The 72,089-nt window shown below is 35.9% G+C and overlaps 2 pseudogenes across 1 annotated transcript; both read left to right on the top strand.

Annotated features, from left to right (window-relative positions):
* Window positions 1-32,429: 32,429 nt before the first annotated feature.
* Window positions 32,430-33,746, top strand: LOC149565274 (putative CCR4-associated factor 1 homolog 7 pseudogene; annotated as a pseudogene). The gene has a single exon (XR_016362027.1). The product of XR_016362027.1 is annotated as a putative CCR4-associated factor 1 homolog 7 pseudogene (transcript).
* A 2,820-nt stretch (window positions 33,747-36,566) lies between these two features.
* On the top strand, window positions 36,567-38,444 carry LOC149565273 (putative CCR4-associated factor 1 homolog 7 pseudogene; annotated as a pseudogene).
* Window positions 38,445-72,089: the final 33,645 nt, after the last annotated feature.

Genomic DNA, 72,089 nt, shown 5'->3' with positions numbered 1-72,089 from the left:
AATTGTGTAAGTGCTCTTATGGTATTCATGTTTACATTTCTACAAAGATATTTTGACCTATGACAATAATCTACCAAGTTAAAGTATTGTATGATCTAATGGATGCATGCATGTTAAGGTTTTATGGATATGGATCTGATTAGCATTGGAAAGTTTTATTTGTACATCTGGACCTTGGATAACTGATTCACTCCCCCCTCTCAATTATTCTAAAGAATTGTAAAAATTGGTATTAGATAATCAATGCTTGAGAGGAAATAGTTTGAAGGTACTAAAAGCTAAAGATCAAGATGTATAAAAGAAGGTGCCCAAATTGAACAAGGAAAATTTTCCTACATGGAAAAGTTTGATGAAGCTACATCTAGGAGGTTTTGGAGAGTTTGCACAATCTACCATCACCACTGAGCAGATTGATCCTATTGGAGCCCTAACTGCTAATGATTTGAAAAAGATAAAAGAACACAATTAGGCAATGTTGGAGATTGCCTCTACCCTAAGTTACTTAGAGTCTGATGACATCAAATATTGTGACATTGTAAAGAAGATGTGGGATGTTATACAAACAATTTATGGAGGAGATATAAATGTTTTGATAGCCAAATTTGAAAGTCTAAGAGGGAATTTCAATGACACAAGAATGCAAGAAGGTGAGACATTATCCAGTATTACACAAGATTTAAAGATGTTGTGAATGCTACCAGAGGAGCTAATGGTATTATTGATGATGAGATTGTAATTAACAAAGTACTAAGAACACTACTACCTATCTATGCTATCAGAGTTTCTTCCATACAAGAACTAAGGTGTGTACCTGGTAGTAATCTAACCCTTGAAGGATTGATGGGTAGACTCATTGCCTTTGAATTCTCTAATTTTGATAATTTCAAAATTGAAAATGTTGAATCTAGCTTCAAAGCTAAACTATTATTAAAGGAACCTAAAGAGAAAAATAAAAAGGTCAAATATATTTATTGTGACAGTGATACAGATGATGAGGATGTAGAACAACTTGAAGCATTGTTGGTGAGGATATTTCACAGAGGTAAAGGGAAATACAAAGGTAACTACCTATCATGTGTTTTAATTGTAATGAGGTTGGTCATATTGCTACTAGATGTCTAGAAAAGAAGAACAATAGAAGTGGAGACAAATATAGAAGTAAAAGAGATGAGCACAAAAAATATTATAAAGATAAAGGAAAGAAGTTTTCGTACATTACTGAGTAGGAAACCAAAAATGAATCTGATGACCATGATGATGAAGTGGTGTATGTTGCAATGAAGGATGATTCTAATTAGGATGAGGAAACTGCACTAGTATCTTATGTGAACAAGAGTGATAGATGGGTCATTGATAGTGGGTGTTCACATCACATGATTGGAGTTAAAAGTAAGTTCATTACCCTTGATTATTAAAATGGTAATAGTGTAAGATTTGGTGATCATGCACCCTGTTTGATAAAAGGTAAGGGATTAATCAAACTAACAGAAAAGATCATGTGTGGCAATGCTTATTATGTAGAAGGACTTAATTATAACTTGTTGAGTATGTCATAACTAAATAGTTCAGGTTGCAAAGTTGAGTTTAAGAATGTAAGACTTTGGCTTAGGCTAGAATTCACCCAAGAACTAAAGAACTCAACACAAGCGCACAGTAGACCAAAATAGGTAGAGTATGATCAGAATGATGATATTCATTCAATAACTAGATATAAGAGTACACTAGGAGTGCGTGAATATAAAGGCCTCAAGAGAGCTTCTAGAATGAATAGAAGTTAGCATCATGATATGTCATACAACCAGGCACATGTCCACTAGATATGGATTATCCTCCATTAAGCACGGGATTAAGTGTGATGATGTGAGGATAAGCCTACAATGGTTTAGCACGTAAATCAATGGAGTAGACAACATGTGCTAAATAAGGAGTGCGGAAAACTATGCTGTCATCATGACAACTCAATGAATTATGAATACTCGTATGTTGTAGACACCATGTGCCTAATTAGAGTTGTGTAACTCAATGAGAGTTCACAAACTCCTAAGTGTCTCATTTAAAATAATAATAAAATAATGCAAAATAATTAAATAATGCATTAACCTAAGTAAAACATAAGTAAGTGTAATAAGTAAATACTTATTTATACCAACACCCCCCCTTAAGTGCAAGTTAGGGGAATGCCCTTAAGCTTACACAATCTAGGATGAAATGCAATATGGGTCCCACTACTAGGCCATGTTAGGTACCCATGTACATAATGATGTGCTATCTCCCATAAAGTAGGGAAAGAGGGAAAACCTCATGGGAAACCCCCCCCCAAAAAAAAAAAGAGAGATAAAGAATGATGCATGGATGGATGGAGTAATCAAGACACCCCCATGATGACATACAACCAATATATAAATAAGAGAATAATGAGAAGAGGTAGAGAGATAGGATGAACTCCCCCCCCTAAGGAAGAATGTTGAATAGTGATTGCTTTGATGAAGAAGCTGATCCAAGACTGCAGAATGGTGTTCCTCTCCTTAGGAAGAAACAATGCCAAAGGTACAAATGAGATGCTTCCACTATGTGTGGAAAGAATCCCATGAATAAGTGATGTCTCTGAAACTTACTCAACTGGCTGAAGAACCTGTCCCAAAGAACTATCTGTCTCTGCAACTGATGAAGAACCCTACTGCAACTGTTGATCATAAGTATCCATAATCATTTCAACCTGTGATGATTGATCAAGTAGAGAATAAACAAGAGAGTCTGAAACCCTCGTGACAACTAAAGAAGGTAATTCTGCATCAAGAAGAAGAGGCAGATCATCAATACTATCTCCCAAATCTATCACTGAACCTGTATCTGGAAGACTAGATGTACCCTGTTGTTCTAGACCTATCACTGTGGTGATGTATGCATGCGAACTGAACTGATGAAGTGACCTCTCATTGTATCTGTCGAAAGAACTCCATGTATCTAAATCCATTGAAGCACTATCATTGGTGTCACTATCAGTATCCACACTATATAATGTGCAAAGAGGAGTAGAGGACAAGCTGGGAGAACTTTCCTCAAAATGTACATCCTTCTCCACAAAAATCTGATGTGTTCAGGATCTAGAAGTCTATATGCCTTCACACCATCTTCATAACCAATGAAGGTACAAGGTCAAGATGTTTGTGCCTTGCATCCCCTGGAAGATCTATTTGCCCATGCAGGACAACCGAAGACTCTAAAGTGTGTCACAATAGGTTTTCTGCCGCACCATGCCTCAAAAGGAGTTTTGCCATCTAAGGCTGGATGAGGAGAACGATTAAGAATGTGATTGGCACTTGAGATTTCTTCGACTTCTAATGATGGATGGAGAGACATGGCATGAATCATGCAACTTTCCATAGACTTAAGAGTTCTAATCCTCAAAGCTACAACATCTATCTTATGTGGACTGAATGCTGAAGGAGTCTGAAGATCAATGCCCTCATGTCTGCAAAAATCTTTAAGTCTTCTGTTCACATCCATGTTTCCATTATCCATGCAGAGTAATTTGATGGCCTTTCTAGATTTTTGTTCTACATGAGCCTTGAAGTCTAGAAGTGCGTCCAACACTTCATTCTTGTTATGCAAAAAGTAGACCCAAGTGAACCTTGAAAAGTCATCAACAAATGTAAGTATGTAGCGACCCAGGCTAAATGCAAAAGGACCTGCTAATACCATGTGAATCATTTGAAGAACACTTGTTGCTCTTGAAGACTTCCCTCTTTGTAACTTCCCCTCTATATGCATATCCACTGAATTTGTTGAACATTTACCCTTAGACAAGTTGATTTGAGGTAGACCTTTCACCTTGTGGTATGTGCAAAGTTGTTGAAGATAGCGATAGTCAAGATGACCATACCGCTCATGCCATAATTGCATGTTTGAATGAGATTGTGATAACAAGGCCTTTGAAGGAGACTTGGGTACAAAATGTGAGAAAGAGTACAACCTCTTGTGATCATTCACTTTCCCCACTGCAACCAAGGAATTGTCTTGAAGACTGTGCACTTTTACTGAGTCTAGAAGGAACTCAACTCTATGTCCATCTCCAAGGTGAGTGATTTGGTAGATTGATAGGAGATTCGAACTTAAGTTTGGAACATAGAGAACCTCTTGAAACTATCCATTTTCCATCTCCACGTTTCCTTTTCCTTCAACTTCCATTTTGCTATCATTCCCCATGAAGATGTGCGGTACCTTTGAGTGATTCATTGAAGAAAAATCCTCCTTTGAAGAAACCATGTGATAAGAGGCACCTGAGTCAAATATCCATTCCTTTGAAGAGTTTACATTAGCCATGAATTCTTGCCCTTTGCCCTTTGAATCTGAAGAATATCCCTTCTCCTTATAAGCATTAGGCAATGGAACATTATGTTTCTTCATGATGTTGGTTAATTCATCAATCTTTTTGATATAACACTCATGCTCTTCATGACTCGATTTCTTGCAATAAGAACACTTCTTCTTCTCCTTATTGTTGTCCCCTTTCTTGTTGGAGTTCAAGGACTTGCCTTGTTGATTAGATTGTGGTGTTGTCTTTTCTGCATCCTCAGATTTACTCTTCCATTTCTTATTACCCTTTCTTTTATTTGAAGATTGTCCAGCTGAATGTTGAGAACCCTCATTGGCCACCAATGCTTTGGACTGAGGTGATTTGAGAATCCCCATTGATTTCAACTTCTTTTCTTCATCATCCAATAGTTTAGCATATTCATCAAAAGTGACTTGCTTGTAGGCAGACCCTAAGGTAGTCTTTGAGGTGTTAAAAGAAGATACAAATGTGGAATATTCTGATGGCAGCTTGTTATGGATGAGATAGATCAGTCTGTCATCTTTGATAGAACTCCCACAATCAGTAAGCTTTGTTCTTAATTCATTCACCTTAATGATGAAGTCCTGTATTGAGTCATACGACTTAGGATCTAAGGAAACAAGCACATCTTCAATTTTGAACACATCCTCTTCAGACACTTTACCATAAAGGCTTTCGAGGGTATCCCAAGCTTCCTTGGATGTAGTACATTTTTTAATTTGATACATGATTTTATCATCTACCCCCAAACATATAACACCTAGGGCTTTCCTATTCATTGCTACCCAATTAGAAATTTCACTTATTGATACATTATCACTTGTTGGTTTAGGAAGAGTACCATCTACATATTGTGAAACTCCATTATGCATTAAGTGATACAACATTTTGGTTGACCACGAAGCATAGTTATGAGGAGTTAATTTAGCAAACTTAAAGTTGCCCATAATGCAAAAAATGAAAGAAAAGTGCAGAAAAGAGAGAACACAACACCAAGAACAGCCCCCCTTTTCATTAAATCAAGAACCCCCCCCAAAATAGATGCTTTGGGAACTTTATCAGTAGTGTGATTACAATGGGCCACTTGCCAATTTTGGAGTATGTGGACTTCTAATTTTGCTTGTTACAACCTCTTAATACAGTACAAATCTGAAACTCTATAATGTGCTACAATTCTGAAGCATTACAAAGAAAAGAAAGGCCCTATGCTGAAAGTGACAATTTTGTCCACACAACCCTACAATTTGATGCCAGATCTAGAAAGTAGACGAAAAAATATACACTTTCAAAAAAAATGGAACCTGTCCTCAACTCCAAATGTGCCCGAACGGAGCATTTGAAGTTGCAAAATGTAAGATTATCCAGGTACAGTCACCAAAAAATGCAATTTTTGAACAATCAGTGCACCAAAACTAGAAAATAGCTACACCACTAAAATATTTAGAACATTTTACCCAATTTCAAAAAAATTGCACCTGATTTGGAGTCCGGATGTGTGAGATATGACCTCTTGAAGTCGGACTACAAACACTAAAGTCAATCTGGTGAGGGGTTGCATCAGCGAATGACGGAGTTAAATTTGACTGTCATATGACTATCATAGTTGTTGAAAAATGGCATGTCATGATGTCCATATGGGCATCAATTTTAGGGTCATGAAATGATGATGTCAACAAAATTTTGTGCCCTCTGATGATGTGGCAGCTGATGTTGCATCCATACTGTACGGATATGTACAGAACGTATGGAAAAATCTAATGTGCCTACTGCCTCAGGGATGACGTGGCTAACTGGGCTGTTGATAGCAATTAGTATGTGGCACGTGGCATGCAGTGATTGGTTCTACGGAGTACACAGGGGCATATAATAGAACATAGCATGGCAATCTCAGGGTGCGCCGTGTGGTCGCAGGTGCTAGGCTGTAGCTGTGTGCCAAAGTTTAATATTTCTGCATTGAATTTCATGTTACCGATGCCGATATGTTGGAATTATCCCACATTCATGGGTTGAGCGTAGAATGCGCTCTATATAATGAAAGGCCCATAGACATTAGCTGGAGCAAGAGATGGAGAAAATGATTCTTGCTTGTGGTCAGATAGTTACCGATATTCCTTGCTGGCGATTGATTGCTACCAAATTTCGTTGCCGAGATGTGTAGTGGGATGCCGGAGGTGTCCACCCGCCCAGTGAGTAGATCTATGTCAAATTTGTAGAGGTACAGCTTGATATGCTGTACGAAAATTGCAGAGGCCGTAGGGTATAATATATCAAGCCCGCAAATAAATAATTAATGTCCTACAAATTAATAAAATAATCCGCCACAAAATATAGGAGCTGAGCTGGGGTTTCACTGCCGGGTTTGGCAAAAAAAAAAATTCTCTGACTATGCAAGTAATTTGAAAATAAAATCTAAAAATACAAATAAATTGCAAAGATTTGGATATGAAAAATAACTAATCAGATCAATTAATTGACCATACCCAAATTGCAAATCGGTGCCTCGGGGTGCCGATTTGCAAAAAAAATTTGCCTCACGATCAACTTTAGCCGAAGATAGGCAAATTTATAGTCAATCTTCACCAAATTGACGCTCCAGATGCAACAGAGAGGTCAGATCTGGCTCTAGATGCTCCCAATTTCTGTGGATCCTCCGAATTCGTGTCGAGGTGCTGAAGCATGAACGATCTCAAATGGCTACGTGATGAGAATCCTCCTTGGCTCTGATACCATGTAAGAATTTGGCTTAGGCTAAAATTCACCCAAGAACTAAAGAACTCAACATAAGCACACAGTAGACCAAAATAGGTAGAGTATGATCAGAATGATGATATTCATTCAATAACTGGATACAAGAGTACACTAGGAGTGCCTGAATATAAAGGCCTCAGGAGAGCTTCTAGAATGCATAGAAGTTAGCATCATGATATGTCATACAACCAGGCACATGTCCACTAGATATGGATTATCCTCCATTAAGCATGGGATTAAGTGAAATGATGTGAGGATAAGCCTACAATGGTGTAGCATGCAAATTGGTGGAGTAGACAATATGTGCTAAATAAGGAGTGCGAAAAATTGTGTTGTCATCATGAAAACTCAGTGAATGATGCATACTCCTATGTTGTAGACACCATGTGCCTAATTAGAGTTGCGTAACTCAATGAGAGTTCACAAACTCCTAAGTGTCTCATCTAAAATAATAATAAAATAATGCATTAACCTAAGTAAAACTTAAGTAAGTGTAATAAGTAAATACTTATTTGCACTAATAGAGAAGAAGAAAGAAAAGATCTATGACACTGATGGGAAACTGATCGAAAAAGGTGATCAGACTAGAGGTAATCTATTTTATCTTGACATGAATGATGCTACTTGTCTTGTTGTAGAATTCGATAATGTGTGGATGTGGCACAAGAGCTTATGTCATGTTAAATTTGATAATTTATCCAGTATCATTAACATGAAAAGAGTCATAGGTTTGCCTAAATTGAAGAAACCTGAAAATGTGGTTTGCAAGCAATGTTAGTTAGGCAAGATGACAAAATCTAGTTTTAAAAGTAAGAATCACTCTAAAGATATTATAGAATTAGTTCATACTAATTTGTGTGGACCAATGAGTTGTAAGTTTTTATCAGATCAAGCCTTACTGTTACTTTTTAATCATTATACTAGTCTAGGGTAAATCCTTCAGATTAAGGTTGATCTAATAGTCATTTGTAAATCCTTTAATCATCTGACATTCCAATTGAATGATCTAAATTTCTCTAACAAGGCTCACTCCTATCAAGGTGATTGAAATCCTCTAACCAGGTCATATTTACCAATGTGTATTGTAACCTTTAACAAGGTTGGCCTTTCATAGGGTATCACTTTAGAAGAGAAAGAATGAGTAGCACGTTATTGGTGATTTTTCCCAAATTGGGTGTCCATGTAAAATCATTGTGTCAAATGTGTTATTGAATCTATTATGTTTCATGCTTACATTTTTGCAAAGTTGATTTGATAGTAAGCTACAAGTTAAGTGAATGTATGATCTAATGAATGCGTGCATGATAAATATGTTTTATGGATATGGGTTCACTAAGCTATAAATTTTTTTATTTGTACATCTGGACCTTGGATAACTCATTCACCCCCCTCTTAGTTATTCTAAAGAATTTTAACATTAGTTTACTCTATTTGGAATCACTAATGCGACTCTATAACGCTAACATTTTATAGCTTACTATATAGGTTGTGCCTCATACCACAACGCTTATTCATCAGTGGTTGTGCCTCTCATGAGCATTGATTCATCAGTATTTGTGTCTCCCATTATCACTCTACCTCATCATTTTTTTAGGAGTCCCATCCATCAAAGAAGAAGCCCATTATCATTATCATTCAGTCCAACTATCAGACAAAGGGATGAGGTAATGAACAACTCAACTATCCACAATTTAGAACCCAATTTCTAGTTATTTTCATGCTACTTATAGATAAGATACTTGATATAATATTTTAATTTTTCTTCTACGGACACTTGGTGAGTCACAGATTGCATCAAAAGGGCTCAATTTTGATGATCCTGCATAGTCATAAATATTGATAGTGATATACATATGTAGTTATGGTCATCACATGACATTGATATATGTTCAACTTTTGTATTGTATATATTTGAGATTTGTAGCTCGATGGTGCTTAAAGACCCTTAGGGATGCTTCTGTTTAGTGTGATTGATACCATTAGAGGGACATTGTGGCTGAAACTAGGTTGGTCCTAGCCTAAACCTAACCAACCAAAGATAACGAAGTAGATGATTCGATCCTAGGACCAATGGTTTGAAATATACACAACCTTACTCATTTGAATTGAGCAACATTGCAACTTTTGGCATTAGGTGAGATAGGGTTGCCAAATCCAAACAAAGCCAAATCTCTAAAAAATGAGATAGGTTGTTGTAGGCCTAGACAAAATGATCCTATAGCACCTAATAGTTCATCAATAACTCTTATGATCTTTGAGAAATGTTTGATCAAAGAGTACAGCCTGATGGTACTTAAAGACCCTTAGGGATGCTTCTGTTTAGTGAGGTTGATATTGTTAGAGGGACATTGTGGCTAAAAACAGGTTGGTCCTAGCCTAAACTCAACCAACCCAAGCTAACAGAGTAGTCATGGTTTGCTAGGAATGCATTAGAAGCTTCAAAGCCCTAGTTGTTAGGAAAGCACAAAATGAAGAATGCAATATATTGTTCTAATATACTATACTAATTCAAATCAATTCCTTGAACATGTGAAAGCAATCCAAGGATTGGATTCAATCAACCCATCACACAAAACCAAAATTTTTCTTGGAAAAGTATGGATCAACACTCTAGAAGGCACAAAAAATTGCTCCAATACTTGTCTTCTTGATTCTAACCCAAAAATATGGTGATCTCCAACACATATATGCTTCTCTAGGTCATTTGATCATTTCTCAACCAAATTTTTCACTTGGTTATGCATTCTTGACAAGTTTTGCAAGAAATTACAAAAAATGCACTTTTGCAAAAATTGCACTTTGCAACTTTTTGCACTATTGTGCAATTTGAATCCAACTATGTATGAAATGACCCCGAATCATTTATAAAGACTAAATATGACAAAAAATTATCAAACTCAACCTTCATTCAACCTTTGACCAAACATTGACTATGTATGACCAACCTAGAATGACCTAGACAAACAATCACTAGGTGATCTTTGGTCTACAAATGAGTTCACTTACCTATCAAACATTACAAAAAGGTACTAGTGAGAAGTTGTTAGTACAACTGTCTATACCCTGAACTGAGTACAAGTCAAGAAAGCTACTTATTTAATGCCTTTTGAACTATGGTATAGATACTCACCCAATGTAAAATATTTTAAGGTATTTGGAAGCAAGTGCTACATTCTTAGAGATAACTTGAATGGTAAATTTGATGCTAAAAGTGAACAAGGTATATTCCTAGGCTATTCCACAAGAAGTAAAGCTCATAAGTGTTTAAATACTAACACTAAAAAAGTTGTGGAAAGTGCAAATGTGAAGTTTGTTGAATATAAAGAGGTACATAAAGTTGAACTTATGAAGGAACCTGAAGAGTACAAATCTTTTCCATACTTTTATGAAGGAATGCATGCTGATGAAGGTGTTGTAAACCAAGTTTTCAATCAACAACAACAAGTAGATCAGTGACTTCCAAGTCACATACTATGGATGCCAAGTTGCATTCAAGAAAGGAGTTACATTCAGGAGTTGAGTTGTAGACAAAAGATGAGGTACATTCTGATTTTGAGAAAAGTGTACATGAAAGGAATATCGATCTACCTGATAGAGAAGTATAGAGTGATTCTAAAGTTGACAGACCTATTGAAGAAAGAAGAGTAGAACCAAGATTGTCAAAGCATGTTAGAAGACATCACCCTGTTGAATAAATTATTTGAGATAAAGAAGCTAGACCAATGCCAAGGAATATGTTGAGAAGTGATACATGTTTGTTGAGCATGCATGAGCCTAATTCAGTAAAAGATGCCTTTGAAAATGAAGACTGGAGTAAAGCCATGAAAGAAGAGCTTGATCAAATTGAGACAAACAAGACATGGACTCTAGTACCCAAACTAGAGAACAAGAATGTGATTGGAACCAAGTGGGTGTATAGAAACAAGTTCGATGAGAATGGTAAAGTCACAAGGAATAAGAAAAGATTAGTTTGCAAGGGGTATGCACAAGAAGAAGGAATTGACTATGGAGAAACATTTTCCCCAGTTGCAAGAACTTTTCTTGCTTAATTTGCATAAAAAGGTTTCAAAATTTATCAAATGGATGTGAAGTTAGCATTTCTAAATGGTATGCTAGAAGAGGAGGTTTACATAGAACAACCTAAAGGATATGTTGATCCAAACAACAAGAACATGGTATGTAGACTACACAAAGCTTTATATGGTTTAAAGTAAGCCCCAAGAGCATGGTATGAAAGGCTTCACAATTATCTTGTGAAGATTGGTTTTGAGAAGATTGACAATAACAACAATCTGTACTTGAAGATAGAAGGAGGTAAAGGTATTTTAATAGCTGAAATTTTTGTTGATGATATCATATTTGGAGGTCAAAATGCATTATGTAAGGTATTTGCAAATGAAATGAAGAAATAATTTGAGATGTCTATGTTAGGAGAGATCAAGTTCTTTGTTGGTTTATAAGTATATCAAATGAAATATGGTATATACATCACTCAGTATAAGTAGGTGAAGGAAATATTGAAAACTTTTAGTTTGGGGGATTCAAAACCACTTAGTACTCCTATGGTGAGAGGACATAAACTTTCAAAGAATAATGATTCTACAGAAGTAAATCAAATGTTGTATAGATCTATGATTAGCAAGTTGCAATATGTAGTACATAGCAAACCTGACATTGCATTAGCTATTGGGATTGTTGCAAGATTTTCTGAAACTCCTAAGGAGAATCATTTGATGGCTGTTAAGAGAATTATGAGATATTTGAAAGGAATGAAAGATTATAGTCTATACTATAAGAAAAATGAGAAATTTGGGTTAAGAGCCTATATAGATGTTGACTGGGTTGGAAACATTGATGATAGAAAGAGTACAAGTACTGGAATAATTTTCTTAGGAAAGAGATTGATCACCTGGACCAGTAAGAAACAAAATTGTATATCTCAATCTACTACTAAAGTTGAATATGTGGTTACTGTAGTAAGTTGTACAAATGTGGTATGGATCAAACAACTACTCAAATGCATGAAAGAGGAAATCATTGAATGTGTGGTACTTTATTGTGATAATAAAAGTGCTATAAACATAAAAGAACCTTGTGATGCACAAAAAGAAAAAGCACATTGTAATCAAGTATCATTATTTGAGAGAGTTGGTTCAAGACAAAGAAGCGAGGATGGAATATGCGAATACAAAAGAACAAATAGCTAATATATCCACAAAAGCTTTACCTAAGGATGTACATGAATATCTTAGAGGTAAACTAGAAGTGATACCCCTATCCCAAACTACATAAGAAGCATGAGTAGTGCCCTACATCAATTGAGCTGAATGTCATATCTCACAACTTGATGTAGTGGATCTTACTTTAGGAGCTGCCTAAAGTAATGAAGGAGTCAAATTAGAAGATTTATAGTCACGTGCAAGGTGAAAAAGGGAGAACCTGAATTGATTATATCTGCACGAAAAGATGACAAGTCTTTGGCATTATTTTCAAAGAGGGAGATATAAGAAGGAGAGAGATATAAGAGAGATATATTGAAGGATATTGATAAAGATCAAATCACCCTATATAGAGGAAGGACATGTACTGATAGAGGGAGAAAATTTCAAATATATAATTTTATTTTTGGTATTGGTTTTCCATTAATGCCAAAGAGGGAGATTGTTGAAAATAGATTGTTTTGAATTGAAGAACCTGTAATGGAACAATCATTATTTTGTCAATGACATCAAACCTGTTCCCTATTGGTGAGACATTTACTTTTTGGTATGAATGCTATCATGTGGTTGATTGATGAAGATGATTTGAAAAGAGGAGATAACAAGAGAGCCTAGAGAAAGGTTAAGTTATTTCGTGTATAAAAGGAGCACTAAGACCAAGTAAGACATTGAATATTATAGTGTATTATTTATCTACTTAAAGTTTGAAATGAAAGATTACTCAAGAAAAGACTAGAAGAAGATCAAGTAAAAAAAGTGTCTACTAAGCCTTATCAAGCAATTAGTGCAAGCCAAGAAAAAATCAATAGAAATCGAATGAAAATCAATAGGTGTCGAGCAAAGAAGATAAAAAATGCAAGCTAAGTGAATGTTAGTAAATGCTGAGTAAAGTTTAGTTGGTGTTGAGCATCAATAAACTATAGTGTTTGTCGAGTGAACTAGTGTTGGGCGAGTGATAGAACAATATAGATGCCAAGTGAACTAGTGTTGGCTAAGTGATAGGAGAATATAGATGTCGAGTGACAAAAAATAATGTTAAATCAAAGATTTGATGAATCTAAGCAGACTAATTTGATTTCTTGAATTATGTTAAACATGTGGAAAATGACTATGATGAGCTAGTGGTAGAGAATTAAAGGTAAACCATTTTGAGGCAAATTCAATGAAGATTGTAGAGGAAGTTTCTAGAGGAACCAAAATGGAAAAGTGGGTAGATGCATTGAATCCTACCTAACCCTAATGTAGGAGCATCTTGGGTGTAAGAGCAATCTTGCATCACCCAAAAAAATATTTTATTTTTAGTTTTTTCTATTTTAATAAGGAATAGTAGATAGGGTGGTTACTATTTATGGGAACTTATTATTTTTAGTAAGTTTTTCATACAAGCTCAAAATATTCTCATTTTCTACATGAAGCTTTACTTTAGAGTTATAAGCCTACCATAAAAAGCTCATTGCTCTAGCTTAAGTATCAGAGAAGTTATTGAATATTTTCAATGGAAAAATTTGCATAAAAATCTTCAGGCTCACCATTGGAGGCCTTAGAGTGCCTGGATGAGGTTTGAAAACTTGACAAAAGAGCACTTGCACCTTTCCTATCCTATAGATTAGGAGCTGGCATTTTCGAAAAGTGGTTATAATAGCCAATTGGAGCAACGGTTTGTGAGTTATGGCCTTTCAATGTTTGGCTACCCAAAATATCTAAAATAATTGTCAAAGATATATTTGGTCAACTCTATATGTATTGTTAGGGTCCGTCAGCCCTAGGTATTAAGTTTCAATGTCTAGAACCTTTTCGGGTGACATAAAATTCCTTATTTAAGAAAGGCCTAAACATTGTCTAGAACAACTCTAGGTAGTAGTTCACAGATTAGTCTTGTAGATTACCGTAATGAAGGCACCCATGTGGGTTAGCATATTGTACTTGTGAATTTTGTAATTCCACATTTGTAGCACAAATAAGAAGTCAATATTCTATTCTCACATTTTTTGTTGTTACTTTGTTTTTGTTATGAGTTTATAGTTTTAAGGGGAGCACCCTTCATCAAAAAAATTCTCAAGGGAAATAAGGTGTTGAGGAATCTTATTACCTTTAATTTGTTTGGCTCTGAGCTCCAACTCTTTCTTGGTGTCAGGGGAGAAATCTTTGCAGGTGTTTTCACTCCCTTCAAAGTATTGATCACTGAAAGCTTTAGATCCTTCTAGCAAAGATTGGATTTTCTTATCATCATTGAATGCTTGCTAGGTTTTAACATTGTCTTAGGAACATTCAGCCTAAACAAGACTTTGACCTTGTACTGATTACCTGTGAAATCTAGATGAGGGAGTAACAATAAGGATAATGTTGCTAACAAGTTTTCCCTTGAGTTTTGCTCAGGCTTGGAACAAATTGAGTTGAAAAAGTGTCCAGGTGCTCAATCTCATCCCAGCCTTTGTTTGTGTAATCCCTGAACCTTGCATTCTTTATAGTGTACTAAGCTCTAACTTGTTTTACTATAAGTTATGTGTCTCCTTGAGCTCTTAATATCTTCACTCATCTCTTCTTTGTAGCAATGGTATCCAACAGCAAGGCTTCATACTCCATCGTGTTGTTGGTGTTTTTGAATTACAACTTGTAGGCATGTTGAACTATATCTCTACTCAGGGACACAAGTACCACACTAGCTCCAGACCTAATAGTTCCTAGATAACTAGGAGGATCTACTTGTTGCTCTGAATAATTAGAATCACGGAACATCATGTAATTTTTGAACTCCATTTCCTGATATAGAATCTACACCTTAGGATCACTAGACTTTAAAATTGTGAATTTGGCTTTCTCCTTAGGTTCCAACTTGATTTTCTTAATCCCTATGGGAATAATGGCATGATACCAATCCATCTTGATTTTTCCTCCCATGTCTCGGCAAAAGATTCTACTCAAAAGCATATTGTATTTGGCTGAAATATTTTCTACCAGGATGGTTAGCTTCATTCTCTTTGCAGGGTGAGCAACCAATGCTACTTGTGCATCTTTTATTTGACCTATTAGAGAAACCTGCTTTGCATCCATGGAATAGAAACATCCAAATGTTTTGTTAAGGGTCAAGCTAAGGGCATGAGTGACTGAAGAAGGCATGATGTTATCAGAAGCTCTAGAATTAATAATGTAGTTACTAAGCTTATGGCCATTTACATATAAGGACACATAGACTGGGTCCATCTTTTGACTAGGGGAGGTAGCTAAAATTGATGTTGCTTCTTCTTTGAAGAGTATAGGCAAAAAGGCTCTTCATCAATTAGTGGTCCACTATCCAATTCGTGTTGATCATTGCTAATGGTAGAGTTGATATTAGGTTGAGTTCTAGTATTAGCATCACTCTTACAATAATCTACTATCTTTTATATTCAATAGGATGAGTCTTGAGATAATCAAGGGGAGACACTTGGATATGAGCATCCTTACAATATTGTATAATATCAAATGAGGAATGAGGCTTACCACTTGGTTCAAACTTTGATTTCTCTTTCCTCCAGGATGAGGAAGTGGATGCTTTAGTGGCAGCTAGAGAAGGTCCAGTACTTGTGTTTCAGGAAGGAAAATAGTTCACCAGGTTCTTCTTTTTTTGACTACTTGTAGCCACAGTCATTTGAATTCCATCTAAGGTGGCAAAGAAGTTTCCTCCAACCTCTAAATCCAATTCATACTCCAAAAATAATGTTCTAGAGTTGCCATGTAGAGTAGAATCACCTTCACTTTTAGCATACTCGATGGTCATCTCATTAGAAGTAGTGAGTTGCTTATATCTATTCATTTTTGGGCAGGAATCACCATCATGATCCGCCCGTAGATGAAAAATGCACATGTTTTTCTTCTTCGGGGCTGCCTCAATAGCAAGCTTTTGCTGAGTAGATGATAATTGCAATGGTTTGCCTTTGTGTTTCCTTCAAGGAATGTCTTCATATGGTTGTTGGAGTGAATATTTCTTCATAGAAATCATTTCATTTGAGAGATTCTGAAGCATTGGTTCAGTATTGGTAGATATGCGAGGAACAAAGCATGTAGAGGCTCCACTCTAAATCTCTTTTTTCCATTTCCCAACCATTATCAAATCATCTTCCAATTACATTGCCAAGGTCTAAGCAACTAGTAAATTAGCCACATATGCATGTCTCATTTGAACATCTTCTAGTTATCAGTAGTAGGCCTGCTTATAATAGGGATCCTATTGACCAGTTTGTTGAATTTAGCAATAAAGTCCCTCATAGGGACATTGGATTCTTTCTTTATCTAGGTAAGCTGAGTCAAGAGAGTATGCTCATCCTCTGTACTCTTATAGCATGCTTCAAATTGGTTCCACATGTTGTCCCAGCTTGTGATACATCCTACTAGAAGATGCTAGAACCAATCAACTGCATTGTCAACCAAACTTTCCACAAAAATCCTCACTACTACATCTTCATGTTGAGGACAAAAAACACTGCATGTAGTAAAGAAAGTTGCAATGTGCTCATTGGAAGATACCTTCCCATCAACATTGAAATTTGGGAAATTCTTTTTAGAAGCTTTAGGGAGATCATTGTTGGCAACAAGGTGAAGAGGGCCACTATCATTACCTAATGGAATATCCATTGAAGCAAGGAGGACTACTAGTACATGCTAAAAAGTGATAGTAGTAGGGGTAATTACTCCATGAAGAGCACAAAGATGAGGTTTGAGTGCGGAAAATAAGAGGTGAATATGAATGGCTATGTATATGGGGAATAGGGCAAGGGGGCAGAAAAAGAGCACCATGAATACCTTGATATATTGGATCCTGAGAGTGTGTTCTCCCTCTTCCTATAGGATATTCCAATAAAGGGAACTCAACTTTCTGCAACTCTTCAAATACAAGGTCAAATTTCCCTTTACAATGAGTGTTGCAGGTATATATAGAATCCAGAGTGAACTATCTTATCTCACAATAGGTGCACTTCTCTTAATCTTCTTTCCTGTAATACTCCCTCCAAATATTTAATGTTGGCTTCCTCTCTTTCGAGGGCAAAGCTTACTCTTCTATATTGGTCAAGGGACTTTCATCTTTTCTAGGAAAGGGTATTAAACTAATTTATGATATCCTCTTTCTCATCCTAGAAACCAAGGTTAGGTTGCACTACCAGGATTTGTCTCTCATGAGGCAACACCCTTAAGAGTTGTTATACATGAATCAAGTATATGAGTGCCACATAGATAACCTCTAAGTTTCTCAGTATAGCCATAGACAAAACTTAAGAAAACTTAGGAAGTATGAGTATCCTTCCCAGTAGAGTTGCCAAAAACTATTGTTTAATAGTTTGTTGTCCTTGATATTTTGGTTTATATCTTGACTCTTTAATACCCAATGTCTTATGGAATATAAAGGAGTTAACAAAAAAATGGGTCAAAGTAGTAATCTATCAAAGACTCTTGAATTGAAAGGTACAACTCCCTTACAAGTGTAAGATATGCAATGAATTAGTCTTTTGGGTTTTGGAGGTATGCTCTTTACCAAAGAGAAGAAGAGGCAAAAACTAAGTTGCTCAACAGTTTGAACAACCTACACAAAGAGGGGGAAATAAATCACAAACTACAATCTATTAAAATCTAGATGCAATAAAGGAAACATGCAAAAGTAACTACAAGGGTAGGAAGGAAGGAAGAGATAGTAAAATAAGTAATTCTCGGATGATGCAGTTAGCTAATGTTTTGACAATACCCATATTTTGTAACCTTCAGCTACTCCACGCATTATTTTCCAGCTTCCTTATGCAATGAACTAAACTAAACACATGGACTAAGGAAAACAATAGAGAGAACAAAAGAAATGCTTATGCTGAAGAGAGTAAGACATACAATATATTGAATGAAGGAAATATAGCTAAGTTCATTCACATTCATTCAAATTTCAAAGTTAACACATTCATTCCATATAATCCATTCTAAACTAAATGAACAAAAAAAATTAAAATGAACTCAGAGTCACACGCAGTAGTCCCAGCTATAGGGGTTTGCCCAAAGTAAATTTTTCCAATCTTATTAACTTCATCAAAGATTACATTTATAGGCCTTCTCAAAATGATCAGTTACATTAGATGATTTCCTTTGCAGAGCATTGATGCAGGAGCATCTTGGATTTACTTGGTGACTACTTTGGAGTTCATGGGAGGAGGCTTAGTAGTTTCTTTGGAGGGTGTTTGGACTGGTACTCGGTTAAAGAAGGATTGGAGCTCAACATGGTCTAGGGAGCTCGACATGGTCTATGGAGCTCAACATGGTCTAGGGAGCTCGGCATGGTCTATGTAGCTCAGCATGGTCTTGGGAGCTATGGAGCTCAACATGGTCTATGGAGCTCGACATGGTCTAGGGAGCTTGGCATGGTCAATGCAGCTCGGCATGGTGTATGTAGCTCAGCATGGTCTTTGGTTGCTCGGCATGGTATGGGAATTTGGTGTCTATTTCAGGCTGTATAACTAATTTTCCACAACGATTTAAAGGATGAAAATTTTAGAGATTTAAGAGGGCCTAGATTTATGCCTACGGTTTGAAGCTCGAGTTATAATTCATTTGGAGCTAGGAGATATCACAATTTTACTAAGACATCGATTTTGGGAATTTAATTGTTGTAGGAGGCCGACTTTGGCATTTAATTTATGTATTTGCATTTAATTTGTGTTTTAGGCCAACTTGTGGCTTAGATTGGTATAAGTAGGGGTTGTGGGGAAGTCTTTAGTAATTATTCATTCACTCAAAAGAGGAGTGGGTGTGGGAAGTAGCTAAAGAGCGAGTTTTCCTGAGTCTATAAGCAGAGCGTCGAATGTGAGGCAGTTTACAGCAGGATTGTGATGAGGTTGTGAATGTGTGGACAGAGCACCAAATGTGAGGCAATCTATATTTGAATTAATCATCCATTGTGGAGAAAAGGAGGAGCTTGGGAGAGTGAATTTTGAGATGGGCTAGTAGCTGCGGCTTGAAAAACAAGGAGAATGCTTGGTGGGCTTGCGAGCTCAAGTTGAGATCTTCCTTGGAGGTTTCTACTAGAGTGTGGATCTGGACTAGCTAGGGTTTGGGTTTGGATCTTGAGGGATCTTGTAGAACTATTATTTGCTTTGTATCTGGCCATAACCAGGAAGGCCTTACAGCATGGCACATTGCATGTAATCAAATATATTTTATGAATATATTATTATGATTTGGTATCAGATCTTGCATTATTTCTCCTTGTTCTTGTGTTTCTGCTTCGTGGTCATATTGCACTGTGTCAAGCATCATTGAATGGAATAATATAAAAATAGGACAAGCATGAATCATTATCCATTACAGAGACTGACAAAATTCCATGAATGGTGACAAAATAATGAGGGGAAGAATGAAAGATGTCTGGAAAAGCATCAAAGCATCATGTCTTCTTACTAGTAACCGATTTAGCTCTATAAGCTTTCATTTCTTTAGTTACTTTATCTAGCTCTTTGACACTTGGAATGAGGATATTGTTAGCTCAGACCATCTAGTAGTCATGCATTTATGTCAGTTCATCAATTCTAGCCACCCTTGACATGAATTTTTATGCTTCCCTCTTCAGGATTGCATCCGCTACTTATAGTTTGTGGATCTTGGACCCTTGGAAGTTGAGTGGGTCAATGGTTTTGTTAAATTTTTTGAAGAACTTGGATTTCATTCTTTTGATGTCCACCAGCTTGTCATTAGTAGACACGAAGGACTCTGTGTGCAAGATCTTCAAATACTGAAACAACTTTTCAATGATCTTTTGCACCAGGTCATGCACATCCTTGAGTTTATTTGTAGATCTCATGGAGCTTTCTATGAAAAACTCCAAGAATTGATTCCAGTGCAATAGTGACTCCTTGCTAGTCTTCAGAATCCTACGAGTAATGGCAACATTGGTCTTCATGTTTATCACTTCTTGTAAAAGGGCCCATTACTCTATATAGCTTGTCCACCCATAAAACTAATGCTTCTAGTTCTTTTCTTCCTTGCTTGAGTCCACTTCACCCATTTGTCTGTTCTTTTGATTATACCCTGCATTAGGACCTCCATGGTGTTAATGACTAGATCTGCAGGTGGGGTAGACAAAATTGGTTTGCCCTTGATCTTCTCATAAGATGTGGGGTTCATGTAGGCTCCATAACTGCAAGGTTAGAAACATCAAAATAATCATTATATAGTGATATGAATATCAGGATTTAACTGTGTGATTTTGAGTCAAAATCGATGACCCATATTTCATGAGTAGTGATTCAACATGAATCCATCTCTCATGAGAATAAATGGAACACTTAGCACTCATTGGATCTAGGTGATGCTCACAGGGGTGAAGCACCGAGACTTCCCGGGAGGTCACCCATCCCAGTACTACTCCAGCCTGAGCGCGCTTAACTACAGAGTTTCCTCCATAGTTAAACCCAAAGCTTTGGGTTTAACTATGGAGGAAACTCTGTAGTTAAGCGCGCTCAGGCTGGAGTAGTACTGGGATGGGTGACCTCCCGGGAAGTCTCGGTGCTTCACCCCTGTGAGCATCACCTAGATCCAATGAGTGCTAAGTGTTCCATTTATTCTCATGAGAGATGGATTCATGTTGAATCACTACTCATGAAATATGGGTCATCGAGTTTGACTCAAAATCACACAGTTAAATCCTGATATTCATATCACAATTTGACTAGCTGTGGAAATTATCTCCTACTTATCAATCATTATATAGTTTTAATTCATCAATGGTGATCCTTGACCAAAATCCCTCTCAAGTTTGGTATTCGCTGAGACACCCGAACTAAAAGTCCTCAATATTCGAGACATGTCTGTAGGCATATCCCAACTTCAAATGATCCCTCACAAAATTAACTTGATCATATTAAAGCCTTAGCACCTCATAGTATAGTAACTTGATCTTTCTCTCGAATCTCTTCACCAAATTCTATGCATCTAATCTTGAGGCAATGAATACAGGCCTACTATTATAGGGAACACAATCCTGACAATCTTCTTCACATTGGAACACAAGATGTTCACTTCAAGTATCTATCAATAAAAGTCAACTAGGACCACCTTGTCTTCAAGATACCATGAAAACCTCTTAGTGAATCCATCATAAGCTCCTGTTTGCAAATAGGAGAAAATTGGGAATTGGATAAATGATTGTCCAAAATAGCTTATGGCCAAAATTGCCTATGGTGAGAATCTCCTTTTTAGGCATCCTTGCAATTCTCGACACAACCTCATTGTAAACGCATCATTGACAACCACATATTCCTCATAGCTCCTTTGTAGTTGCAGATGCAAGTAAAATTTATAGACTTTGGCATGTTCATCATAATTTGAGATGCTAGGGAGTCTAGGCCACAAGTGATGGGTTACTAAAGCATATATTAAATAAGAGGACATGTAGAATTTCTTGAATCCTATAGCTGACCACAACCATAAGGAGGGCTCATGACATATAATCTGTGCCTAGTCGATCTACATATTCTTAAAATAGATTGCTCGTACGAGGAAGAAGTGGTGCTTGATGAACTCTAAAATCTCTTCTTTTCCTTTCAATCTGAGGAGTGCGAGGATATCCACAATCTCTCACTTCAGATTTGTGCCAAATAGAGTCTTTAGCATTTTGGTCTTCTTTGAGTGAGTAGTCCAGAACCGGGTCCTTTGCATGTCCTCCCATCTGAGGGTCTTCTTCTCATTGAACATGGATGTGGGGGACCTAAAATCAATGTCACAATATTTCTCTTTTATGAGGATTCCAAATGCAAACTGCACCATCACTTTGTTAAATGATATGAGAATGGACTACTCAGGAAACAAAATCTTCTTTGTTTTTGAGTTTTACCTCTGTATGCACTCTTTCACCAAACTTGGGTACATGAACTACTATTGGAATGCTGACTACTTCTACCTATTCACTCTCTTTGATTTTTGAGTGATTGGGTGAATGGGTTGGGAATTAAGCCTCCTATGAAGATCACCCAAATTGTAGAACTTGAAGGATGTATCTATATAATCTTTTAACTCACACTGCAAGCCAATTAATTTATCATAACAAACAATTTGATTGCCATTTGTCATGATTGCATAGGATGCAGTTCTCAATAAATAGTCATTTAAATATACTTGTAGAAACCAATTGCATGCAATTCCAATGAAATAGCTTTAAGAATTAGAAGAATGGTACCACACAAACAAAATTAAGTTTCACCAATGATTATAGTAGCTGGATTTGCATTTAGTTCCATGAGTAATGAATATTTAAACTTTCTATTCATTTTCACATAAAATACTAAGTTCCTGAAAGCACTCTTAATTTACTTAAAGTAAAGTGATATGACTAAGAATCACTTAATAGTACAAATACTTTAGCTTTAAGGGAAGTTCCTCACTTTGCTTCAAAATCCTAAAATAGATATACTTAATAAGATTAACACATGCAGGAGAAAGAGGGAGACTTAGCTTTTTCGCAAACCCATTTTCCTTTTATTTGGAATCAAATGCAAGAAGTAATCCTTTGGCTAGCTTGCCCACTTTACTCTTCCAATTTCTACCTAAGGCTTTTCAAACTACTTTTGCTTTATATCAGGTTCATATTTCCATTACTAACTTCTCTAGAAGTATCTTTTGAGCATCTCTGAGGGATATTCATGTTCTAGAATGACTTTACTTTCTATTCTCGAATCATCTAGAAAAGTGATCTCTTTAATTGCCTTGGGGTGAAACCCCCCTCTCAACAATGTTTTCTAGATTGAAGCACAACAAACAACATTCAACCTTGCACTTCAATCTGATGGCTCTGATGCTATAACTCGAGCATGCCTTACTAGTTATGAACCTTTAAATGTTTCTCTTCAATACTGTGCTCACACTATTTGACCATTGGGCTTGAGATTTGGCTCAAGTTCTTACAGTTTCAGGATAAAACAAAACAACTTTATTTCCATGAATATATAGCAGTGATACTCAAGACTCATATTTCTTTGTATTGATAAAATTATATTCACAACCTATTAATCACTATCATAGCTTTATGCTTTGGATTCACACTTGATGTAGTTCGCTCAAGGGGAAAACTCTTCTCAAAAAATCAAAATCTGTGAGATGTGGAAAATTAGGGCAAGATGGTAGAGAATCAAATACAAAACATTTACTTCTCATCAGGGGGACACTAGAACACACCCTAACCATACCCAAATCACCTAAACCCCATGCACACTAGAAAAGAAGAAAATCCGCTTATAAAGATTAGGTAAAGGTAATGCAAGGGAGAATCGAAAAACAAATGAAGCAAAGTACTTCAGGAAAGATGAGAAGTTACTCACCTAAAATATACTTAGACACTTCTCCCTTGGAAAGATACTCACTTTAACAAATGACCTCAAGCTTTAAGAGGATAAGACTAAAACTTAGCAACAGACTCTAGATACCTTGTTGAGAATCTTGCAATTAATATTGATAATTTGTTTGTCTTCTATTTCTATTTTGTAGCTATCTAAAGTAATTGAAGCAACACTTAAACTCTTCATTGCATCTGCATCAGACACTTTATTTTCTATCTGTGAGCTTATCCTATTAGTGAACATATTCAAGAGGAATTGGCAATTAATATGTTGGATATCCTTTACTATTTATGTTTCAAAGAAAGATTAAAATATCATGCTTGAGTTGACCAAATTAATGGATATAGTATTAGATGTTAATTATGTCAATCTCTTGGTTTCAGGCAATGTAGAAAGAGACTCTAGTTCAATATGCAATCTCAATTGATATGCATAAGACATTAGGTGGAGCTGAAAAATGCAACATTTGATACATGTCATTAATGTAAACATGGTGCATTTTTTCAGCTCCACCTATTGTCCATGCATATGGAACTCTACTACACGTGTATTGTTGATTCAAAGTGGTTGAATCTTATTTTGGATGCGAGGGAGAGAAACCAAAGACATATGGGTGCTTAAGTGGCTATAGAAAATGATTCTTCACTATTTACATTGTAGTTCTATTATTGAGTTCCTTATTTCGATTAATGCTACATTCTACATTTTGATGTTATTAAAAGTAATATTTTGTTTCAATTTTCTGAAATGTGTCATGCCTTCATTCACTAAAATTGATCTCTACTAATTGCAACCATATTGGTAACATGATGATCTTAGTCTTCTTAAAGTTGTTGTTATAACACCATATATCTTAATATGCATATAGCACACTCACCAATGCAACAAAATTGTAACATATCTTGATGAAACTTTACAACATCTTTTGTAATGCTAATTGATCATGATTTCATTGTATTTAGTTGTAGGGTACCGAGAAGAAGAACTAAATGAGAAATTGAGGTTGTAGGGTAAAGATATCATCTATCCATCATTTGAGGGTAATTCCTAGTAAGGATTTAATCTATTTATGGTTTGAATCTAGAAGGAAAGTATTGATGACAATGCTTTATTAAGATTCCTACATAATTTTGTTTTGTTAAATGTTTGGTGTTGAATGAGGGACATCAATCGATGATCTTCTTCTTCTTATTCCAATTGGATAGAATGTTATTAAGGTTGCTCTAATTGTAGTAATATATAAAGGATAATATTGTAATATAAAAATATATGTCTGGTCCCCCTTGAAAAGAGTTTGAATCCCATCTTATATCTTGCAAGGATGTGAAGAGACACACCCCTCCAAGCATAGATTGGTTTGTTATAATTGGGAGTTACACATAATGTTTAAATAAGGATAAGTTCTCAACTATTTGTAAGATACAACTTCTCACATCATCTACCCTTACTAATGTAGTGCAAGAGCACCCTATGGTCTTGTTTAGATTCTAGTTCATTTTGGCTTATAGGTGGTTCTAGCCAACCACCAAGGTAATAAGGACTTTTGATAAGGTCCTAAGTGAGGCGTGATGTGTGTTTGTAGATAGGTATTTTCAAAGTCATGCTTGTGGTCAATTTTTAGTAATTCTAATGTTGAGTCCTAGAAAAGTCAACATGGGTCAAAGGTTGACCAAGTCTCCAAAATGGAGTGGCAATTATACATTTGATGTTTTTAAGTGTTTTTATTACCATATGATGTTATTTGGGTTGAATTGTGCATGGGAGGATAGTAGAAATGTAAAATTGCAAAAAGATCGACAACTTTGCAACTTTGCAAAGTTATCATGACAACATTTACTAAAGTCTAGGAAATAGCTCTAAAGGAGTCCTAAACCTGACCTTAGGGTTTGAACATGAGGGGTTGACATATTTAAGGTCAGACAAACCCTAATCTGGGAGTTAGTTTCTAGATTGTATGGTTTGCATTAGGAAAGACACTAACTTTTGTATGACAAAGAGAATTCTACCTTCATCCAGGCTCAGAATGGATTGAATGGATTAATGTGAGGCATTGAGGTGTTGATTATTGTTATTTAGTTAAGTTTTTTGGAGTTAATTTTAATGGTTTGAATTCTTCTTTGTCATTTTAAAGAATCTTTAATTTCCTTTGGTTCGTTATCCTGAACAGTGCCAATTATGTAATTATGAGCCCTACTTGAATTCTCATGGTTGAAATTCAATCGCCACTTGGAATCAAGTAAGGGAAACTTTAAATAGTGTAAATATGTGTTTTGAGGTTCTTTTTTGTAAGGGATCTATTTTTTCCATCAAGTCCTAGGTGAGTGTAGAGGCATTTTGGCTAGGAGTTTACATAGAACAGTAGCAAGAAAGCTTGCAAGATTGATTGGTTTGTGCTAGTGAATGGTTGGAGAAAGTAAGGGCATGTGTCCTTGATAAGTGACTACAAGGGAGGAGTGGTTAAGTTGTATAGAGAACCTAATGGAAACCAAGAACCCAAACTAGTTCACATGCCCTAAAAAGCCCTAAAAGATAGTGATAGACCTATGTACAGACACCTTGGAGATCTAAAACCTAGGAAATCTTGAAGCCTAGGAAACCCTTAGAAATAATCCCTAAATAGGTTGGGGGTTTGTTTGGAGAAGTTGAGAGTTATTCAAGAACACTAGTTTTAGGAGGCCTAATTGAGGCAAAAGGGCTATAAGGCCTAAAACTTGAAAAGTAAGAACTTAATAGTAAATTGAAAGAAGAATCCATCCAAGTAGATCAAAATGGATTGAAACTAAATAGGGGATAACTAGGACACCTACTCCTAGTCCCAAGATTAGTTTGGAAACATAGTGGCTAAGTTGAGCCCATGAGTGCATAGTTGGATTGAGGAAAATAGTTGAGTGTTCGAAGTTGGTGGTGAGTTCTATAAGGAGAAAGGGGATCCTAGGAATGTTCTATGAGTAGGGTAGAGTGGAATACCCTAGTAAGACCAAATAATAGGTCTTAGGAAGAGTAAGAGTGCTCTTGAGAGTTAGTACTTCCCACCACAATGTCACCGTTCAGAACTCAATTCCTTAAACACCAAACAGATAGGATTCTTATGATTTTTTTATTTAAAAAACTAGGGTTGTCATTGAAGTTTCAAAGACCATTAGTCAATATATCAATGGTCATTTTCATTGATGACATGGAAACATCATCAAAATCTCATAAGATTTCGACGACATTTTGACAAGGCTTGCCATTGATGGCATGATAAGCTCATCGATACCAATCTCCTAATCATCAAAGTTTCAATGTTTCCTAGTAATGGTCTAACACCACCTCATGATAGAGATTGGGATCATTTTTTATAGGATTGTTTGTTGATATATAGAGAGCCCTGGATTTCGTCAAAATTTCAACAAAATTATAGCAACACAAATTTTTGACCATTTTCCATCGAAATATCGACCAACCCTCATCGAAAAATAGGTACAAATTTACTAGTGTGTGGGAACTTGCTACTATAAAAGAAACCATAGGGGTAGTTGTTGATGTGAGAAAGGATATACAAATTAGCCAAGGGTAACATTTGTGGAGGTTAGAAGCATGACATGATATGTTTTGATTCATGCTTGTTTACATGGATTGCTTGGTTGTGACTATGACTTTGAACTCTTCCATGGTTATATTATAATAGTTTTTTGCTAAATAATACATGGCGATAGAGGCCTTTGGAGGTTAGGTTTTTTTCTCTCAATGAGGGTTTCCGAAGGTATATCTAGTTGTGTTTTTTGGGTATGTTTTCTTTTTCTCCTACATGTGGATTATAAGTATTTATTTGTTTCATATCTATTATGGGTTATGTGGAAATGGTGATAATTTTTCTTTCATGTTTCCTTATAAAGTGGTGGAATGGACTAGAAATAGCCAAAACGAAGGGGAATCAAAGGGAGAAGACCTCACAATCTCTCTTAGATATATCCCCCTCATGATTTAGGGTCTATAAGAGGCCTAGGGGGGGGGAAGAGGTAGACTTTACCTTTTTGAGGGAGTTTGATGTTATTTGTGCATCTGTTACCCCCTACTCTAAATCTTCAAATTCGTATGGTTCCAAGAGGCTATAACAAGTAGTGACTTTTGGAATCGCTAGTGAACTAATAGAATTGGTTTCTAATATGTAAATTCCAATGTGGAGGAAACCAAGTGATGCAACCAAAATTTCTCAAATAATTAACATAAACATAATATAGAAAGAGTACAATATAAATTTGAGAATTCAAATTCTTCTTTATTATTTCTTCCTAATCCTCCTCCTCCTACAATGAGAAAAATTAAAATTTTAAATACAAATCCGAAATTACCATTTTTGGTAGTTTTTCATAAAAATTTTTTTTGCCATTTTTGATGATTTTTAAAACAACTCAAGAAAAGCTGATTTTTTTCATGAAGCTTCCTAAAATTGAGATGAGATGAACTGCCAACTAATATTCGAAATTGGAATTAATATTTCAAGGTTATTTATAAAAACCAACTTTCTAAATACTAAGAAAAATATTAAAAACTTTTAAAAACTACTAAAAGCTCCTGCTTAGAAAGCCACTAAAAGCTCTTGCATCATTCTCCTCTGGTTGAAAGAACGCAACTCCTGCAAGTTTTTTTTTTGAATGTGTATAGTTTCTTTTCTAGAACTTTTCCTTCCATTGTATCAAACATTGATTTTATTGACTCAAAGGAATGCAAGTTTATTCCTTCATCCCGATCTTCCAAATTTTTGACATTTTATCATTCATCTTTGCATCTGTCATTGGATCCCTCTTCCTCTTATTTTTCTTAATCCATATTCTACTCAATATCTTCTCAGCCTTTAAAATCCAAAATTCTATTTCTTTTGTATAAACCTTTGTACCATAATTATTTATGTCTTCAACATATAATATACCAACATATCTACCATTTCCATAGTTAACATAATACCTTTGGGAACATTCATATGCCTCATTAAAAAAATCTAAATCATCTTCATTGGAAATCTCATTATAAACAACCTTTTCTGTTTGCTCATTCTAAACATAAGGCTGAAAATGACAAAAAGACTCTTCCACGACTATGTTTATCTTGGCTTCTTCAATTATTGATGTCAAAAAAGCCATTGGTATACACAACATTTTATTTTTAATCTCTTCCTTTATTTTTTGTATCTCTTCTTTCCTTTACTTCTTTTGAATAATCTTTCGAATATTTTTAATAAGCCATGTGATCTTCTTCTTGACTTGTAGGTACCATTTTTGCATTTCTAATGCTTTCTTAATTGTTGCCAACTTTCTTGTAGTTCTCTTAATATTTCTTTCAACTATAATCACCTCTTCTCTTCCTCCTTCCTCTTCCTCTCTTTCTCTTTTATTTTATTTTCTTCTATCCTCTTATGCAAATACTTCATCAATAAATCTAGTTCTTCAAACAAGTCCATTAACCTTGCTTCTGATTTGCCTTTGCCTCAACCTAGATATTTTATCTTCTCTACCTAGTCTTCAGGAAACTAGTTCCTCTTCTTAACTTGCATAAACATAAACTCAAAACCGCACAACCACAAAAATCTCCTTTTCTCTGACCTTTTGTGCTCTGATACCAGATGATGCAACCAAAATTTCTCAAATAATTAACATAAACATAATACATAAAGAGTACAATATAAATTTGAGAATTCCAAATTCTTCTTTATTATTTCTTCCAAATCCTCCTCCTACAATGAGAGAAATTACAATTTTAAATACGAATCCAAAATTACCATTTTTGGCAGTTTTTTGCCATTTTTGATAATTTTAAAACAACTTGAAAAAAGCTATTTTTTTCATGAAGCTTCCAAAAACTAAGATAAGATGAACTACCAAGTAACATTTGAAATTGGAAGTAATATTTCAAGGCTATTTATTAAAACTAACTTTCTAAAAACTAAGAAAAAACATTAAAAACATTTAAAAACTACTAAAAGCTCCTACTTAGAAAGCCACTAAAAGCTCCTACATCACCAAGACCTATTGATAGCTCTCACATTAGACATCTAACTTAGAGCCACAACTTTGCCCTTGTCACACTCATTACAAATCGCAATGAATAATTCAACAAAGTGGAATCCCTTGGCTTACTCCAAATCAACATCCATCCATTGGAAAATTTATTCATTCTTGTCTCTAAGAGAGCATCCCAATAACATAGATACTTTAAAAATCTCTAGATTCTCTTTTGGTTGGCTACCCAGAAGCATATAAACTATCAAAGGCTACTTAATGGAAGTTATTTTAGCAAGCTTGTAAATGGATTCATTAGCAACTTTGTAATGTACTTCTCTATACGCAGTAGACTAGATTTCCTTCTTTCCAAGAAGTGCTTATGTGCACAACCATATGTTCCTCAAGAGAATGTGACTCTTAGCTAGTTTTTCCTAAGTGCAATTTTGTATATGTCTTCGAGCCAGTTTGTAGAGTGCATGGTTCTTCTTTGTCCATTGAATGGATGGTTCCCCCAAGAGCCACCATAACTATGAAGTTAAAAACTCACAATACCACAAAAGTAATTCACAGTGACCAAGTTACATCCTTGAACTACAACAACCAAAAGGGTAGTAGTGGGTGGTGCCACTTGTTAACATAATGTACTTCCATGCGATCACTCTCCATGCATTTATATGGGAGACCTACAGATGTGTAACATATCTATGTAGTCCACCCTAGATTAAAACTATGGAGCTTGACTTCCTCCACATGGAACATTGAAAACCATTTCAAAGTACATCTAATTGTAGGATGTGTCTTCACATGTGTTGATAATCACAGATTGGGACATTTTTATCATAGGTTTTTATGTGCCTCTAGATTTAGATGCTAGCCAGCTTCTGTAGAGGAACAACAAAGTATTCTTGACCCACGTGACGTATAGTAGTTAAGGCAAGGAGGTCATTCAACAAATGTCCAATGTCTAGATGATGGACAAGGGATGATAACAATATGATAAATGCAAGAAGAGATTGTTGACAAATTTTATGGTACCTACAATCACAAAGGATAAGTTATAACTAGGCCTTTAAAATTGGGATGATAAAACATTGTAAAGGGAATCTGAACTAAGAATTGTTATTGAGATCGAGAGGATTCCTCTATATAAGCCTTAAGATTGTAATCAAGTTTTGGGATCATCAATATAACCAATCATGTCTTAGGCTATTTGGTCTCTGTTGTAGATCTCATTGTCTTTATGAATGTCGGTTGTGCAAAACTCAAACTTCAATATGCTCATATGACTAGCTATAGATGAGACTATGCGTTCTATTTTTTTGTGTATAGTTATTATTGTATGTCATATTCTATGTTTAAGGGTTCTTTCCTTTAGAGGTCAATAATTATTTTCTAGTCGCAGGGATTCATTTCATGCATCGATACCCCATATTAGGTAGTTTGTGCACTCAGTCAAATATCTGACACATTGTCTTGAATCTCTTCAAAATCTCTCTACATCCTTTACCCCTCCACTCAATGATGAATTGACTTCATAAATCATAGAGGTTGTCTAATGAGGTGCAATAAGTGTCCCCCACTCGCTAGACTTCACATAGAAACCACTACCTCCAAAGGGGAACTTTAAGAGTTGGCAATTATATTATACATGATTTTGTATTTTTAAACTTAAAATTTAAGCTGTTGATCCACCAATTTATGATCCAATGCCAAGAATAGGGCATTACCCATGAAGAAGCATCCCCGCACCATTCTATTTAGGGCAGGTCGAGATGGAGATCCATAGCAAAAGGCAAAAGCTACGACATCCCTTTTAGTTCTAATTCTATATAGAGATCGAGATCCATAAACCCTAGTTCCAGTTTCATTTGATCTAGTAGTTTACCTTGACCCATCAATCTTGTTTCATCATTTTGACTAAATATTTAATTTCAAACAAATACTATAAATTATAAACACTATTAATATCCTAAAAAATTATTTATCTATTATAGTTCCATATTGTTTTAATACAAAATTTAGAACAAATATTTAAAACAAAAATTACAATTACACATATTTTTATATATATAGTAAACACAGTTATAATTACGATCTTGATAGGCACAAAGAACATGCCATCTACATTACAATTGTTTACAATTGCATCTCATTTGATCCGAGAGCTAGTTATGTAAGTTCAAAAAATGTCAACGAAGAATATATTGTATAATTTCATAGACTTTTTCCAATACCTAAGACTATTTATATACCATGATCCTAGTCACTGGAACCAAGTATTTGGTACACAAACCAAATGGATACAAGGGAAAATAGTCAGCTTGGAAGCAAGAAATTTGAATTCTACAATTTAAATATTATGGACCAAGTGTGCCACATGACCCAATATCCAAGTAGGACCAAACTATATGACTTAGTCGAGGTTGACAAGGGCCCTAGGTGATTTAAGCCAATTGACAAATATATATATTTTATTTATAGCCGTAGAAGTGAAATGCATCCATGTACCAAACAAACTAAATTAGATACCATGACAATCTAATTACTAACATCACTAATGCAGAATCTAGAGCTTTATTCTCCCACACGTTTATATTATGCCCCACACTCACAGCCAATAAATAAATAAATATTGGAATCTGATACTTAGAGTATTGCTACTATAAACCTCTTTTTTTAATAGTTCCAATAAATAAGTTTTGGGGGATACAAATATAATAATAAAAAATAATATTTTATCATTTTTCCTATATCGCGGCTCTTTCGCACAAGTTGGCCTTTACTGAGCTTCCCAGCGTAGTTTCGAGACTCGTTCGTGGTCTACGTGTTGACCGGACTAATCGCGTCCACCCCGGCGGCCATTTCTTTTCTTCACGCTTTCCACCTGCAAACCCCGCACGCCCCTTTCCCACTATATATCCCCTCTTTCTCCAAACCTCTTCCACCATTAAAGCCCACCAAAGCTCTCCCAGATCTTTGCAGTTTTCCTGCTTTTGTGCTCATCTTGAAGCCCCGATTCATCAAAATGGCCCTGTTTTGAATTGGGTGTTTTGAGTTCAAATTCATTCATCAAACTCCAGATTCCACAAAATAGTCCTGTCTTGAATTTGGGGGTTTCGAGTTCAATTTCAGTCGTTGAAGCTCAGATTCAACAAAAGAGTCCCGTTTTGAGTTCAAATTCGTTCGTCAAAATCCAGATTCAACGAAATCGTCCCCTTTTGAGTTGGGTGCATGATGGTGATGGCGAAGAGTGAATCAGTTTGCATAAGGGAAGTGTGGGCAGATAATCTGGATGAAGAATTTGAGCTGATGAGAGAAGTGGTGGATGAATACCCATATGTCGCAATGGATACGGAATTCCCCGGGGTTGTGATGAGGCCAAAGGGGAGATTCAAGAGCCAAGCGGAGTACCATTACCATACCTTGAAAGCCAATGTGGACAGCCTCAAACTCATCCAACTGGGCCTCACTTTCTCAGACGAGGAAGGAAATCTGCCAGATTGTGGAACGGGTCGGCAGTGTGTTTGGCAATTCAATCTGAGGGATTTCAACCCGAATCAGGACATCCATGCCCCCGATTCAATCGAGCTGCTGAGACAGAGTGGAATTGATTTCATGAAAAATAACAAGATGGGTATCGATTCAAATCGTTTTGCGGAGCTTCTCATGTCGTCCGGCATAGTTTTGAATGAGAATGTCAGATGGGTTGCCTTCCATGGTGCTTATGATTTTGGGTACCTCATAAAACTCCTGATTTGCAACAAGCTGCCCTACACACAAGAGGGGTTTTTCAGTCTGCTGAGATTGTATTTCCCAAGCGTGTATGATGTGAAGCATATGATCAAGTTCCGTGATGGAGTCTATGGAGGTCTTAACAGAGTTGCTGAGCTGCTTAAAGTGGAGAGAATTGGGAGTTGCCATCAAGCGGGGTCTGATAGTCTGCTTACTTGCTCTGTTTTCATGAAATTGAAAGAGGGGTTTCCACAAAGATCCATGGACATGTATACAAATGTCTTGTATGGATTGGGTCTGGAAAGCTGCAGCTATTGATTTTGGATAAAGAATTTGTGTTTATTGTACATGGTTATTACATTATGGATAAAGATTTGTTAATTTTGTTGGCTAATTCGCGGTATGGTGTGCACTTTGTGTCTGTTTTGTGTTTTGAATGCGGATTATTAGATTTGTGGATAGAAACAATGAAGCATATTCTTCATACAATTTTACAGAACTCGTTTTGCTCTGTATAAAAACTTCCTGTATTCAACTAAGTCATACGATTCAACGCGGCTTCTCTTTAAAACAAGTTCAATTTCCTGGGCTAAGCGAAAGTCTGATAGAACAATCCTGTAGCAATTGAGTTGTTAATGTTTCCAGCCCCTTATTTTTATATATAAATTATATATATAATTAATAGATTAAAAAAAAAAATAGAACAATCCTAGCAATAAGAAAAGAATAAGTAAACACTTAACTCGTTGTCAACTATCATCTGCCGTTTCTATAAAAAAAAAAAACAGTTCATTGTGGGTCTCATGGAAGTCAGCTTTCTTAGAAATAGAGCTGCACCTGCTGAGATTTTTTAGGAAATTTGTAACCTGAGCGGTCTTATGAATTTTGTAATTTCATAAAATTTATTTTATTATAAAAGACTTTTTAAGTTTTAAAGTCTCAGTTTTTGACAAATGACTAGATTTTTTCTTAAGCATTTGGGGCTATTTCCAGCGCCACCCCATTTTCATCCTCTTCCTAAAAAAGAAGGGCTTCTATTATGAAGAAAAAGAATCTAATTAACCTTATATCCCCTCAAAATAATTCTTATGGGACCTCTTATTGTAGACACTAAAAATTGTCCCGAATGACTTTATTAATTTAAATTAATAATGGTCACATTCTTCTACTTATTTAATTAAAATTATTTTAATTAAATAAGTTCATTTTTGGCCTAAGTATTTAAATTTAATTTAAATACTTCCTAACCTTAATGTGTTAAATTTAATTTAACACATGATTCTCCCTTTTTTAAATAAATTTTATTTATTTAAATCCTCCATATCCTAATTAATTTTCATTTAATTTAATTTTTATCCTAATCTATAAGCCTAAGAGTATGTGTACTCTTATGAGTTGTCATCATAAGGGTTTGCATTTCTTTTTAAGCACATGGTGTCTACAACTTGAGAACTTTCTACACACATGTGCCACCTCATCATTTTATCCTTCCAACTAAGGATATGAGATAAGGTGCTTAAGTGATAATCCTTATCCTTATCTTTTAGACACCCTCAAAATGTTTCCTGAGAGTCTTTAAATAGAAGCCTTGTCTCAAGCATTGCATATAGAGGATTATTGGATTGCATTGACACGCCGTCACTTTGAGTCTAGAATCACCACATTGAGAGCTTGCATTATAGCTACATTTCCACATGGAGTTCATAGGCTGCATATTAGTGATTTGATAGTTGGTAAGATTTACATTTTATATTGCATCTTAGTTTTTGTTGTGCATTTATATTTAGTTTACATTCTAGTTTAGTTTTCATTCTAGTTATTAACTTGCATTCATAGATAGTTTTCATCATTTCATGTTCATTGCATCATAGAATTCCTTTGAGTGTGACTTTTTCCATAGTCATATCTTGAAAGTATTCTTCTTTTCATATAGTCTAGGATCATATTGCACATTCACTTTCCACTCACACTTACATTTGCACTTCCACACAAGGGATTTACTTATTGTTGTGTTTGTGAGAGCATACCAAACACACCCTCAATTAAAGATACACCAACAATGGCTACACATAGCTGCCCTTGTTGAGTATTAGAGGTGGTTGGAATTTTGGTTTGTTGGTTGCTTTTGTGAATTTCTTTTAAATTAGCTTGATTCCTTAGGCTTTCAGCAATTTGTACATTTTTCCAGCACAACAAAGACGATAGTCCATAGTCTTTCGTCTGCGCGAGGGATAGCAACGTCGGAGACGACACTTATACTTGAAAAATAGACTTGTAGCGCCCTCCCTCATGGGACTCCTACCTTAGTTGTTCCAAGAGAAAGTCAAAATAAACACTGCTAGATGAGCATAACAATAGGACTAGAAGGGTGTGCATTAGTGTACTTTTTGGTTTATTTTTTTGTTTGTTTTTTATATTAAAAGTAGTTAGGGCTGACTTATTGAAAAATAAGAAATTAATTCATATTTTTTCTAAATATTTTATTTTAGAATACTTAAATGTAAAAAAAATATTAATAAAGATTTTGATTTAATTTATACAAGAAAAAATTGTCTATAATTTAAAATAATTAGTAATAAAAATAATTTAAACTAATGAAAACAAAACTATTTTTTTTTGAATAGATTAAAATTGATGTTGTGAAGATTATAATTATTATATTAGAATTAATTAAAATTTAATATTTTAAAATTTCAAGTTGTGAACTAAAATAAGAAAAACTTCTTATCATTTTTTCCTTTCTATTTTTTTTTGGCTCTCCCCTTTTTTAATGGTTTTGATGAAACTTGACCTAACATATGTATATTTTATTAATATATTTTTATAAAATTTAATTTTTTTTACTTTAATCAATAAATAAAGGAAAAAATTATAGTTCAAATATTTTATAATAAAAATTAATAATTAATTACAAATTTAAAAATGTATTTTTTTACAATAACTAATTAAATAAACTAACATTAAAATTAAATAAATGCTATATATACATATAATTAATTATAATTATTATTTTTTTCCTCACAATGATTAATTTAATTAACTAATACTAAAATTAAAGAAACTTAATACATAGTAACATATATATGAAACACCGCCACATAATTTATAAAAGTTCATAGAAAGAGACTATAAATGACAGATATCTGTGTTACAAGAATCTAAATCCCTTAATTTTTTTAATTCAAAATTACAGATTTTCAAATATTTAATATGCATGATTAGGATGAAGTTTAATATAAGTTTATTGAGTCTTAAAATTGAACATGCTTACATTATAATATTTTAGTTTAATTGTTTTAATTATTAAAATAAATCTTAACTCAACTTTAGAACAATCATATCCTCTTGTACACACTTTGTTTTATAAAGATTAAAAGATATATGAATAATAATAAACAAGATTGAAAAAATTATAAAAATATTTTTATAATTAAAAATCTACCTATTTCGAAACACTTAAATGTCTACAAATATTCCAAATAACAAACACAAGAGTAACTCATACATCTAAATATGTAAAAGCAACTACGAGTTCTTACGAGACCATAAATAGCATAAGAATGTCTAAAAATATATGCACGCTAAAAATATCAGAATCCTCTAAAACCTACTTAAATCTTGTACTTCCTAAATTTCATTCATATCAGAGTTGAACACAATCTCTGTACTTTGAATGTGGTGCACGATGGCTGATAAGGTGAAGAGGGATTCAGTTTGCATAAGGGAAGTATGGGCACATAATTTGGATGAAGAATTCAAGCTGATGAGAAAAGTGGTAGCTGAATACTCATATGTAGCAATGGATACAGCATTCCCTGGGGTTGTGGTAAACCCAAATGTTAGATTCAATTACGGCAACTTGAAAGCCAATGTGGATAAACTCAAATTGATCCAATTGGGCCTCACGTTCTCAGACCGGAAAGGAAATCTTCCAGACTGTGTTTGGCAATTCAATTTCAGGGAATTCAATCCAAATCAAGACATCCATGCCCCTGATTCAATCAAGCTGCTGAGACAGAGTGGAATCGATTTCACCAAAAACAACACAGTGGGTATACATTCAAATCGTTTTGCGGAGCTTCTGGTGTCATCTGGCATTGTTTTCAATAGGAATTTGAAATGGGTTGTCTTTCATGGTGTTTATGATTTTGGGTACCTGTTAAAACTTGTGATTTGCAACAACTTGCCTCATACACAAGAAGGGTTTTTCAGTCTGATGAGATTATATTTTCCCAGTGTATATGATGTGAAACATATGATCAGGTTCTGTGATGGAGTCTATGGAGGTCTAAACAGAGTTGCTGAGATTCTTAAGGTGGAGAGAATTGGCATATGTCACCAAGCAGGATCTGATAGTCTGCTTGCTTGCTCCGTTTTCATGAAGCTGAAAGAGGGCTTTCCAAACATATCAATGGACAAGTGTACAAATGTCCTGTATGGATTGGATCCGAAGAACTGCAATGGATAAGGAATCGTTGTTGATAATAACAAGAGGCTGAAGAGTAATTCATATTATGGTATGATCGATGAAAAGAGCGGAGATCATCCTTACATCTATGATTGCAACATTGATAATAAAGGAATGGTTGAGATTATTGACAAAGAATAGAACAGTGCTGCAAAGTTTTCCCAGAACAAAGTGTGCCGCAGTCATCGAAGGGAGGAATTGCTAAAAACATATCACAATATTTTCTAAAGAAAGTATTTTGTGAAGGCCGCAGCATGAGGAAGATCGCGGAATAATTTTTTATTAAATTATGTGTCTGGAATAGAATGTCATTGCAGGAATAAGATGGAGAAAGCGTTTGTCAGGCACTGTAAAGGAGATTTGATAGGCTCTGAGAAGATCGTGATTAGTAGTAAAGCAGACTTTGTTGCGTTTTTTAAACCTATCATTGTTCTGTTAAAAGATCGTTGTTAATTATGGCGGAGAAGCTGAGTGTGAAGCCAAAGTTGTAGGCCAGATAACTTTGTTGCTGGAAAACTTAGCAGCATGAAGAATGGTCTTTAAAGCACAGTTTTGTGTGTTTTGCATTTCAGTATCAGATTTTTTTTTAATGGTCGGTTCTAATTAAAACCTCTTTTGTCTGTCTATGAACATATTTTTTTAGCGAAAAAAAGTTCCTTTGGATACACTTTTGTCAAAAAGATAAACATAGAATTTGGCACAAGATAATGTACAATTTTTGACTAATTATTGAAAATCTAATATAGGATATTATTGATGTTTTTAGGTTTGAGAGTTATTAGTAGAAAGTTAAAAGCATTTAAAAACTTATAGAAATGAAGCTTTATAAAATAGTAACTAGTTTATATATTTTATATATATATAAAATGAGCTGACAAATATCTTTCTCTAAGCGTCTATTGCACTGAGTCAGATTATGAAAATAGGCACCTCATATATAAGCTAGTAGTAGTCACGATGCAAAATGAAAGGCATTATTATTGTTATTCTACAAGAGTAAATTGTAGTTATTAAAAATATGATATTTGATATGTTCACTTCAAAAATATATTTAATACAATAAATTCCCTTTGATAAAAAAAAATGTATTACCAAATGTATAATAATTAATAAAATAAAAATATTCTTAAATTAATTAAAATTGAAATTACTCTCTTTCTCCCTCTCTCCATGTTCATATATTCCATGCCCTAATTATTATCTTTCTCTCTACCTCATCGGTCTTCCAATCTCAATTCTCTCTCTCTCTCTCTCTCTCTCTCTCTCTACCTCATCTCTCCACTTCTTGTGCCTTTTTCCCAAATCCATCCCCTTGTTATCTCTCCCCCCTAATACAATCTCTCTCTCAATCTCTCTCTCTCTCTCTCTCTCTCTCTCTCTTTTCTCCCCTCTTCATTCCTCCATCATCATGTCCATCTATCACCTACTGTATTTATTCTCTCTCTCTCTCTCTCACACACACACACACACACACTATTACTTTCTCTCTCCCTCTCCCTCTCCCTCTTCTCACTCACATTCTCTCTCTCTCTCTCTCCCACACATCTATCTCCCTAATTTATCACTTTAATGCTCTCGCCTTCCTCCTCTCACAATATCTTCCCGTGCTCTCTCTCTCTCTTCACCCCTCCATCTTTTTTATTTCCCACCACCTCTTACCCTCTCCTTCTCCTACTCTCGCTCATAGATGCCTCTCTCTCTCTCTCTCTCTCATGTCTATTTATCTCTTACAATATCTTTCTATGTTAACCCCCCCCCCCCCCCCTCTCTCTCTCTCACACACACACACACACACACACACACACACACACACACACACACACACACACATCCCCTACCACATGCCTCTTTATCTCTTAAATTCTCTCTCTATGTCTATCTCATGTCTCTTTCCCTCTCCCTCTTCTCTCCCCTATCTCTCTCTATCTTTGTGTCATCCCCTCCTATTATTACCACTAACTCTCATTGTCTCATGTTTCTTTACCTCTCATAATCTCTCTTGGTGTCTACTTCATGTCTTACCCTCATCTCCTTGTCTTATTTTTTTCTATCTACCCCATCTCTTTCCCTATCACAATTGTCTCTTTCTACCTCATCTCCATGTATCCTATCTCCTACCCTCTCATACCATTTATTCCCTAATTACCATATACATTTGCATCATCTCTCTCTCTCTCTCTCTCTCTCTCTCCCTCTCTCCCTCTCTCTCTCTCTCTCTCTCTCTCTCTCGCGTGCGTGCACGCGCGCACACACACATCTCCCCTCCATCGTGCCTCTTTATCTCTAAATTATCTCTCTATGGATATCTCATCTCTCTCACCCTCACCCTCTTCTCCCCCCTATCTCTCTCTATCTTTGTCATCCCCTTCTATTACTACCACCCAATGTTATTGTCTCATGTTTCTTTACTTGTCATGTCTCCTTTTCAAATAATTAAAAATAATAACTTTTGCTAAGGCTAGTAGGCTCAAAAAGTGAAGTTTCAGGAAAATGGGCTAATCTTTGGAAACCAATGGATTAATAAATAAAAATTATTATTAAAATATGTATTATTGGCCCCTCTTGGTCATGATTTAGGGTTATGCTCCCTTTTAAAGGGGTTTGGAGGCATTTCATGCTCATTCTATAACTTGATTTTTGCTCATTGCTTTGTTGTTCTTTAGAGGCTGCCAAACCTATGGATAAGGAGACCCAAAGATGAGAGTTTATAGGTTTCTATGAAGGCCGAGGACAAGAGTTTGAGGCCATTCCATGTGCCAGCTCATGCAAAGTTTTCCCTTGTGCTGAATAGTGCAAATTTGTGAATTTTTGGGTGTGTTTCCTATAAGAGTTTGGTGTTCCGGTTGAGTATTTCATATCAGTTTGGTTTGCTGCTATATTGCAGACATTTAGATGTTAAAATAGAGCTGAACATACATATTGGGTCGTGGTTATAATTTTGTGATAGATTATTAGTGTTTTGTGTTGTTTTTAGGAGCTCGATGAGCATTGTTTTTGTCCTTCGTTTGGGGAGTTGTTGTGTAAAATCTATACAAATTTGGAAATGTCATTTTGTAGGCCATTATGCTAGAATTTTTTTTTTTTAAATGTTTAGTTTTAGATTTATTAATAATATGTGAAGCTGTGAAGTTTTTGGCACTATTTTGGGCATACTCGATTTGGGTTTTATTGAGAAATTGGTTGATCTTTTGAAATATTGGTTGTTTGATTTTAAAATTTGATTAGAGACTTTAGATATCATATAAAATCAAAAAAGAGAAATTTCAATGGTATCAAAGCTATGATCTTGCCAGCCTGAGGGTTTGTAGAAGTTTGTATGCAATTAAGTGAAAGAGAAAAGAGATATTTGCAGTGAGAAAAGAACAAAGAAATTTTGATCAAACCTCTAGTTAAAAATAAAAGTACAAAATCCAAGGAAGGAACAAGTATGGCTGACCAAGATGAGATGGCAAAATTCTTTTTCTAGGACATCCATAATACTCATAAGAAAATAGTGGATAGTTTGGCAGAAACTAGAGAGGCTTTGTGGATATTGACAAAAAAACTGCAAGGAGTTGTATCTACTAATGAGAAAGGGAGCACTTCAGAGGAGCCAAGAAATCTGAAACCCACCCTCTAAATAAAAAAAATTTATTTTCCTACTTGTAGATGAGCCACCAGTACCAAATCCAACCCTTAGTCCTACAGAAGAGGTTACAGGTAACTTGATTGCATTAAGAGCTACTTACAATGGCTTAGATGATGACTTTCATAATTGGGTTCCTTTTAGAGAATATGTGGATATGATGAACACTTTGATGCCCAAAAAAGAGTACAAGAGGGAGCATGACATAAGTGGAAGAGAGCTCAAAAATAAAATAAGCAAGTTTACAACACCTACTTTTGATGGAACAAATAAAATTTCAGCTAGAGCATGGCTACAAAAATTACAGACCTTCTTCACACTTAACACCATGAAGGAGAGTGATGCAATTCAATTCGCAAGTCTACACTTGGAAGATATAGCCTATGATTGTTGGTATCATGGAATGACTACTCAAGGTCATGATCAGGTAACTACATTTGATGATTTCAGTCAAAGAGTGATAGATATATTTGACCTCAAGGATGATGAAGAGTATTTCAAAGAATTGTCAAAGTTGAAGCAGGCCAAATTAGTTAATGAGTATATAGAAGAGTTTCAAAAAGTGGCTATTATAGTACCTGATATGAGTGAAAAGAGGATTGCTTATCTTTTTCTTGATGGTTTGGAAGATTTTGTTGAGGGTTTGGTTAAGGCTTTCTCACCCTCAACCTTACAAGAAGCTTGCAACTTGAAACTTGTGTGCCAATGAAACCAGTCACTAATAAAAAAACCTCCAAATCTTTGGCAACATAAGGGGAATTTTTAGAAAAAGACTTTTCTAGCATTACCACCAAAGAATGTGATAAATGTAGTAAAAAAGAAGGTAGATGAAGAGACTAGGAGTGAATTATGAAGAAAAAATATTTGTTTCACTTGTAGAGAACCATGGGTTCTAGGACATAGACATTTGGGGAAAGGTCAAGTACACTATATTGAAGTTGCTTTAGAATTTGATTCAGATGAGCATGAGGAATTTCATGACACTAAGGAGGAGGAAGAAGAAGAGAAAGAAAAAGAAATTAGCAAGGATGGCACTTTAGCAGCATTATCAGGAGTCCCAAGATACCATCCCTTTTGAATTCGAGGGGTACTAGCAGGGCAAAGGTTGATAGTTCTTCTTGATAGTGGGGCAACTCACAATTTTATTGATGAGGGATTTTTCATGAAAAGAGGGCTTAAAGTAGAAGATTTTGAGGGATTCAATGTTACTATAGCTGATGGATTCACTATGCCTTGTACACGGGTGGTGAAACAACTCAAGATGATGTTAGGGGATTATGAGTTATGTGATGACTTCTATGTTGTTGGCTTTGGGGAGACAAATCTTGTATTAGGTGTTCAATGGTTACACTCTATTGGAGTCTATTACATGAACCATCAAATTATGGAGTTTAAATTTCATTCCAATGGGAAAGCAATTGTATTGAGAGACTTATTGAATGGAGCACCTAAGGTGGTCACTGCAAAGAGGATGGAGAGGACTTTTTGAAGTGGACAAGTAGCATGGGTAGCAAGAGTCATAATCCGTTTAACAAGCTCTCCAAAGAATCAAGGTAATTTCTATTTTGAAATTCAAAATATTCTTGATAAGCATAGTATAGTTTTCAATGATTTGCCTCCAGGATTACCACTAGATAGAGGTTTTGAGCATGTTATAGAGTTAGAATAGGGTGCCAAACTAGTTATAACAACTCCATACTAGCATCCAAGAGCTTATAAGGAAGAAATAGAAAAAACTATTAAGGAACTCCTAGACATGGGATTCATAAGGCCTAGCTCTAGTCCATTTGCATCATCTGTGGTACTTGTCAAGAAAAAGGATGGTACAATGAGAATGTGTATAGACTAACAGGCTCTAAACAAGAAGACCATAAAAAATAGGTATCCCATACCATGCATAGATGAACTCATTGATGAGTTACATGGTGCTATATACTTCTCAAAAATTGACTTAAGATAAGGGTACCATCAAATCTGCATGAGGAGGGAAGATGTGCAAAAAACCACTTTTAGATGTCACTATGGGCACTTTGAATTTCTTGTTATGCCATTTGGCCTCACTAATGCACCCGCAACATTCCAATCTTGTATGAATAAGGTATTCAACAAACATCTTTGAAAATTTGTTTTGGTATTTTTTGATGATATCTTGATTTATAGTAAAACATGGGAAGAGCATCTAAAGGTATAGGTATCCCATACCATGCGTAGATGAACTCATTGATGAGTTACATGGTGCTGTATACTTCTCAAAAATTGACTTAAGATTAGGGTACCATCAAATCCACATGAGGAGGGAAGATGTGGAAAAGATCGCTTTCAGATGTCACTATGGGCACTTTGAATTTATTGTTATGCCATTTGGCCTCACTAATGCACCCACAACATTCCAATCTTGTATGAATAAGGTATTCAACAAGCATCTTTGAAAATTTGTTTTGGTATTTTTTGATGATATCTTGATTTATAGTAAAACATGGGAAGAGCATCTAAAGCACATAGACACTATTTTGGGAATCTTGGAGCAGCAATCCTTCTATGCTAAGCTATCTAAATGTGAGTTTGGTTTGACAGAGATCCTATATTTGGGACATATTATAAGTTCTAAAGGAGTATAGGTTGATCAACAAAAAATATAGGCAATTTTGGATTGGCCTCCACCCACTAATCTTACATAGTTGAGAGCTTTCTTCAAGTTGTGCAGCTACTATTAGAGATTTGCCAAGGGATTTTCTTAGCTTGCTGCCCCCTTGATTGATTTGACAAAGAAAGGATCTTTTATTTGGATAGAAGAGGCACAAAAAACATTTGATAAGCTTAAGGAGGTAATGAGTTCATGCCCTGTGCTTGCAATTCCAGATTTCTCTTTACCTTTTGTTGTTGAATGTGATGCTTCTAGAGAAGGTATAGGGGTTGTCCTAACTCAAAGGGGACATCCAATAGCATTTGAGATTAGAAAATTAAATTAATCAAATAAAAGTTACTCCATCTATGATAAGGAAATGTTGGCAATCATGCATGCACTTCATAAGTTTAGACAATATTTGGTATGTGGGAGATTCATTGTAAAGATAGACCATAATAGCCTCAGGTTCTTCTTGAACCAAAGGGATTTGAATGATTGTCAACAAAAATGGGTAAGCAAATTGTAAGTTTATGATTTTGATATTGAATACATGAAAGGAAAGAATAACGTGGTTGCTGATGCTCTCTCAATAAAGCTTACTTTGTGTTCCTTAACATCTATCTCTACTGATTGGAAAGTCTTTATAATTTTAGAGTACGCTAAAGATTCCTTTGCCACCAAGATTTTGGATAAGTTAGTGGATGATAACAGGTACAGGGCTGTTGATGAATTGATTTATTACAAGAACAATATCTTCTTAGTGCCATGATCAAAAACTAAGGAGAGGATATTGAAGCCCTTTCATGACACACCTTTCGCTGGTCATCAAGGATACTTCAAGACATATAGGAAACTTCGAGAGTGGTTTTCATGGAAGGGTATTAAGGAGGATGTGCTTAAACACATTAGGGAATGTATGGTATGCTCACAAAACAAGAGTGAGCAAATTTTTCCTGCAGGATTGTTGTAGCCACTTCCTATTCCTGAACAAAAATGAGAAAGTATTTCCATGGACTTCATCACTGGGTTGCACAAGATTCAAGGTAAGGATTGCATATATGTGGTGGTAGATAGACTAATTAAGTATGCACATTTCTTTCCCATCACATCTAATTTCAAGGCATCACAAGTGGCCGAATTGTTCTTTAAGGAAATTTTTAGTTTACATGACTTGCCTAGAAACATCGTCAGTGGCTATGATAGTAGATTCCTTAGCTCTTTTTGGAAGGAGATCTTTCATTTAGTGGGAACTAAACTCACTCCCAGTACTAGCTATCACCCTCAAACAAATGGACAAATAGAGATAGTTAATAAATGGATAGAGGGATATTTGAGGAACTATGTTTCAAATCAACAAATGCTTGGGTGAAATGGTTGCACCTAGGGTACTATTGTTACAATACATCTCATCACATGTCTATTGGTATGCCTCCTTTTCATGCTCTTTATGGTTATGATTCCCTTTCCTTTGTTGATCTAGTACTTTTAGATAGCAGAGTACCTGTAGCAAGTGATTTTGTCAAGCAAAGCCAAAACATAATAAGGTCCCTCAAGGATAATCTACAACATGCACAGAACCAACAAAAGTTGTATGTTGATAGGAAAAGGACTGAAAGATCTTTTGAGGTGGGAGATTTGGTATTTTTTGGGTTGCAACCTATAAGGAAAGCACCTTGAAGAGGAGTGGGGTAGAGAAGCTCAAGCCAAAGGTTCTATGGGCCATATAAGATCATCAGGAAGGTAGGAGAGGTAGGTTATGAATTGGAGCTCCCACCAAACAACAAAATACATAATGTTGTCCATGTCTCTTGCTTGAAGAAGGTTCTAGGCCAGAAAACCATATTATATACAAAATTACCACCTCTTGATGATGAAGGGAAATTAGTTTTGATACCAGAAGAGGTTTTGGATACAAGAGAAAAAAGATTGAGAAATAGGAGCATCATAGAGCATTTGGTCAAATGGAAAAGATTACCATTGGAGGATGCAACTTGGGAAGGAGAACATATTATTGAGCATCCCAACCTTTATTGCTTGAGGACAAGAAATATTTTGGAGGAAGGAGTTGTCATGTCCCCTTTTCAAATAATTAAAAATACTAACTTTTGCTAAGGCTGGTAGGCTCAAAAAGTGAAGTTTCGGGTAAAGGGGCTAATCTTTGGAAAAAAATGGATTAATAAATAAAAATTATTATTAAAATATGTATTATTGACCCCTCTTGGTCATGAGTTAGGGTTATTCCCTCTTTTAAAGGGGTTTGGAGGCATTTCAGGCTCATTCTAGAACTTGATTTTTGCTCATTGCTTTGTTGTTCTTTAGATGCTGCCAAACCTATGGAGAAGGAGACCCAAGGATGGGAGTTTTCAAGTTTTTAGGAAGGAAAAGGATGGAATTTTGAGGCCATTCCATGTGCCATCTCATGCAAAGTTTTCCCTTATGCTGAACAGTGCAAATTTGTGAGTTTTCGGGTGTGTTTCTTGTAAGAGTTTGGTGTTCCAGTTGAGTATTTCATATTAGTTTGGTTTGTTACTGTATTGTAAAAATTTAGATGTTAAAATAGAGATAAAAATATGTATTGGCTCATGGTTATACTTATATGATAGATTATTAGTGTTTTGTGGTGTTTCTGGGCTATTTTGTGTTGTTTTCGAGAGCCCGATGAGCATTGTTTTTGTCCTCTGTTTGGGGAGCTGTTGTGTAAACTCTATACAGATCTGAAAATTTCATTTTGTAGGCTGTTATTCTAGGAAAATTTCTATAAAAATGTCTACTTTCAGATTTATTAATAATATGTGAAGCTGTGAAGTTTTTGGCACTATTTCAGGCATACCCAATTTGGGTTTTATTGAGAAATTGGTTGATCTTTTGAAATATTGGTTGTTTGATTTTAAAATTTGAATAGAGGCTTTAAATATCATATAAAATCAGAAAGGGGACATTTCATTACCTCTCACAATCTCTCTTGATGTCTACTTCATGTCTTTCCCTCATCTCCTTATCTTATTTTTTTCTATATACCACGTATCTTTCCCTATCACAATTGTCCCTTTCTATCTTATCTCCATGTATCATATCTCCTACCCCCTCATACCATTTCTACCCTAATTACCATATACATTTGTATCATCATCATCTCTCTCTCTCTCTCTCTCTCTCTCTCTCTCTCTCTCTCTCTCTCTCTCTATCTATCTATCTATATATATATATATATATATATATATATATATCCCATTCTCTCTCACAAACACCCACATCTCCCCTCCCTCATGACTCTTTATCTCTAAAATTATCTCTCTATGTCTATCTCATGTCTCTTGCCCTCTTCCTCTTCTCTCTCTTATCTCTCTCTATCTTTTTCATCCCCTTGTATTATTACCACCCAGTCTCATTATCTCATGTTGCTTTACCTCTCACAATCTCTCTTGGTGTCTACTTCATGTCTTACCCTCATCTCCTTGTCTTGTTTTTTTTAATCTACCCCATGTCTTTCCCTATCACAATTGTCCCTTTCTACCTCATCTCCATGTATCCTATCTCCTACCCCGTCATACTATTTCTCCCCTAACACTAATACATTTGGCATCGATTTGCGATGGCTAAGTGTCGCAATTACGACAGCAATGTGTCGCCACTGCGACGGTATTAGACATCGTTATTTTTCAGTCAAAAATTACGACGTCTATCCTCTGCTGTCACAATTTCGACGCCACTCCATCATAATTTCACCATTCTAATCCGACACGAATCTTGTCACAATGCGTGTGGCTCCCGTCGCAATTCCAACATTTGCCCACACATTATGACGGGGTCGCGTCGACATCTGGCCACGGGGTTGTTGTGCCCATTACTTCCCTTGACATCGCAATTGTGACGTCCATGGAAAATTGCGACAGGGACGCACGACGGCACTGGTGGCACGGTAGCTGTGGCGTCGATGCCGCTGGCCGTTACAATTCTTCCAATGGCGTCGCAATTGTGACGTAAATGCAAGAATTGCGACAGAGGTGCTATGCGTGCGACGCACGTTCCATCGCAATGGATGTGCGGACGTCGCAATTGTGATGTCCGCGGCTAGCTCTTGGGTGGGGCCACTGTGGAAACGACGCCAACTGCCGTCGCCGCCATATCAACCTCGCCACAAGCATATTCAGCCTACAGTGCCTTTTGCTTCACTTGATCCTGACTAGCAAAAGATTTTTGCTTCTCTAAAAGTTGAGATGTTCAAGGAGATAAAGTGGGAAAGATAGAGAGGAATAGATAAAGAGATATGGAGGAATAAGGAGAAGGGGCGATAAAGAGATATATAGATGGTGAATGAGAGAGAAAGATATAAGGAGATATAGAAAGAGGGTGATAGGGATAGAGGGATAAATAGGTTATAAAATAAGTAGAGAAAGCTAAATCAGAGATGGAGATAGGGAGAGGTAGCAAGAGGAAGACAAATATCATGAGATATGCTCCTAAATTTTCCAATTAGAGTCCTTTCTCATTGGACAAATAAGGAAGATATTTGTAATGGTGCCTAGTAAGCATGCATTACATAAATACATGCAAAACATAGAACAATGTATTTTTTCTATTTGATTTTCTACCTCTTCAGTGTACCCATTGCACATCGATGTAGTATTGCTAGTTTTTTATTCATGTTATGTATGGAAAAAGCATACAGTAAGGGTCACATCAAAGTTTTCATTGGTAAGGAGAAAATCGACAAATTACCCACCATATTACATGGGCCTAAGGAAAGATTTATGCTTGACCAAAGGCAAGGCACTTGCAGCTAAAAGTCAGGATGATCAAACTAGAGTGAACAATGACTTTACAAAAAACACTTTGAAAACTTGTTAAGAAAATCTATCAACCTGCAATAAGATTCTATTAAAAGTAGAATTATACAAATCCATATTATTAAAACTTAAAATACCTGTCAGTACTAAGTGTTCAAAAAAGCACACGCCGAACACCTCTTGGAATGTTCAAGGCCTCCATAACCTTTGCTACAATAAGAAAGAAATCCAAATAATATTAAATCTTTGCTGAAACTCCAATTCACAAGGATTTATAGTTATGTTCTATAATCAAATATTAACAGTAAAAAACACAAAGCTGAAATGGATATGTCGCTAGTTTTTCTCCATTCATTCATAAAACAAGCTTGATACTAAAATGTAAGTGTTTTCTCTTTAAATTATATCATGCTGATCACAAATACTAATCACAGATTAGTTATCCAAAAGGGTGCAATAATGATAGAGGAGCCAAATACTAAAAGATGCAATGAAGAGTTGTAATTCTTCAAATGATATTAAAAAGGCATCAATAACCAGTCCAAGGACATTATTCAGACATAAGATTACTTTATATTCTATACAGACATAAGTGGTAGTAATCCACTAGACATCAGAAAGCCAGATCCCATGAGTACAATGATTAAGATCAGGAATAGTGACATATATATCACATAAGTAACAAGAGTTACATCAGAAATTGCAACAGTACATATCACCCATCATTGGGTCATCACCATTACAAAGATATTATATTAGACAGAGATCAAATAAATATCCAACGTCTTTACAAACCAAACAGAATCAATCATATCACATTTCAATAAGGTAGATATCAGATACAGTGAATAACTTCAGACCAGTATGGTACATATCACTTTTACATTATGATAAATCTATAACAGTGATTACTTGGTCTTGCAAATTGCTCTACAAAAATTTTAATGATACTTATTGCAGATTAGTAATCAACATTAGATCATTAGGATCTATGACATTAGGTCATTTAGTTGACTGTCACTATACTTCCAACTTCAATATATATAATCCTTGTTTAGTCTTTGATATTGATTGGATTGGGAATTTTCACAAAGTCATTTCCATCATTATTGGAATTGTTTTTGGTTATCAAAGTTTGATTGAAGATATCAGAACTACTTAAAAAGACATTTGCATATTGTTCATCTATATTCTTTACCAAAGATCAGTTGCATCTCTCTAGTAGTGAATTAAAGAATATAATAGAAGCATGGGTGATATTACTTGTACATAACATCAAGATACATGCACAATTGCTTTGATATGTCTACCCCAAAAAAATATTGTTATTAATACCTAACATTTATTTGTGGCAAAATAAAGAATTGAGTATAAGTAATAATAGAAAGAAGCTTATTGTGATTTAAAATGTAAGGATTTAGTCACAGACCCTTAGAGTCATATAAGGGAACATCAAACATTAGCTCTAACCTCAAATAAGGGATTATTAACAAGCTGAAAGTTATCCTTGTTTCTGAAGTCAAATCTCTCTTCTTCCAAACTTTCCTTGTCTGATTTCTCTGGACAACGTTTCAAGTCATAGGTCTCAGCTAGGTTGTCCACTTTATCATTTCTTCCTTTGTCTTTTGGTTCCTTGAAGTGTTTTGTTCCTACACCTTGATTTTCTATTTTTTATGTTTTCATGAACATCTATCAACTTATCATTTTTTCGCTTATATCAATCCAAGGTCCTACGATATATAGCTATTGATCTATTCTTGCTTACTGTCTTGTTACCTCATCCTTAAAGGACTTCAATGCTATATGTTGAGATTTTTGACAAGGTAAATGTGAGTGAAGTTCTTGAAGCAATATTTGAATTACAATACTTAGTCTAAACAATCTCTCCTATTTAATTTTTTGCAACTTCTCTCTTTCTTGTGAAGCTATCGTCTTGGCATGCCTAGATATCATAGAGCTCTTTCAACATCTTCAGCATGATCCCTTAATTTCCCTAGTTCTTCGCTTGCCATAGTTTCATCAAAACATTTTCTCACCTATTTGTTCCTATCCTTCACTATCACATCTCTTTGTCTATCTTCCTTGAGGTGATTAGATTTGACACACAATGTATTTTTTGATTGACTGACATTAGAAATATTACTCTTCTCATGCACAAACACTAACATGCTAGTCAATGTCATGTACTTTTAAAAAGGTGAAGGATAATTTTGATCAACATCCTTATCTCCAAGTAGCTTCACATAATTTGAATGATGACCCCTAGATTCAATCCCTACTATGTCATCCTCAATGTATGATGTTGAGCTGCAGTAAGAACAATCTCATAATCATCATCAATCCATGTACTCATTTCATTTGTGACAGAAGGAGGACTCAAAAAATTAACTGCTTCTATTCCTTCCAAGTGTCAAAAACTATTTTCTCTCCTTGTATCTTGTTACCACTATTTTTGGTGTCCAATTAAGGTTAGATTCTGAAAATCTTCCTCCCATTCACTTCCTAACTTGGTTTTTTCTCGTTCTTCCTTTTTCAAGTGAGGCTTCGGTTTTTCCTCTTTCTCGGTTTAAATGTTGTGGTTATTGTATGGAGACAAGTAGCTTTAGGATTTAAATTCTCCACCTCTAGCTCATGGAAACCCTTTGCTTCTATATATGCACGAATCGGTCTTTTGTACATAGCACTATGCATTGGAGTGGCAGTTAGATTTGTACTTTTTACACCACTTACCAATATTTGGCATGAGTAAATTGAAAAATATAAATAAACACAATTTGAAAGTTAACATCATGGATGGCCCCAACACATGAATATAGAGGATGGTCCCTCACAATGACCTTAAGGAAATTTTTTTGAAGAAGTTTACAAGGACACATACATAAGGCTATTATCTTCACCTTTATACATTAGAAAAGTAACAACTTTGTACAAATAAATAAATCAATCAATCATTTACTAAAACTTTCAATTTATTTTCCAGCTTTTCAATCTCTAAATTTTGTCTTTGTAGATTTGTAGTGAGAAGATTGTGGTGCACAATCTTCAAAGTTTGCCAGCCCTGTAGCAGTTCTAGTTGTGAGTGGAATTTGAGCACATTTGAAGCCCTCCACACCAAGAAGTGCAAAATAATGACTCAATAGTACTTAAATAACCCTGTTCTTGTGCAATACATTTAGCATCTACCTCTCATTGACCTTCATGACATACTTTCATATTTAAATTCAACTCTCAATGATATGGACGAGCCTAAGAGACACTCTTTTTTAAGGAAGGTAAAACTAAAATTAATAAAGAAGTAGCAGAATGGGAAGAAGGTATAACCACATAAGAAGGCAGAAGGTATGTGAATGGATGTAGCTGATAATTTTTCTCAAGTTGAATCAATATCATCAACTTCAAGAGCACCCACACAACCACTAAGAAGTTCTACTCATAGAAGAAATTTGTAAAATATTAATTGTAATTGCAATTTTTTATCATATAACACTGTGATTGTATTAAGCTTCTTTATTGTTTGTGAATGAATGACAAACCACTTATTTGCTCTTTGATATCAGTTTTATAAATGTTGTTAAATGTGCTTTTTTAATGTTTGGAAATTTTTTTGAGTTGAGTCCAAGTCAAATTTGGGTTTGTCAAGTTTTATAAAGTTACAAGTTTCTTAATTAGTAACTAAGGAATAAATAATGAATTCATTAGTGATGTCACAGTCACCTTACTGCTCATGAAAAGTAACTCTTCTCCATTTTCACTCTTCCATGAGGTCACTTGTCCACCATACAGCAATACCTACACAAATATAACATTAATAATTTATACATATGACCTAAAAGAGAATTGATAAATTGAAAATGACATCAGAACCACAACTCAGATTAATCCATTAATTTCTGTTGACACAATGTTAAGATCAAGGGATAGAGAAAATAAAAAGGAAATAGGAAGTAGATCTAATGAGCCATATTAAATATAAGATCAAGGTTACATTAAACCATCCTATGCTCTTAAACTAGTATCAGCAACCAGCAAAAAATGACACAAAACCAAGTATATGCACGTATGTAAGTATTAATTGTTTTTTCTCAATTTCGCTCTTCCATGATGCCAGTTGCCTGTCATACAGAAAAAAGATACACAAATTCCACATATAACCATATAATCAATGAAATGATTAAATTTTTTAAATTTTAGAACCCTGTACTGTGAGCAACTCATGAATAACCTGTTTGCGAGAATCATTGACATAAATGAAGCAAGAAGACTAAAAAGAAATAAATCTATCATAATATTGTTTTAGGTATGGCTCCAAAGAACCCTACAATATGACCTATATGCCCTATGAATGATATCAGCAACAATTGACAATAAATCAGGAATATAAACATATAGAAATATTAATAAACCATATTATTCCTGCCAGGCCAAAAAAACATTGATGATCGTGCTGATGGACTACCATCTTGCAGTAAAGATAAATTGGATCAAGCTATCAATGTCTTAAGCTTTGGTGGAAAGAATTTCAGTGGGTTGTGTTTCTTCACTGACAAAAATAATCTAAGCTCGTTAAATTTCTTCAAAGATCATAATAAAATATTTTGAAGTAGGAACAATCACTATACTATGTAGTGTAGGTAACATTAATGTTCCTAGAAGCCTTTTGTTTTTAGCATAAATAGATTTAACATAAACTATTAGTCTATTAATGAGGAATGTAGACTTGCTTGGAATTGTTACAATCCTAAAAACTAGAACCAATTATTTTTTCCTTTACTCACAAGGTTATAAAAACTACCATAACCAAAGTCCAAAAAATCCAAAATCCAAAAAGGCATGAATTGGAGAGAAAACTCAAAAGCTTGATAGAAAGAACTTAAAACAATAGATCATTTCAAATCTCAGTACAACCTCAATGATGAACACAATTCAAGAAAAAAACTTATTTATTGACCAAAAGAATACCTTAGAGCTTCTCTTAGATTGGGATTCCTGTGTAGATTTACTATTATTTGAACCAGACATTGATGTCCAAGCATGGTTCAGCATAACTTGAGTTTCTAAGCCTAACTTTCTAACCTCTGAAAATGGAAGTTCAAATGTCGATCCAAAAAAATTAGTTGAATAATTGACCTGCAATAAAAGAAAGTGAGCAAAATTCATATACATATTCTATTAAACGTTTGAAGACATGAGATTTCTACATTCCATCAGGTGAAAATTGAAAGAGCTTCTAGCAGTAACTGTGTAGACATTTGTCAATCTAACTAAATCAAATTGAAACAAAAATTATGTTAAAACACCATACAATTAGAAGTTATAGACTGCACAACATTTTTGTAGTAATAGAATCTCGACAAAAACGTAAACCATATCTAATACAATGCAATTACATACCTAGGTCTTCCCAGACAACTAAGTGGTTGGTCATGACTAAAAATCTGAAGTACAGGATCAAACATTGTTGGATAGAAAGGCTTCCCAATTTCAAGCCATCCAATCTCATGTTTATTTTTTTCTAGGACAGAATCCCCAGGGTTCTCCTCCTGAAACTCGTCCAAGAATTGAACAAATGCCTCAAGTGTCAGATAGCCAACCTATTGGGGGAAACTAAAGCTTTCAGGGTGAAACCAATCATATTTGTTGAAAAACATTTTAGCACTTCACAAATAATAAGGACACGATTTCTACTCAATATAAATATCATAGAAAATACCATCATATGCTTACTAGGTTTTATGATCAATAGAAAATCCTCATTTCTACTAAGCATGCCCGAGTGACAAACTTGTACTAGACCAATAATGATCTCTAGGATATCAGTAGTTCACTACAAATTACTCACCTGAAGGTAGATGCTTGTCTCAAATTGGCTCTTTAGAGCATATTCATTAAAAACTGAAGCCAAGGAAGCGATTGTTACCTACAATGTTTCCAAATAGATAAGGATGGTATCGTAAGAAATTAGAGTTATGATAAAATAATAATCTTGTAGTTGTTTATGCAAGCTGAAAGGCAGTTAGATAAAATAATTAGTTGTCTTAGAAAATCCTGGAGTGAAAACAAAAAACTATATTATTTTGGATTTTTTAAAATTAGAATACTAACGATATTTTTATCATACTATCATCATTATAATCTACTAGAAATAGAAAATTGTTCATGTCCAAACCTATCAATAAATACTTAAATGCAACACCTTTTCCTATAGAATAATTCATCTACTCTAATTTTAAAAACTTATAGAAATTATATTTCAGAAGTTTGTTAGGCAAAACACGTAGATAGATATAACATTATTCTCATGCTCAAATTACACACCTAGTGATAGCATAACATATATTAATTCAATGAAACTAATTTTAAGAAGGGTTCAGTAATCTAGATGCATATTTCACATGTGAGCAGTGGTACTCTGCAATAATCATGAGATAATGTAGTTCAAATTTTGGTGAGAATGTTGAAATGTGATAAGGATCATGTAAGTTCATAAGGATCATTGTGATGAAACTAAGTTACAATCATGATTCCAGGAACAACCTGTCAAATAATAAACAAGTTAGAATATGAATTTTATTAAATTTTAAAAGTTTAGAGATTAGAGATTGGGTCTGTGAAATTTTAAAAGGTTATTGTTTCAAGTGGTTCATTTACAAATCTTGTTTCATTTGAGATGGTTAACAAATTCAATCTACCAAGAATAGCACATGTTAGGCCTTACAAAGCACAAGGATTGGATGTTGGATGTTGTGTTGATGTGAAGGAGCAAGCTTATGTTCCCTTCACCATTGGATCATATAATGATGTTGTACTGTGTGACATTGTACCTTTGAGTGGTTGTCATATAATTTTAGGAAGGGCTTGGCAGGTTGAGAAGAGATCCCTACATGATGGCAGAAAGAACACCTACACTTTCACAAATAATGGAGAGAAGATGGTATTAACACTATTGGAGAAGCACAAGAAAACTTGGAAGGTGTCAACGAGCATTGGCATCTTTGAGAGGGAAAGGTTCCTAAGAAAAGAGGAACATGGTGAAGCAATGGAAGATGTTTTGATAAAAAAGGATGATGTTTTGAAGCAAACAACTAATGAGAATGAGGTTGTTGAAAAGAACCTAGAAAAGGATGATATGAAGACAATTTGTCCATTTGAAGGGCAAATAAAAAATGAGCAACAATCAAGTGTTGAAGAGCAAGGAGAACCTAACATCAAAAAGGTTCAAAAGGTTGTAGCAGAGGTAAAGAGAAAGGATGCTAATGAAGATAGAAAAAGATCAGGTCTTGAAGGGCTTGAGGGAAAGGAGATGATTGGAACAAAGATGAAAAGTAAAAATGATGATGTAAATAGCAAAGAAAAAAGGGTTGGAGAAGCAGATATGATATTGATTGGTTCTATATGGTGTCCATTGAAAGTTGGACAAAGAAAATTCACAAAGACAATGATGACTGAATCAGATAGAACAGCCACCAACCAGGAGTTGGTATACGAAGGAAAATGGCAAGGGTGTGAAGACATGTTGCAGACAACAGTAGAGGTCTCAAGGTGCAAAGAGACTAAGGATGAGAAGACAATGGAGATGAAGAGCCAAGGGAAGGCTAAACAAGGTGATTATATTCCAAGCATGGAGAAGTATGAAAATATGAGTTATTTTTGGTTTGTTATTCTAATTTTGTTGCAGGCATATGAGAATATGATGGAGATTCCTAGTGTGGGGAAGATAGAAATACTTGGTAAGAGTTATGTTCTAGAAGGAGCTTGTTATTGCTTCTTGTTTCTACCTATTGTTAGTATCTTATTGAGCTTCATTTTGTTTCGAGAATAGTTTAATATTCTCTACTAAATAGGGCCAACCGCGTGAAGGTGGAAGCTCATTTGGCCCCACCCCCCTCCCCCTAGAATCACTCTACATTCCTTGTTAACATCTAACATTCATTCATTCTTTCAACCATTAATAAAATGTAACATTCAATCAATATCACATGATAACATTCATTAACACATTAGATTCGTTAACATGCAACATTCATCAATATTCTGCATTAACACATAATTCATGAATATTCATTAGCACATAATTAAATTCATTGAGACATAAAATTCAGTCATTATCAATTAAGGTATGTAGATGACAATCATTTCTTTTTTTTCTTTCTATTTCTTTTTTCAATGTAAGCTCTAAGAGGAGCATCAGTGTAATCATCAATTCCCCCCTCATCTGTTGTTTTGTTCTCTGTTCTTGATGATCTCAAATTCCTATGCTGTTGCAAAGGGGGGTCCTCTGCAATAACAAATAAAAGAGTTAAATTAAAAATAATTTATTATAATTGTTACAAGTATTTAATTATTTTAAATAACATAACTGTGGCGCTCTTTACCTGATCTGACCACATCATTTTGTCTGGACTCAATGTCAACATGGTCATGAACATCAACCCCTCGATCCTCTACAACTGCTATACAAAATGTTACGTTAATCCAAACACCAATTGCAATTACATATACAAAATTTAATAGCAAATTTATACCTCTACCACTGGGATGCACATAATGCGAACCTTCGGCATCCACAGATTGTGTAGAAGGATTGTTAGGCTGCATTCCAACATCCTATGCATTGTTATCATTGCTTGCTTAAAACAGATATACTCACTTTATATTGGAACTTAACATCAAATAGACTAATTGGTAAAGTATTCAATTTGAAATAAATTTCATTTAGCTTATTTACCTGTGGCTCAGATGCATCATTATTAGAACCCTCAACACTGATTTCAGCTTGTAGCCGTTCAGCCATGGCTCTATAGCCTTGTTGGAATCCAATTCTCTTATCCTCTTCTGTGAGGCATCTCTTGAACTCTGAGCCCTGCATTTTTGCATGGTATGGTGAATTTTACTTGCATTGTTTCATCAACCAATGGAGGGTAGTTATAATATCAAAAGGAAATGGTAAATAGTTAGCAGGGTTTCCAACCCTTGTTACACCTTATTTTGGTCATGTTGGAGTTGTTCTAAATTGTCTTTGGTCTTTGAGAGTCCTAGAGGATCCAATTTCACTCTTGGTTGGGTGTGTAGAATAAAGGTCAAGTGCTGCAATCTACCCTGTCACTGGTAACAACAAGTTTGCCTTAGACCTGATTTGTTTTGGGTTGTGTTGATGTTTGTTTTGGTTTCCATTTATGTTAGAGGGTTGGAGTTGTCCAAAACACTTGGTGTCAAGGTTGGGTGTATGAGGCCTTGAATGGTACAAGGGAGAAGTAACTAGTATGCAGCCTTATGTGATGAGTTGGGTCCATGAATTAAAGGAGCAGACGTTGTAACAGCAGATTAGTTCTTAGGCCTAAGAATGGTTAACGGTTATTAAATTAATATGATGATCATGAATGATCTTGGATCCTCAAAATATGTGAGGATAAGAAGCCTATATTATAGGATTAAGGCATCTAGCAAAGTTGCCAAGTGTTGTAAGAATGTTGTCATAACAACATTTTGCACTTATTGCAAATATTCCATGCAACATGGATAGCCTTGGATTCCTTTGATTGTGGGAGGTTATTTTTGACCAAATAGGCCCTAGAATGGTGGAGAAGACACCTAATGGAGTGATGTCTTGAATCTCCAAGCATTGGTTGTGATGAGTCCTAATAGTGCCCTATTTTTGTTAATCTTTTGCCTCATACATTCCCCACTTCTATGGCATAAAATTCCCTTTTTGCTAAACTATTGATAGGAAATTAGAATATTTAAATACTTCTCTAAAGAGAGAAGAATAGTTCCTAAAAGTTATTTATTTTCTGAAAATAAAATATTGTGACTAATGCTGCTACAGGAGCTGAGAAAGCTAAGGATGCGTAATCCGCCATTCAGCTGGAAGATCCGTTTTGAAGATTGTTGTTTTGTTACACTAAGAAATTAGTTTTGAATGGCTCACCTTTGGCCATATGTTATTATAATTAGATTGTTGTATACATTGTTATATATGGCCTGCGGCCAAAACAAACTATTGTCTATATTTGGGAAACAGGCTAGCGGCCATTCAAGTTAGTTGTCAATATGGTTAAACACTTTAGATTATATAAGCACATGTGAATCAAAAGACTCATGAGCGATAATATATGAAATTCCCTATTTTTGCATCATTTTTGAAATATTGAATTGAGAACGCAGAATTGCTGTAGCAGCCAGTTTTAAGTTAGTTCTCACCCTACGTACTGGAGGAGGGCCCCCTCTTGGGAAACTTGGTGAGATTAGTGCAGTTTATTTTGTAAGTATTTTCATTGTTTGATTTCGTGTGTTCCTTTCAAATTTTAAATTGTATGCATTTTCAAGAAGTCTGTTATATATTTGATTGAATCTATACAGAGCTTGTCGATTGATTATCAATTCAGTTGTCTGATGACGTAATTGGTTGTGATAAGTTATAAAGAAATTGTTTGATATTATCCTGTCATTACATAAATCTATTACTGTTCGCCACATTCCTCCTACCGCCTGTATTCATCCTTAATACTCACAATATCATTTGTTCTATTCCCCTTACTATATCCCTTCAGTCCTTGAGCTAAAATACTCTCAATATTCATAACCTCCTATCGCCATCCATATTATTCTCTGCCTTCTTTATCATACTTCCTACTGCATTCATCATACTCTTTGTTGCACTGTATTGAAACTAGTCAGTTAAAAACCTCCTGTCGCTACCATACTTCCTGTCACAGTTGAGCAGATTATAATCTTTAATTAAACCAACCTCCAATCAGACAACAACTTTTGCAATAAGCATTCATTGAGAATAATTATCTAAAAGAGTGTGATTAATTACTTAGAGGTGTGTTAATAAATACATTGTTTAATTGTTAAAAGGTGTGAACTTTAGATAAATTTAATCCATTTATAAAAAGTATTGTTTGGATCTTAAAACTCATTTTGTAGTAGATGTGTGGTGTGTTTGACTTTTAATTTCTTTGTGTTTAAAGTTCATTTGTAGTAATTTGATTCTTAATTACTTTGTGTTCATTTGCAGTAAATGTGTGGTAGTTTAATTTATTACTAAGCAGTAATTTGTATTCACAAAATCCTTGATTAATTACTTTCACCCCTTGAGCAAACAGCCGTTATATCTCTCACGAGTTTACGAATCTCGGATTGACATTTGTAAGGGTAATTTCGATTCAATTATATCCATAAAAGGCTATCCCAGTGAACCTCAGTTGTACCCAACATTTTTGGCACCGTTGCTGGGGAGAGATATTAAAGGTGTGAAATTATAATAAGTCAAGATACGAATAGTGAGCCCTTGAGAAATCTTGAGCAATTTTCGACCTTGCTTAGGATAGTACCTTTGGTTTCCACTGTAGTAAATCATTTAGGTGGATGAATAGGCCTAGAGATAGTCAAGGTAGATTTGTTAAGAAGGAATCCGTAGGTAGCTCAAATAATCAAAAATCACAAAAAGAGAAAAATCAATCAAACATTGAAACCAAACCAAGCGGTGAAGTTAAAATCCAGTCATTCTCTCAATTCACCTCTCCTACTACACCCTCTGAAACTGCTGAATAGTTTGCAAAATCATACGAACTTAGGTGTAGTAAACCTCCAAAACCCCAGGAACAACCCTTTAAAACATATTTTACACCTTGGGCAATCAAAGTTCTGGAAGAAGTCATGGCTGACCATGTCGAAAACAACAATGTAGGGGGAAATAATGATGAAAACAATAGGAATGAAATTGTTCAACATAATACAACCTTTGAATTTCCTATTCGGCCTCCCATTGATGATGCCCCTATGAAAAATATCCCTCACTCAACACTTCCCATATTTCGAGGATCAACCTCTGAGGATCCTGATATGTTCCTTTTCGAATTTGATGTCCTTTGTAATAGCTATGATTATCAAAGTGATGCACAAAAATTAAAACTCTTTCCAGCTACTTTGAAAGATGTTGCATTACGATGGTTTATGAGTCTTAGGGATATTAGGACATGGAACCAAATGAAAGATGATTTTCTATCAAAGTATCAGGAGTACTATAAGACCAAGGAAGTATGGGATGAAATCTTTCGCATGACTCAATGGGAAGAAGAGTCAGTTGAAGATTTCTTGGAGCATTTTACCTTTAGCTTACAATGCTCACGACGTCCTGATTTAAATTCAGAAACCATCAAGATGCTTTTTCTAAGAGGAATTCGCGATGAAACCATGGATGCCTTAAATTTGATTGGAAAAGGTGATATTTCTAAAATGTCCTTTGAAGATATTTGCGATATATGCAGGAATTATTCATGGTCTCATTGATCTATTCATGGGAATTCAAGTAAGTTTTCCACTATGGGTAATGCATCAGGTATTTCCAAGCGTGAAATTGTTAATTTACTTGAAGATCTTAAAACTGACTTATTAAATCATATGGGCAAACAAATTGACATGTTGTATTCTCGTAGGAAACACGAGGAAGCTGAAAATGCCTTAGCCGTATATTGTCCAACTTGTCATAAGAAGCATGGACTGAAGGATTGCCCTTATAATCAGACTCATGTAGCATCACTTGAGGAAGCTAGTAAGACTTCAACGCTGCGACCTCTTCCTGAAGGGATGATTCCTATGGAATATACTGAAGAACTAGTTTATTATATGGCTCCACGATGCCAGTTTCTACCTTGAGGGCTCTCCAATGAATATCTTTTTGGACCACCTCAACAATTCTCTAACCAAAGCCCATGGTATGTAGGTTATCAACAACCCCAACCTTATTAGCAATGGCCCCAAAGCTTTCAGCCTAGTACACAACCATGGCATCAAACATGGAGGCCGCAACCTTCATATCCAACTCCTCCATCATCATATCAACCTTCACAACCATATATGCAACCTTATCTTCCACAATAGTCCTTTCCTCCACCACCATTAATAAGCCCCTACCAACAACCTCAACAATTCCTTCCTCCCATACCTTCATCTTCTTCAAACCCACCTTCAAATCCACCACAACCTCCTAAACCCACATCCATGCCAACTCAACCAAATCCAAATCCCAATAATAAACCTCCTCAACCAATCTATCACACTGAAGTGACTAATTTTCCCACCTATCCTGTTAACTCAGTCGAGTTGGATGGTGTACACCTTAGATTTGGGAAAGCTCTTAAAGGACCTACTATCACAGAGATCCCAGATGAACCTGAAGAGGAACCATAAAAAGAACCACCCTTTTCTGATCGATTCATTCATAAGTCAGAGCCTAAAGAGCTAGCACATCATGAGTTTGATATTTTAAATGAATTACGCAATGTTAACATCAAAATCCCTCTTTTGCAGGCTCTTAAGGATGTATCGATATACAACAAAACAATATGATAATTATGTACCCAGCGTCAGAAAAAGAAGGATCCAAAGACTGTTCAAGTTATTGGACAACTTGCAGAATTAATGTTGGGGAATATCAGTATTCCAAAATATGTAGATCCTGGCAGTCTTGTCATCCAAGTAAGTATCAGTACAATTGTTATTCCTAATACACTTGTGGATTTAGGTGCTGATATAAATGTAATGACTGTATGTGTGAATATGTGGCCTCTGCTAACACACACACTTCAACATGGTCATTGTATGCGGATTCATCCCAGAATGAACATTGGATTGTTCATCCGAAAATCAGCCTGCAAAGTGACCTGTTGCCTTCTATCTAAAGGGAATTGCTTGTCAGATATCCTCAGATTCGAGGTGTTTAAGAAACCAAACCCTATAAGAATGAAGGATTTGAATGAAATTTAAGCTATATGAATGTGCAAGTAATCTAGATGAAGTGCAAGCAATTAATCTAAGAAATAAAAGACATTAAGCTAAAAATGTATGCATACTATGCTAAATGAATTTAAACTAAGAATGCAAGATGTATGTAAAAATATGAGCAAATGTGAGTATGAATTCCAGCAGCGATTCGATGCAAATTCTCCAAATTCATCCTCTAAAATGAAGAGATGAGGGTCTCTTAAATAGACTTTCCTAAAATCCATCAATGGTTGAGATCAATTCGGATCAACGGTCAGGATTGAAGATGAGGTTCAGTCATAAAAGGAGATTCCCAAATTAAAGGGAGTTAATAGATTTAATTTGAGTAAAATAAGGAGTTAACTGATTTAATTTGAGTAGAAAATGAAGTTAACTGATTTAACTCATTTTTGATCAATAGTGAACTGGAAATTTCCCTTTTTGAACTGAAGAGAGATTTTGTTGAGATATTTAATTTAATAAAATGAGATATGCTCTCATAATTAATTTTTCTATTTAATTAAATAATCTTTAATTAATTAGAGACACTTTTCTTATTTAATTAAATAACTTCATTTAATTAATTAGGAATGGCTTCCCATTTAATTAAATAACTTTTTTTAATTAATTAGAAGTAAGTACTCCATTTAATTAAATAATTTCATTTAATTAATTAGAAATACCTTTCCCATTTAATTAAATAATTACATTTAATTAATCAAGATAGGCGTATTTATTAAATTAAATAAATTTAATTCCGTAGTACATTAGCCTTAGGATATAATTATAATTTAATTAAAGTATAAATACTTAATAATTAAATTATAATTAAATCAAGTAGGTTTAATGCGACTAATATGAGTACGTACTATAGGAATTAAATAAGAAATTTGATGGATGCAGATTAGAGTTTTCTGCATCTGACAATTAAGCCAAGTAGCGAATAGCAGAATGAGAATTGCCTATTAGAACAGGTATTAGGATTGATCAGAAATAGACCAGAATTGGTATCATGGCAATGAGCCAATTTTGGGGTATTACATTTTGCCCTTTTTGAATGAATGTGTGAGCAGCACGTTCAATTCAAAGAAAATCAGAAAGCATGATGCGAACATGAGATTGGTTTCGAAGGTGATGACACAAAGACCAATTGATAAGCTTTTAAAGACTATCTCTAGAATAGAGCTTAATCCCAAGGAATCCAAGTAGAGCACCTAGATACCTAAGATTGGTAGCATTTAAAAGACTATCTCCAGAACATAGCATAATCTTTAAGGATCCAAACAGAACGTCTAGATACCTGAAATTGATAAGCATTTAAAAGGTTTCTTCAGAACAAAGTTTAACCTTTAAGGATCTAGATAGAACATCTAGATACCCAAGATTGAAAGCATTTAGAAGACTATCTCCAGAACAGAGCGTAATCTTCAAGGATCTAGATAGAACACCTAGATACCTAAGAATAATAAATGATAACAAGGTCCTCATCATGAGTCATAGAATCATCCCTAGAATGAGGCTTGATCCTTAGGATTTGGGGTTTAGACTATCTCGATACCTGTCTATCGAACTCTAAGAAGAGTTGTTATAAGGTTGATCAATTGATGAAAAGATAAGATAGATGGCAAAGATGCCAGATAGAAGGGAACAAAATGCCGCAAGTGATGAGATGCCCCAAGTGACTAGGACATAAGATGGGAACTAGATGCCCCGAGCAATAAGTATTTAATGATGAAATCATCCTGCCCCCTCAGGAGCGAAATCGAAAGATGACACACCAGAAATATGATTTGAAGCAGTATATCATGAGATATAGAAGAAATTTGAGATTCAACAGAATCTAGAAGAGATCAGAACGATTGAAGAAGATTCAGGGTTGATTTGAAATGATTGCAAAGTCGCAAAGACCAAGTCTAACTAAAAGTTGACTAGATTTAACCATGGTTGACTTGAGTTGACTATTTTCAAAAAGAATTTTGAAAATATAGAGAATGTAAAGTTGAAAGGATTCCAAGAATCACAAAGTATCAGAAAGATTTGGGCTGCACAAGCGTTCGATCACGTCGGTCCCCAAAATTTTAAAACGCATTTTTGAGGCTCTTAGGTGTGTCAAATTTTGAATTTGATCTCAAAAATGGATCCAGAACGGTCCAATTAGTCAGGGGTGTGATTTTTGCGCAAATCCAAGCACTTTGAAAAATTTGGTTAACACCTATATAAGGGCTCGAAGGGTCATTTTCAATTTATTTGTGCTTTTGTCTTGTAGTGATTTTGAGCTCTAATAGAGACATGGCAGTGAATGTGAGATATCATCATTTTGAGCGCTCCAAATGACACAGCCGGCCAACAGACTATGGACCACTGATGAGTCATCAATTTCTCATCTTCATACTTTTTCTTTTACGCATTTTGAGGTTATTTATAGCACTTTTTAGCATGTTTTAGGATTGTGAATTCTTTCTTTGCACGAGACCGATCTCTTCTCACGCGAAGATCTTCTTTCTTCACGTGAAGACACAGGATGCACTGTTTCTTCGCACACGGTCGGAGGATTTTCGCGCAGGGCGATTTTGGTTTCACACGAGGATGAGGATTCTTCGCTCATGGCGATTTGTGTTTCATGCGAGAATCTCTTTTCTCACGCGGACAGCTCTATCTTCGTGCGAAGAGATCTTTTTTCGCGCGAATGCTAGATTCTTTGCGTGAAGAAAGAATTATTTCATGCGAAACTAGATGTCTTTGCCCGAAATTGAATATTTTCGTGCGAGATTTCATGAATCTCGCACGAAATTCCATGACAGTTTTGTGATTTAGCACTTAGAAATTTCATTTTATTTCGTTTTGATGCTTTGATTTGACTTGATACTAATCGTTTGTTTGTCATTTTTTGTTGTGCGTGCAGGAGGTCTTTGGAGACATTTCATTTAGATCTCATTATCCACCATATGGAGAGTTATTGTGGAGTTTGGATGACGTAGATTGGGCACACATTGCTCGATTGGGTTTGTCTTCACTATGCCAGATTCCAGCCATGATGGCGAGTCATGGCTTACTGATTGCTTTGGTAGAGCATTTCCATTCGGAGACGAACACATTTCATTTGAGGATGGGTGAGGTGACGATTACCCCAGAGGATATATAGAGGATACTAAGGATCCCATTTCATGGCGCTCGAGTCATCTATGATACAGTGCCTCGATTAGGGATAGAGGCACTTTTCATTGTATTCGGGAGAGAGCTACCGAGAGGCAGGGCCATCAGCTGGGATGAGTTGATGCATACTTATGGACCCACAAATAGGCTGGAATCTGTGCTGGGTATATTCTTGAGCTGCTTCCTATGTCCTGATAGGGGACAACATGGGTTGGAGTTTGGATGGGGTATCATGCTTCGCAAGATGCTGGAGGCACCAGAGATCTTTGGATGGGGTTAGTGCATGTTGGCCCACCTTTTCCATGAGATGCACAAGGTCGTCTTCCATGAGAAGAAGACCATGGTAGTAGGAGTTTATGTTCTACAAATTTGGGCCTGGGAGCATCTCCCTGTACGTAGGCCAATTTTTGAGGATGCTCGGGAGCCTATGGAGCCGTACATATGCAAATATTGAGGGCATATTACCCAGGCCCACCTGGGTAAGATGAGCACTGGCGGACACATCTTGATGACCTAGTGTCCGTTATATGGCGACCTTGGAGAGAGACAGAGGATTGGGATGATGCCCATAGAGAGCTGCCATGGATGTTTAGTTCTCGACCGCTGGCGGGCAGGATGACATCAGTGATCGAGAGATTTGTCATCTCACGAGTGTGGTGGCAGTATGGCCGACCATAGGATATTTCACCTAAGTACTGTGCCTATGCCAGGGTGCAGAAGGATATTGAGCAGGGATGGCATCCACTAATGGATCCAAGGCGATCCATGATAGATATCCGCAGTTTAGCTACTGTTCAGTGGGACTACCTGCCAGAGGTAGTAGATGCAGGGATGACGCCTGCATATCAGGCATTTTTGATGAGCCATCCATTCTCACTCTTCACAGATCCACTAGGGATGGCAGGGCAGGTACAGGGATAGGGACAGGTGCCCCAGCAGAAGCAGGCACAGCCATAGATGCCACCCCAGGTCCAGCACTGGGTACAACAGATGCCTATTCCCCTGCGTCAGATGGGATCAGACCTAGGTGTTGCAGGTAGTGGGGTAGGACACAGTCGACGAAGGAGGTAGAGGACAGAGGAGCAGGCCCCTTAGCAGGAGGTCCCACAGCAACAGGTGCCTCCACAGCCACAAGTACCTCCACCACAGAAGGCACCTCCACAGCAGCAGGCACCAGAGATGGTTGATGAGGATATGCCGGATCAGCCGGTAGGTGGGGTACAAGATGCGGTATGAAAGTACCGAGAGCAGGTTCGTGCAGCCTCCCGACAGTTGGGAGAGTTGCAGATTGCATTGGCAGTCAGGGATGCGTAGCTGGTAGAGCGACAGAGAGAGAGATTTTCAGAGAGAGCGTGCGGAGATTGTAGAGCGGAGATTCGAGCTGGCACAGGATGAGATCCGCTTCCAGTCAGCTCGGGAAACATATTATTATGCGACATATACTAGTATAGTACCTGATGAGACATTGCAGGTTCAGCGATTCTCTCAGTATGCACGAGAGTCTAGAGGTGCACGATCTCCTGTCAGGCCGGATATGCCACCACCGCCTTCGCCACCTGTTGCCCTTGCACCTCCTGCTCCTCTTGGAGGCGAGGGTTCGGGACAGAGTTAGATGCTCTGTGTCTGAGTTTTGATTTTGATCTCTGGCTATGTATCGATTGGTGTGCCAGCACCGCATGTATCATTTTTGATCGATTGCGCTTGAGTAGCACCCATTTTTGTACTAACCCATTCTTTGATATATATATATACGAGATTTTGAGCCAAGTATTCTTGTGTACATGTCATTGTCTATTTTGTTTTGCTTTGATGTACATGAGATGTATGTTGTACTTAGATAAAACGCATATGTATGAACTGACATCTTACTTAGTGTTTGCATATTTTTGTTTGACAGTCACAGATATTCCATTGAGGAGCATGAATCGACGAACCAAATGCTTGTGCAGCCGTGGAGGAATTTGATGCATGTGGAGTATGAACAAAATTGCCATCAAATTGCGTACTAATACAAATGAAGTATGTAATGCAAGACTATGTTAAATGCAACCCCTAGGTCTGGTTACCAAGCCTCAAAAATTTATCATCATTGGATATAAAATAAAGCTCGTATGTTATACAACTCCCACTGACATTGCAATCATGAAAATATGAATATAACATATGTTATCGGGATGTCGGGATTAAATGTAAGCATTTGAGGCACAAGAAGCCAGAATGACCAAAACATTTGTCCCTTTTAATGTAGCAAGTTAACATAAGCATCAAAGCATAAACGCTAGGATGACCTGAATGTTGCTTGCATGATAGACACACCAAACACACAAGAGATTCCTCTTATGCTAAGTATTCAGTATTCATTCTGTCTGCAATGACCCTTGCGTTTGTAACCTGAGACAGAAGCGTGCTAGATATACTCACAGTGACCCGTAAGTTCACTTAATAGGACGAGTATCAGTATGTACTATAGCATGAAGAGTTCAGTCCAACAAACAAGAAGAAGAACCAATGTCATTGACGTATCTATATAAAAGGAGTTGAGGTACACACGACCATCCAATACGAGATGGAGGCTCTTATAGTGGACACCCCTCTTATAGGAATAGATCAACTTATTAGAACTAAATCACAAACAGAAAGCAAAGAAAAAGATCATGCCCCCAGTCATTACTTCTCTAGTCGAAGATGACATCATCGAGTTGCTCGAGGAGATATGATAAAGCAAAACAAAGCAAACAAAGAAAATGCTCAGCATATCCAAAAAAGTATATCATTTTTTTTTGTTTGAGTTCAATATTTTCGAGATTGATGTCAAGTGCCAATGTCCAGAACATGTAAGAAAGAAATCTCTTCAGTAGGGTGACAACAATAGGCAGACATAGTCAGAAAAACCAGTGACTGAGGTCAAAGAGGAATCTTCATGATGAAGAACCTAAGAAGGACTAAGCGATAGTAGACAGACACAGCTAGGACGAATGGTGACTGACACAAAAGAGATCTTCCATAAAGGAATCTTGAGACATGACCCTGGCAACGGTAGGCAGACACAGCTGAAACAACTGGTGACCATTGCGAAAGAGATTCTATGAGGAGAATCTCAAAAATAGTGACACTAACAACAGTAGGCAGACACAGTCAGAACGACTGGTGACTGTCGCGTAGGAGATTCTATGAGAAGAATCTCAAAAAGAGAGTGACATTGGCGATAGTAGGCAGATGCAGTCAGAATGACTGGTGACTGTCACGTAGGAGATTTTATGATGAGAATATCAAAAAGAGAGTGACACTGGCAACAATAGGCAGACGTAGTCAGAACGACTGGTGACTATCGCGTAGGAGATTCTATGAGAAGAATCTCAAAAAGAGTGACACTAAGGGGAATGCCCTTGAGCTGTGACAAGACTCAATCCATGGATACATGAGTAGGAAGTAGGAAAGCAAGAGCATGAAAGTGATTGTACAGAATAGCTAGAAGATGCGTTGCAAGATGGAGCATTGGGAACAAGAGGCACCTATTTACCAGGTTTTCACCTTCTTGGCAAGTTTTTTTTTTTTTTTTGGTGTTACCAAGGTGCCTATTGCTAGGTTTTTACTAGGGTAACAATTTTTTTTTAGGACTTTTTCTGATTTGTAGATTTTTTTTCAGGACATTTAGATATGTACAGAGAGCTTGCTGAGATTAAATCAACTATAAAACCGCTTCAGGTGAAGAGTGTTCATAGGCTCTTTAAGCACTTCTCCTTCGGTTGTGGAAAGCTAATAGGCCCCAGATCCATATATTGCAGTAATGATGTAAGGACCTAGCCAATTTGGTTCAAACTTTCCCTTTTGCATTCGTTGTTGTTGATTCTTAGGATTCTCTCTCAGGACAAGATCACCTAGCTGGAAGTCACGTGGCCTAATTCTCCTATTGTAGCTTCGTGCCATTCTTTGTTGATATGCTCATAGATGATCACAGGCCACTTTTCATCGTTCATCCAGAAACATAAGCTCTTGAAGCCAACCTATCCTATAGTCATCATCAGTGAGAAGGCCTTTCATAGAGATTCTTAAGGTAGGAATCTCGACCTCTATCAGAAGCACAACATCCGCCCCATATACCAACGCAAAAGGAGTCATGCCCATTGGAGTTTTAATGCTTGTCCTATATGTCCACAGGGCTGGATTGATCTAGAGATGCCAGTCTCTCCCTGACTTACTGACAGTGCGATGAAGAATTTTGAGGATCGCCTTATTAGATGCCTCAGCTTGGCCATTACCCTGGGGGTAATAAATGGAAGACCAATGTTGTGTAATCTTGAATTTCTTGCACAGTTCTTTGAGGTCTTTATTTTTGAACTATCCTCCATTGTCAGTAATGATTGAGGATGGTATACCATATCTACAAATGATGTAGTTTGTGATAAAAAGCGCTACAGTTTTGCTATCAGAAATTGTGAGAGGGACTGCCTCTACCCATTTCGTGAAATAATCTGTAGCGGTGATAATGAACTTATGTCCATTGGAAGAGGTTGGGTGAATCTGCCCCACCAAGTCAAAGGCCCATTGTTGAAATGGCCATGTTGTAGTAGAGGGGATCAGCTCTCTAGCTGGAGCATGAATGGGATTCCCGTGTAGCTGACACTGCTTGCAGGACCTAGCATATTTAACAGCTTCTTGCTCCATTTTAGGCCAGTAGTAACTAGCACGAAGGAGTTTGTGAGCTAGTGTTAGGCCATTGGAATGAGATCTGCAAATGCCTTTGTGAACGTCAATTAGTGTGCATTTGGACTCATCGAGTTCTAAACAGCTAAGGAGTGTTTCGTCGAGACCTCTCTTATATAGATTGTCAGCAATAATGACATAATGCGAAGCGTTACGGATTAGGTAACGTTTCTTATTCCAGGTCAGACCTTCTAGAATGGTTTGGTTATGAAGGTAGGAATAGATGTGATGGTAGCGGGATGATTCTTGCTCTATAATAGAATAGATCATCCTGGAATCAGGTGTGTCATAGGCTGGGTAGTGTAATGCTTCCACCAAGAACTCATGTCGGAGATCATTTTTTGGCATTTGTAGAAGGGAGGCCAAAGTGGCCATGGCATCAACCACTTTATTATCCGCATGTGGAACCTGTTGGAAGGTGATGTGTGCAAAATGTTTCGTCAAGTCATCAACCATGCGTTTGTAAGGAATTAGTTTTTCATCCTTTGTTTGATACACATCATTTACTTGGTTGATGACAAGTTGAGAGTCGCCGAAGATATCCAACTGATCTACTCTCCATTCAGCTGCAATTTTCATACCATTGATCAAAGCTTCATATTCAACAATTTTATTTGTACAAGGAAATAGAATCTTGTATGCTTTAGACAATGAGTACCTCTATGGTGTGATGAAAAGTAATCTAGCACCTGATCCTTGTTGTGTGAAGGACCCATCGAAGAACATAACCCATGTATGGTGAGTGAGTGTTAGAATTGACTCATCTGGAAAATCAATGTTTATTGGTAAAAGACTCTATATGGGTGCCTTGGCTAGCTGGTCTGCAATTGCCTATCCCTTTATAGCTTTGCGTTCAACATATTGGATGTCAAAATCACTTAGTATCATGATCCATTTAGCCAATCTTCCTGTGAGAGCTACCTTACTAAGCAAGTGCTTTAATGGATCTATTTTAGCCACAAGCCATGTAGTGTGGGCAAGCATGTAGTGTCTCAACTTTTGGGAAGCAAAGACAACTGCCAAGCAAGCTTTCTCAATAATGCTATAGTTTTTCTCATAAGAGACCAATGTTCAGCTCAAGTAATAAATAGCTCTTTCTTTGTTGTCATTGTCTTCCTGAGCCAACAGGATTCCCAAAGATGTTTTAGTGGCTGAAATGTATAAAAGAAAAGGCTTCCCATGCATAGGAGGCATCAGGATTGGTGGATTAACTAGATATTATTTAATTTGTGTTAAGCTTTTCTCACAATCCTGGCTCCAATTGAATTTCACACCCTTATGTAAGGTCTTTGTGAAGGGTTGTGATTTATCTGCCAATTGTGAAATAAACCTGCGAATAGATTGAAGCCTTCCCTGTAGTCCTCTCATCTGACTGATGTTTCGAGGTGGCGGCATGTCCATTATTTCTTGTACTTTTTTTGGATCTACTTCAATTCCCTTTGCAGAAACAATATATCCTAACAGTTTTCCTGATGTGACACCAAATGCGCATTTCTTAGGATTGAGCCGAAGACTAAACTTTTCCATACGATCTAGGATTGGTCCCAAATCGTGCAAATGAGTATTGCGTTTAGCACTTTTGACCAAGGTATCATCAACATAGTCCTCCA

Source organism: Cupressus sempervirens, chromosome 3 (genome assembly GCF_028749045.1).
Source record: "Cupressus sempervirens isolate cs-2001-9-10 chromosome 3, ASM2874904v1, whole genome shotgun sequence".
In the NCBI taxonomy this organism is placed as follows: Eukaryota; Viridiplantae; Streptophyta; class Pinopsida; order Cupressales; family Cupressaceae; genus Cupressus; species Cupressus sempervirens.
Note: the sequence above shows the minus strand (reverse complement) of the source record. Positions and strands in the feature narration are given on the sequence as shown.